Source organism: Neofelis nebulosa, chromosome 3 (assembly GCF_028018385.1).
Source record: "Neofelis nebulosa isolate mNeoNeb1 chromosome 3, mNeoNeb1.pri, whole genome shotgun sequence".
Classification (NCBI taxonomy): domain Eukaryota; kingdom Metazoa; phylum Chordata; class Mammalia; order Carnivora; family Felidae; genus Neofelis; species Neofelis nebulosa.
Window position 1 is genome coordinate 150,449,550 of NC_080784.1, and position 72,089 is coordinate 150,521,638.

Sequence of the window (72,089 nt, forward strand, 5' to 3'; positions counted from 1 at the left end):
CACTTACGAGCTTTTTAGATGAGAGCAAATTAAGTCATGGATAAGGTCATGTCACTAGAAAATGATTTTCTCAACCTAAACTCTACCTCTTTAGAACTGTCATTGCTCGGGGGTACCTGGGTGGCTCAGTGGGTTAAGCATTGCAGTTCAGCTCAGGTCATGATCTTGCAGTTCAAGAATTCCAGCCCCCAGTGAGCTCTGTGCTTAGAGCCTGCTTCTGATTGATTCTGTGTTTGCTTCTCTCTCTGACCCTTCTCTGCTTGTACTCTGTCTCTCTCCCTCTCTCAAAAATAAATAAAAACATTAGAAAGAGAAAAGAAAAAAGAACTTCTATGGCACACCTGGTGGCTCAGTAGGTTAAGTGTCTGACTTCAGCTCAGCTCATGATCTCGTGGTTAGTGAGTTCGAGCCCCGTGACGGGCTCTGTGCTGGCAGATCAGAGCCCGGAGCCTGCTTCAGATTCTGTCTCTCTCTCTCTCTCTGTCCCTCCCGAACTCGCACTCTGTCTCTCAAAAATAAATGAACATTAAAAAAAAATAAAAAATAAACTTCTTAAAAAAAAAGAACTGTCATTGCTTAAACTCAGCCTTACCTTTCACTACATTAAAGAGTAAATTCATTTCCCTATAGAAAATGCTATTCCATCCTAATTTCATGTGTGGCTAGATTAGCTGATGCTGGTGAACATCTCCAGAACACGTCCATTTTGTATGTTGCTGCCACTCATTTCTATCTACTCTTATTTTTTTTTAATATTTATTTCTTTTGGAGAGAGCACAGGCTGAGGAGGAGCAGAGAGAGGGGGACAGAGGAACCCAAGCTGGCTCTGCGCTGACAGGCTGACAGCAGAGAGCCCAATATGGGGATAGAACTCAGGAAGCCCGAGATCATGACCTGATCCAAAGATAGCCACTCAACCAACTGAGCCACCCAGATGCTCTATCCTCACTTTTTATACACGCACACGCACTCACAAACACATGTCACAACATTGGCCTATTTAAAGGGTAAATCCTTCCTATTAAGGATGATTAAGCATCGATCTTACACTCAAGAATAAAGGTAGGAGGTATTTTATTTATCAGTATTTCTCCCTATATACCCAAGAGTTTTCAAAAAGGAAGATATCTCTACAACTCACCCAGTGAAGAGAAATAAGCTAATGTAATTATTCTATAAACATTTTTCTGTCTGCCACTCAGAAAAATTAGGTTTCTGAAATTCTGTGATCTGACTGCTTAGGGAATTGTTAAACTCCAGATATTTTGTAGATCTTATAATCACAAGGATTTCACCTAGCATATTTGAGACTACTTCTATAGTTATAATGCAGTTCTGAACAAGTTCAGTGAGATTTGAAATATATATTTTTATAATATATATAATATATTATATATGTTTATATATATATATTTATTTATTATTCTATAAAGTCATACATGTTCTCATCCATGAAGGACCATTCTTTATGCATACTTTTATCCATACCAGCTAGACGCAAGGCTTTACACATGTTATGCCATTAAATAAATAATTCAGGAACATATAAATCAGCTAGCCCTGGTCTCAGTGAAAATATATATCTTAGTCTAATGCATTTGTGAAGTTCTTAAGGAAAAAAAGTGCACAACTTCATACTTTACCTAAATTTTTCTATTTATGTGGTGCCCCCCCCTCCACTTGGAAAAACAATTTGAAAGTCCCCTGATGCCCCTCGTATACCTGGAGGTAAGGCTATATGAAACTATTATTCACATGTCTGAGGAAAATTACTAGCACCTCTATAATTTGTAATTTATGCTGTGGATAAAGAAAGTTAAAATTCTTAATTTCCATCATTTTATGCTGTGGATAAAGAAAGTTAAAATTCTTAATCTTTCATCATTGTCCTTGCTTCATCTTTTTTTAAAACTTTTTTCCCAATAGACTTCATTTGGTGATATTCAATTTCACCAGTTCTTTGATGCACAATTTCCCACATTAGTGTCTCTGAAATTCCATTTAAAATATTTTACAATATAATTTTGTATTTAAAAAGTTATATATTTTTTTACACAGAAAGTCACAAACTAGATCAAAACATTTCATGGTGCAGGGATATTATTAAACCTTCTAACTTAGCTTAATTGTCTGCATAACATCTATCTATCTAATCTATTATCTACTTTCTAAATTTTTTTTTCAACGTTTTTTATTTATTTTTGGGACCGAGAGAGACAGAGCATGAACGGGGGAGAGGCAGAGAGAGAGGGAGACACAGAATCGGAAACAGGCTCCAGGCTCCGAGGCATCAGCCCAGAGCCTGACGCGGCGCTCGAACTCACGGACCGCGAGATCGTGACCTGGCTGAAGTCGGACGCTTAACCGACTGCGCCACCCAGGCGCCCCTCTACTTTCTATTTAATAGTACTTAAAGTAATAGTTTGTCATAGGTTGAATATAGAAATGTTATATCATAATTTTCCTTCTTTACTCATAAATGTCTAAACTCTCAGCTGTAAAATTTGATAGCATAATGTTTCTTTTTTTTTTCCTTGAACAGACGACCTGCTGTCATCAGCAATAACCACCCTGACCCCACTAGAAACCTGGAAGAATGTCTGAAAACAAATGTTGTTTATAGGTAGAGAAAATAAATTCTAGCCATAGTCATCAAAACAGCTCATGGGGAACAAATTAAGCTCTGAGTTGCACAACTTTCAGAGTTTACATTCATGTGAATTAAAAGCCACTTCCAATTTTAGCCATGAAAATATAGGTTCAAATAAAATGTTTATATGAGTACATAATGTAGCTACAGAACATTTTGAAGGAAGCATACAGAGAAACATATTAAGTTCATTGGGCCCATTGTTAAATTGTTTTAGCTGCCACTTTATACAAAATAATATGCTATGCACTGTGATAATTATGAAGAACAGTAAAATATTATTACTATAACATTCATATTCCTTTCAGGTTTTAGAATCCCAAATTGTACCTTGAAATTGAATAACCGAGCAACAGTTACCATTTAAAAATGCTTTCTGAGATACCACAGAGGGCTTACCTTCTGATTTCACATTCCCCTCATCTACTTCAGAATTTGTCAAATAATTGCATATTCACTAATTCATGTTCTGTTTAGAGCAATGAATATAATGTTCTTATTTTCTTATAATGATCTTAATTTCCAACCAAAGATCTTATAATCTTAACTTCCATTCCTGGTATCATCAATAAATTTTTTCCTCCTGTAGAACATACCTAAAAAGGATTAGATGTACTTAAATAATTTTTACTAGTATTACCTGATTCTCAAGATCTGTAATAGGCAAAGAGTCTTTCTAATATGACCTGAGACTCAGCCCCACAGGTATTTAAACAGTTTTTTTGTGTGTGCGTAGGGCAAAGCTGTTATCTTTCTTCATGTCAATCTTTTCATTCAAGCATCCCCAGAACTTTATACGGTCAGTCAAGTAATCATTTCAAGGACCTTTATCTTTTCCTGAAAAGTTTCATCTTTCTATTTTAATGAGGGATCATAGCAAGTGTAGGTTGAAATGTCCATTTATGCTATTTTAAATGGATCTCTCAGAGGCTAAGTCAGTGTTTTCTCTGCACAAATAAAGTGAAACATGTCCTTGGTAGAATAGTAGAGTTGCTTATTCTTACTGGAGAAAGGGCTTGCATCGATACCTAGTCTAGATATTTAATTTCTTTGAAATCTTTGTCATAATTTGGACAAGGTGTATATGGCAGTGTGCAGTATCTTAAACTAATGAGATCTGGTGGACATTTCATAGGATCCTTTTGAGTCTTCCATTAAAGAAGAATACCGAATGGGGTGTGACGTATACAGTGCTAGAAGCAGGGAGGCCAGTCAGGAGGTTGTTACAAAAATCTAGGAAATATGTCATAGTTGTATGAGCACGGGAATGTTGACAAATGACTAGATTCTGCATAATAGGAAGTTTCAACTTGCTGGATTTAGTGAGAGATCATATGCATAATGTTAGAAAAAGAGCAGTCAAGGATAATACCAAGGGTTTAGTCTTCAGCAAATGGAAAACTAATGTTGGCATTTATTGAAAAAAGATAGAACGGGTAGGGTAGAAGGAAGATTGGGAGATTGGCATTCAAAAGATATAATAGTTGAGATGCTTATTTAACACACAAGTCAAGTCAGACAAGCAGTTAAATATATGAATCCAGAATTCAGAGGTTATATCCAGGTTTTAGATAAAATTCAGGAACCACCATCATGATAGTATTTAGGTGGCATTTAAGCCATGTGATGAGATGAGATCAACAAGGGAATAAGTATAGAGAGGAAAAGGAGAAGCCAAAGACTGATGATCCCTGAGACCCTGAAGTAGTAAGAAATCGGGGTGGGTTGCAGGGAATGGGGGGAAGAAAAGGAATCAGCAAATGTGACTGACACTGAAACCTCATGGAACTAGGAGAAAATGCATAAGAATGTCTTATGCTAGAAGATTGCTGAAGGATATATTTTAAGGTGGTGGGACTGCGCAACTTAAATGCTGTAGAAAGGTCAAGGAAGGTGAGAACCAAGACAAGACCACTGATTTGGTAGCATGGATATCACTGGTAACTGGCCAGAAATTTGGAGTGAGGTTTAGTTTAGAAACCCTAATGGAGCATGCTTAAGGGAGATTCAGAAGCAAAAGGTCTAGGAAATATTTCAAGTGACAGAATGGCCACAGATATGTATCCAGCAGGGTCCAGTCAGAAGAGAAAACACAAGGATTTGAACAGAAGGAACATAATATAACTGATCGTGTTAACCAGGTAATTAGAGAAGTGAAAAGGCAAAAAAGAAACTTTAGGAAGCACCTACCATCCATGGGTTTAGGGGAACTGAGAGAAGACATGGTTTTAAAAGCTTACTGTTTTGGACTTAGACTTTTTGGGGCTGGGACCCAGAATTCTGATGATGAGGCACAGACTGGCTACTGTCACTACCTCTGAGAGGCAGTGATGAGATTGGTTTGGGGTGTAATGGAAAAATTGCAAACGTGGACCAAACGTGTTGCTACTACAATGATTTGTCGCTGCTGTGATAAAGATACATTGTTGGGGAGAGCTGATAGGCAGAGAAAGGAATAGAAGGAGTGTCTGTTACCTCTTTCTGAGTACCCGTTATGGAAAAAGTCTAGTAGATCACTGGCAGAAGGAGGAAAGGAATATGGTTTGGTAAGGTGTTCAGCCTTACCTTCACAAAGAAGAGTACAGAAGGATGGTTGTGAGCTGAGAGAGTAGCTTAATGACAGTTACAGTTCATCTCTTTGGTTGCTCAGCATTTAACACTCCCTTATACATATATTTTAATTTCCATACAACAAATGAACTTCATGCCTTCACTTAAGAAGGTCCAACTGTCCTGCATGTTTATTTCGCTTTCTGCTCAGGCCTCAGGTGATTGGGGCTCTTCACCTGAGTTGGGGAAGTGACCTAGACTTTTGTTTCTGGAAGGTCAGGATCCTCACTGGTCCCATCTTTTCTCTTTCATGTTATATAATTTTCCATTAGCTTTTCCTATTAGAAAAGAAGAAAAGAAGCACCAAAATCCCCATCCCCACCCCTGGGCTGTAGGCTAAGTGTATCTTGGGTCCATTGTCTAGGGAGACCTGATTTTGTGTCTCTCTGTGTGTGCTTATAGATTCAGTGGTAGTCTGGAGTCATCCCAAGTTCAAACTCAGTTGGAACATTTTGATTCTCAAGCATTTATTCTTCTCATGGGACATAAGATCTCTGAATCAGCAGAGTGCAGAACTATGGAGATGAGAAACAACACTTCTATTGACTGGGTTCCTAAGCATCAAAGGTAGAGAAGCTACTCACAATTCCACCCCACTATTCCAGAAGCTATGTAGTATAATCATGGTGGAAAAGAATCGTATATTTGAAGCCAATACTGCAGCTTATAAGATAGAAGCTCATCTTTTGGGGAATCTTGGTCTACCAACCGGCACCATAACTAGTTGCTAGTAGAACGTTCTATCTACCGTTCTATCAGGCCAGGTGCTTTTGACGATGGGTTACGTGGCAAGACCTGTCAATCCCTTGGCTGTTCTTTTCCTGTGAAATGAGTCTTAGAAGGGAGACAGTATTATGTAGAATATTATTGTGGCAAATAAGGTATTTTGTAAGTCTGTGGATGACGCTGGCAGAATATTATGAGACGGGAGAATTAGTAGCTATCAAGGATACAAACCTATGTCTGTGAGAACAAAACGTTGCTCCTTTCATAATGGGAATAGTCTCATAGAATCAGTCTGTCACCAGCTAGGCCCATTGATTTCTTTGGGGACTGACGCCATAGTGAGGGCTCGCTTTGGTCTCTACTGAGGCCAGGAGTAGTTGAATCACATCAGACTATATATAAGTGAAAATCCATGTTTTCAACACCTTGTCGGCCTCCATCTGCCATTGTGGTCACTTTTGCCTGAGCCTCTTAAATAAGCTTGTGATGACTGGGGGAAAATGATGGCCAACGTTCCCAAGCATGCCGTCATGTGCTGTTGAATATTGATAACTTCAAGCCCTTGATTAGCATTCACATCATTTTCCAGAAGCTAAATGGAACAATATACAGCAAAGAAAACTATAAAATCAAGATAACACCCATAGGGAACCCTGCAAGTGTACTTCTCTAATAGTGATCAAAAGAAGCAAGAGTCAAAATAGGTATGTAGTAGCATTTGTTTTATAAAATGTTAAAAAATAGGCAAAACTAAACGATAGTAGTTTAGGGAATGCATCCAAGGTGGTAATATTAAAAAGAAAAACAGAATTAATTACCTTAGCCCACCAGGAGTTTTTAACTCTAGAGATAAGGAAGGGGGTAGATTGATAAAAGGACACATAAAGGTGTCCCATGAGGTGGTAGAAATGCTTTATAACCTGATGTGAAATTCCCAATTGGTGGTGGCTTCATGTGTCTTTGTGTTAGAATTGTTTACTGTAATGTATATCGAATGGACTTTTTTGAAGTGCCATGGATCTCAACAACAACAACAACAAAGCCTTAAAATGTAAAGCTAAAATTTTTGACAATTTGAATGTAATAAAACAATGAGGGAGACAAAGAAATTGGAAAAGTTCCTAGTCTTCTGGTTTGGAGGAATTTCCTGTGTCTCAGACCTCATCCCTGTGTTCTCACTCCATGCTTTGTGCTTCACAAAGGACCTGACATCAATTCAGAGCATGAGCATTTACTTTTCACTCACCTAACTCCCGTCAATACAGTCAAAAGAGAAAGAGTGAACAGTAATGAAAGAAACCAAAATATTATTGTAATGATAGGTGTAACTCAAATTTCATACCCTCGCAAATAATGAATCAGAACATTTCACAGTACTTTGCAATAAAAGCATAAAAAAGATGACACTTCCTCTATGATAAAATGTCATGTTTGTTCAAAAATGCCACGTTCTGTTGGATGAAAACTTTTCTTCCACCCTATGAAAAGCTCAACGAAAGACTGTGTTCCAAAGATGATACTATTATGTCACATAATGTTCCACTAGCAATTATGATTTGAGAAGTTTTCTATTGTCTTGATATTTACATTTTAGTTCATCTTCTTCAGCTAGTCTTTTAGCTACTCACATTTGTAAATTCTTTCACAGGGCTGCAATTTATACCGAAGAAAAGAGCCCGGGGCTTGACAACAAAATCATTAAAACTGACTTCAACGTGTGATCACAAATGTATCGTAAAATATTTAGAAGTGGATAGTGAATATATAATGAAAGAAAAGATACCATTATATTGGTCTTAGTGTCAGATTATTGACTAATTCAAATTCAGATTAGTCCCTATTTGACTCTAGGACGGGGAGGCAAATTTATCTCAAACAAAAAATTTTCTTAGTTTCTCACTTAAAAAAAAATCAATCTCCTAATGGCTACACAGAATATTAGTGCTAATATTCTGATCCACCATAAGATTTGGGGCAAAATTACATACACAAGAAATGTTCCTAAGAAATTATTTCAGAATAACTATACGATAAAGGTTTTTAAGAATCCCTTCCTCCTTCATTCCTTAAGTCCTTTTTATCTCATTCTCTCTCTCTCTCTCTCTCTGTTAATAAAAAGATTGATCACCCAGTATATCCCAGGCATTGTTGTCGACCCTGATAACAAAATGGTGAATAAGACACAGAAATTTCTACCTTATGGAGCTGATTTTTGTGGAGGGTAGATGAGGCTGACAATAAGACAAATAAGCAAATAAATAACAACTTATAAAAGGATACTCATAGGGGTGCCTGCCTGGCTCAGTTGAAGAACAAATGACTCTTGATCTTGGAGTCATGGGCTCGAGGCCCATATTGGGTGTAGAGATTACAAAAAAAAAAAAGTAGACTTTAAAAAACAGAGAACTACTTGGGTGCCTGGGTGGTTCAGTCACTTAAACGTCGGACTTCGGGTCAGGTCATGATCTCAAGTTCAGGAGTTGGAGCCCCGCATCAGGCTCTGTGCTGACAACTCAGAGCCTGAAGCCTGGTTTGATTCTGTGTCTCCCTCTCTCTCTGCCCCTCCCCTGCACTCTCTCTCTGTCTCTTCAAAACAAATAAATAAACTTAGAAAAAAAAAAGATAAGACCACAGGTGGAAAAGAGGAAAAGAGAAATCCACTCTTACTTCTTGCTTCTACTCTTACCCACCATAACTGCCCCCACATGAGCCTTATCCACTCTGCTGTAGAAATAATGTTAAATCAAACATTATTCAAATCATATCACTTCTCCACTTATAAGCCTCCTATGCCTTCTCTATTAACACAGAAGATACGTGAAGCCACTCACCATGGACACAAGAATTACCTGTTCTAATTAATGACTTTTCTGACCTCGATTTCTGCCATATTTTCCATCTGGCTCAAGGTCTGAGGGCTCTCTGTCTTTCTCCAACTGTTTTGTGTTTGAGCTTATCCAAGAATCTCTGCACTGATTTTTAAATGGCCAGGTGCTTCGTTACCTTTGGGTCTTGCATAAATACCTTGTTTCTGAGGATCTCTAAATAAGTACCCACTAATCCAGCAGTTTTATGTCACTGCCTTCTTTTCCTCATTGCACTATTAGTAGTTCTCTTTTTTTATTAAAAATTTTTTTTAATTAATTTATTTTTTATAGCTAAAGAGATACAGTGCGAGTGGGAGAGGGGCAGAGAGAGAGAGAGAGAGAGAGAGACAGAATCTGAAGCAGGTTCTGGGCTCTGCTCACTTAACCTACTGAGCCACCAGGTGTGCCATAGAAGTTCTTTTTTCTTTTCTCTTTCTAATGTTTTTATTTATTTTTGAGAGAGGGAGAGAGACAGAGTACAAGCAGAGAAGGGTCAGAGAGAGAAGCAAACACAGAATCAATCAGAAGCAGGCTCTAAGCACAGAGCTCACTGGGGGCTGGAATTCTTGAACTGCAAGATCATGACCTGAGCTGAACTGCAATGCTTAACCCACTGAGCCACCCAGGTACCCCCGAGCAATGACAGTTCTAAAGAGGTAGAGTTTAGGTTGAGAAAATCATTTTCTAGTGACATGACCTTATCCATGACTTAATTTGCTCTCATCTAAAAAGCTCGTAAGTGAAGTGCTTTGGGAAATAAGGAAGCCTAGGTAAAACATTGTGTACACATGAGACCATTTCATTTTCCTTTCTTATTTTAACTCTCCCTTTTGTGTTCCTTGTAATCAGATGATTTGCTGCCGGTATAAATTTCCACTTTATTGAAACACATACGTTAATGTTTTTCCCCCACAGAAATCTACAATGAAATTCCTGGTCTTGATTAGTATTTTGAGTGTGCTCATGCAAAGAACAGTAAGTAAAAGAAGAATATGAGACTTTTACAACTGTTTTTTCAAAAATGTCTAAGGAGGCAATTTGTGTATGGTGAGACCGTGTCTTAAGTTATAAATTCAGTAATGAAACGTGCATTGCTTTGACCTGAATATTTAAAAGGAATTTCTAAAAATCCATTTTCTCACCACTTATATTGTACAAATGTAAACAACTTACCACATTGAACCTTATAGTTCATGGTGAAAGAAACATATGTTGTCGGCCCTGCTGAAGTTTCCCCTGGAAATTTGATTGTCCTTTGCCTCATCCCAGATGTCAACCATTGTGAAGTCTGTGTAGATGCCCCCCTGGCTTGTTTGTAGCATTTTAGCATGTGTGTATATGGCACTTAAGGGGACCATTTTACTGTGCATGTATATGGCACTTAAAGGGGGGGTTGTGAGGGCTTAAAATTTTACATAAACAAGACATGCAATTGTATGTGTCTTTCTGCAACTTGCTTTTTTCCCCCAATCTTAATGTTGAGACTTATCCACGTTGACGAATGGATCAATACTTTCACTTTAATAGATCGTTGTTATGCCAGATCAAAGATATAATGCATTATATCTGAGTAAAACATGGACTGTATTTCCTATATGATCCTATCAATTTGATGATCCTTATTCAAGGCCTTTGCAGGCATCTAAAAACATTATGTTAATTATGTCTGCTATCAGCTAAAAAGTGGAGTATTCAATAAAATACAATAGGTGTGTTCATCCATGTGTGTATTATATTTATGTATGTGTGTGCATAGTCAATATCTTAATCCAAAATAGAAATTAAAAATTATCAGAGAAAATACTATTTTCTATCAGCATCATAATACATTATCTGTTTTTGTTTTTGTTTTTGTTTTTTTTGAGAGAGAGAGTGTGAAGGGAGTAAGGGGAGAAGCATAGGGAAAGGGAGAGAGAGAATCTTAAGCAGGCTCCATGCCCAGAGTGGATATCAAATAGGGGCTCGACATCACGACCCTGAGATCGCAACCTGAGTTTACATCAAGAGTTGTACACTTAACTGACTGAGCCACCCAGGTGTCCCGAGATAATCTTTTTTAATGACTACACAATGTAATTAATTATGAGACCCAGACAAGTGTATTTTGCTAACAATTTCTTCTGTAACCATTTTCAATATAAAATAACTATGTATTCGGGACACCTGGGTGGCTCAATTGGCTAAATATCTGACTTCTGCTCCAGTCATGATCTCACAGTTCATGGTTTCAAGTCCCAGGTCAGGCTCTGTGCTGACAGCTCAGAGCCTGGAGCCTGCTTCCGATAATGTGTCTCCTTCCCTTTCTGCCCTTCCCCTGTTCACACTCTGTGTCTCTCTCAAAAATAAATAAACATTAAAAAAATAAAATAACTATATTCCAATGACAAATATTCTAAAAAGAAAAATATTAAAATAACTAAGTGAAGAATACCACTTTTTTCTTTTTCCTTGGTGGGGAAATGTTCAAAGCAACTATGTTCCCTTCAGTGAAAAGGCAACATTTTAATATTATTATGTTTAAATATAACTTTTAGTTTTATTTTTTCTAATGCCACATTTGCAGCAACTCATTTTTTAAATCTCAAGAAAATCATTTTATTAAAGCTGATGTATTACAGCTACTGTAAAAATTTTAACTAATGTAGTATTAATGCTATCTTCATATACCTTAAAAACTTTAAATTCAGACAGTAGAGTCCTTTTACTTTTTTTCCACAGAGCATTCGATTGCATTTATTTGGCACTCTGAAATAGGCTCATTCTAGTCCATTTGCTTCTTTTTTCTTTAAAAAAATTTTTTTTTAATGTTTATTTATTTTTGAGACAGAGAGAGACAGAGCATGAACGGGGGAGGGTCAGAGAGGGAGACACAGAATCTGAAACAGGCTCCAGGCTCTGAGCTGTCAGCACAGAGCCCGACGCGGGGCTCGAACTCACAGACCGTGAGATCATGACCTGAGCCGAAGTCGGACGCTTAACCGACCAAGCCACCCAGGCGCCCCAACTTCTTTTTTCTTTTTAAAGTTATCTCTATGCCCAGTATAGGGCTCAAAATCATGACCCCAAGATCAAAAGTCACCTGCTCTATTGACTGAGCCAGCCTGGCACCCCCATTTGCTTCTTTTTTTTTTTTTTTTTAATTTTTTTTTCAACGTTTTTTATTTATTTTTGGGACAGAGAGAGACAGAGCATGAACGGGGGAGGGGCAGAGAGAGAGGGAGACACAGAATCGGAAACAGGCTCCAGGCTCTGAGCTGTCAGCCCAGAGCCTGACGCGGGGCTCGAACTCACGGACCGCGAAATCGTGACCTGGCTGAAGTCGGACGCTTAACCGACTGCGCCACCCAGGCGCCCCCCCATTTGCTTCTTAATTAGAGTCCTTTACTTTTGATTGAGCTCTTTGTAAGACAACATAATCTATAAATTCCTCCTATTTATGCCCTGAAATTTAAATCAGAGGGTGCAAAGTGGTAACATGAATGCTAAATACTACCTGTGTGTTTTGATGTTTTTTTTTAATTGAAATATTAATCTACCTATTTTTGTAACTGGCTAATGGATCAATGGTACATCTTGCTTAGGAATATACTAGTAATTACAAAAGGCTGAACTTTACCACTCCTCTGTTCCTCAATGATGGGATATCTTTTCAGGTCATCTTTATTCAAATCTGGATAAGGAAGTATATTCACCTATAAAAATGATTACTTAGCCTCAAATGAAACTATGAAGTTATTGCAAAAATACTGTAAGAGATACAAAAGGATATTGACATTGTAAAGCAAGTATATGGACACTCTCCCTTTCAACTGAAGGGATCATTAAAAAATGTCCTCATTAAAAAAATGTTTATTTATTTATTTTGAGAGAGAGAGAGTGAGCAAGCATGTGAGTGGGGTAGAGAGAGAATTCCAAGTGGGCTGTCAGAGCAGAGCCTGAGGAGGGTTTTGATCTGACAAATCGGGAGATTATGACCTGAACTGAAATCCAGAGTTGGACACTTAACCGACTGAGCCACCTACATACCCGCAGACAAATGTTTTAAAGTAATTCAGGAAAAAAAAGTCAGATTAATGGTGTCATATTTCCACATATTTTCCTTCAAGACTTTATTGAAGTCACCAGCAAATTAAGAGACAGAAGCAGAGGGTAACAAAATTAGTTTAGAAAAGGGCATTCAAAAAAAAAAAAAAAAAAAGGAAGAAAAGGGCATTCAATATAGTCACTGGTATGTATAATTGACTAGAGGCAAATAGATCATATTCTTACAAGACTTTTTATTGAATTGGATTGTCAAAGAAATCTTGAGCTCAGACTAAAAAAAAAATCATTTGGCTATTTGAGACCTAAAATAACAAATTCCACAGCAGAAGACAGGCATTGAAAGCCACCAAGAATGGAAAATCCACTTGAAGTGTGACTGAAGAGAACAATGGATCTAGTATTTATTTCCAGAGTGAAAGAAAAATCGGGGAACTTTCCTCATCTCAAGTCTTTATAATTTCTGCTGAGTGAGATTTTACTATTGTTATGGACAGTGATCATTATATCCAAATGGAGGTGGGTTTTTTTGGTATTTTTTTTGTTTGTTTTTTTTTAATGCCCATCTCAGTTTTATCACTGTTTATTGGGTATGTTTGTGGGGCAGATACCTTGTCTTTTCGGTTCACTTTTCAGGAGCAGGAGGAGTCCTGAGTTTTGGTAGAGAGTTGGAATCCTGAATTTTGTCTTACTTGGCAAGAAAGTCACAGTGCTTTATGCTTGGGAGGAAGAGTAAAATGGATGCTTTTTATTTAGTGAGGGGAGGTGTGCAGATACAGGTTCTATATTTACCAATCTAGTTTTTCTTAATCATCATTATTATTACATTGGGAACATGTGACTGCCTAATAAATAATCGAAGATGGGCAGAAGCGTAGTTCCTTTTTCAGTCCCGGCCACAAAACTTCTTGAAATCTTTCACTTCCTTCCCCTATCAGCTTCCATGGAAGCAGCATATTTTGAGATAATGACATACAGTGAAAGGAACACAGATTTTTCGATTCACTATTTGAAGGAAAAGCCCCTACCAGAACCATCCAACTTCCAATGGACTGTGGAATAATTGAGAAAAAATTCCTAGGCGAAACTGCTGAGATTTGGGGTTCTATTTTATAGGAATCAGTTTAACTATTGCTGGAGAGAAGCCGTAAGGTAAACAAATATATAAAATCATAAAGGTAGTGACAAGTCCTGTTATTGCGGATAAGGATTAGGAATTATTCTGATACTGGGAGTCATGCAACTCTTTAAGTAGTGGAGTGACACAATCTAACCTAGGGTTGAAAGAGAGGATGGATGGACAAAGGTGTCTGCAGGGGCAGCAGTTAGGAAACTGTTGCAGTAATTCAGGTAAGAAATGATGATGGCTTTGGACAGATGGTAGCAGTGGAAATGGTGAGAATGTGTTCTGTTGTGCATGGATCCCAAAGGTAGAACTGACAGTACGTACAGACAGCCTAGATGTGGTTTATGAGTGAAAGGGATGGGTAAAGGAGGCCCCAAGAATTGTGTGGCAGTTTCCTGACATGGGAAGGATAGCAGGAGAGACGGTTTGCCATGTCTTTAGAACACGAAAGGTGAGCAGTTCCATTTTTACTCCTAGAAGGCTCAGGAATAAGTCAAACTGAAAGTTTCTCAAGCCTACCTAGTTAAGGTTGACTTACGATCAGTGATTAAAAAAAAAAATTGCACATTGGGGCGCCTGAGTGGTTCAGTCCGTTGAGTGTCCAACTTCAGTTCGGGTCACGATCTCCAGACAGTGAGTTCGAGCCCTGCTTAGGGCTATGTGCTGACAGCTCAGAGCCTGAAACCTGCTTCAGCTTCCCTCTCTCTCTGCTCTGCCCCTGCTCCTGGTCTGTTCTGTCTCTCAAAAATGAATAAACATTAAAAAAATTTTTTTAAATGCACTGAAATTAAGTAATACAAATTCCTTCAAGTTAATAAGCTCTCAAAAAATTAAATTTCTTTCTCCTTATAAAGTTATCTTTAAAATTAAAAATAAGGCTCCCTCACTTTTTTATTGCAGTGAGTCTGAGCATTGCATTAGCCCTGCTGGATGGAGTTAGATCTTGTACTCAGCAACAGCAATCAAGGCCATAAATTCTCATTCTTACAGGTTTCCAAGAGAGTTCTCAGAAGTGAGTGTAGTGTTGATCTCTGTTGTATTGCTTTTGCTTGTCAAAACTTAGTATGTCAGAGGGTAGAGAGATAATGAAAAAACGGAAAAGACTAATGTTACCACTATTCTGTAGGCTAGTAGCTAGTTTGTGCCAGTTATTTTAATTTATAACTATGTAAGTGCTGTCATCAGGAGTTTCTCAGATGATTGTCATTTGTAGCTTCATCTATTACATTGGGGGAAATTTTACCCATGCATAGGGTCTTTTTAGACAGTGGCATTGAGATTTCAAAATTTTTGAGTATTTTTGCATGTTGGGACATTGATGTTATTTAACTTTTATCCAAGGTTTCCTTTGTCCTTTTAGCATTCCTCCCTCCATCTTTTTCTTTAAATTTTATTTACTAACTTTGAAAGGGAGAGAGAGAGGGCAAGAGAGAGCGCAAGTCGGGGAGGGACAGAGAGAGAATCCCAAGCAGTCTCCAAGCTCAGCGCAGAGCCCAATGCAGGGCTCACACTCACAAATTGTGGGATCATAACGTGAGCCAAAGTCAGGAGTCCAATGCTTAATCAACAGAGCCACCCAGGTGCCCCTTAAAGATCTTAGTTACATGTTTGTTGCTCCTTTTGTGTTACTAAATACACAATCCTACGATGAATCAAATTAAAGAGATGTCAAAGTTTGTTCCCTTTTGGGCCCCAAAGAATCAAAATTCAAAATCTTTTTCTCAGCTTCTGAATTTTCTGGGTCACTAGAAACCCATGTCACCATATGAGCAGCAGGAACCTCACTTCTGGCACACTTTTCCACCAGAAGTAGTGTATGACTCCAGCCTCCCTGTGCCCTCAATTCTTCTACTATTGTACGCAATCCCAGGGGAGCCTTAAAAATGTTAACTGATTTCTTAATTAAGTTCTTTTTCTTCCTACCTCATGTAGGATCAACTCTATTTGCAGGCTCTCAGTCGTTCACATTTTCTTTCCCCTGATTATCAGGTTCAAATAGACTTCACTAGGAACTGATTTATGGGGATTCGCGTATTTGTAGATATGACACTGTGAGTTTGCCAAAGCATTTGTTCATTGCCCAAATACAGTCCATCTTCTCATGTCTGAGTTACTCTTATCAGCCCAATACCTAATTTCAGCCTGATTTCTATCTGTTGTCACTGTGGTAGGGTGTGAAATGGCTCCAACTTTGTTCTAATCCCTAGAATCCGTGAATGTTACCTTATTTGGCAATTCGTAGGTCTTTGAGAGATGTGATTAAATGGAATTGTGAATTTAAATGTTGAAATGGAGAGATTGTCCTGGATTATCTGAGTGGGTCCTAAATGTAATCAGAACATATTCTTATAGAGGGAGGCAGAGGAACATTTGAACACACCCAGGAGGGAAAACCTTGGAAAGCACAGAGCAGACAGAGGTTTGATGGTGCATTCCTTGAAGACTGGAATGATGCAGAGGCAAGTTAAAGAACGCTAGCAGCCACAGGAAGAAGCTGGAAGAGCCAGAGCTCTCCAAAAGCCTATCGAGGGCTTCATGGCCCTGCCAATACATTAATTTCAGCCCAGTAAAGCTGATTTTCGACCTCCAGAACTGTGAGAGAATGAATTTTTGTTGGCTTATGCCTCCAACTTATTGAGAATTTGTTGCGACAAAAAAATGAAGATAGCCATCATGTTTAACTTCATGCAAGTTTGTGTGTCTTCTAATTTCTAACAAAGTTCTAATTCCATGTACTTTGGTATGCTTTCTCATCCTCCTGCTGATACTTTTCTAAATGAGTAATCTTTGGTAAATCATTTATCTTCTCTGTGACTCATTTTCCTAATGTTTAAGATGGGAGTGATAATAATATCTACTTCATGGTTATTATACAAGCTTAAGTTAATATTTGTTAGGAGCTTAGAACCGTGCCTAGCACTGGCAAGCATTATGTAAATTGATATTAAATACGTTTTATTTATATATATATAAAATTTATTGTCAAATTGGTTTCCATACAATACCCAGCGCTCATCCCAACAGGTGCCTTCCTCAATGCCCATCACCCACTTTCCCCTCTCCCCACCCCTCATCAACCCTCAGTTTGTTCTCAGTATTTAAGAGTCTCTTATGGTTTGTCTCCTTCCCTCTCTGTAACTTTTTTTTTCCCCTTCCCCTCCCCCTTGGTCTTCTGTTGAGTTTCTCAGGATCCACATATGAGTGAAAACATATGGTATCTGTCTTTCTCTGCCTGACTTATTTCACTTAGCATAATACTCTTCAGTTCATCCACATTGCTACAAATGGCCAGATTTCATTTTTTCTCATTGCCAAGTAGTATTCCATTGTGTATTAAACCTCATCTTCTTTATTCATTCATCACTTAATGGACATTTAGGCTCTTTCCAAAATTTGGCTGTTGTTGAAAGTGCTGCTATAAACATTGGGGTACAAGTATCCCTATGCATCAGCACTCCTGTTTAAACAGTAGATGAAACATTTGGAGGGAAGGATAATGGGGGAGAGCCGTGGAATGGTGGTTGTCTCCCCTTTAACTGCCTTATGTCACATTTTCAAAAGAAATAATTTGGAAACAAACAATTAAAAAATTCTATTTGTATATGTGTTTTTTTTAGATAGTGTTTATTCAAAAGAAAGACATATTGCCATGATATGTTTAAATCTCTAAAAATTATTTACGTATTTAGGAAATAGCCGTTTAAAATTTTGGATGGAAAAAGTACATCATAAACATCATTTCTATATAAATGAAGTCTGATGAAAAAATACCACAAGCCAATCAATATGTGAGACTGGTGGTTTTAATATACTAAATAAAAGTCTTTGGAAAAGAAAGTAAATATTTGTAGATTTCATTGATTTCTGCAACGGAATCCGAAAAAAAGGAAAAGAATATATTAGTTTTATAAAATAAAATTACAAAATTACTCACACAGCAAAATTGCTTTTGTTTTTTTATGATTTTAATGTTAAAGGACTCTATTGAAACAAGTCTATGTTATGATTAAAATGCACATTTAAGACAATCAAGTTTTTCTTCTATCTTCTTGTATATATTATGCACAGTCTTATAACTATTTTACAATGCAATTTTAATTCAATATTTTTTATTATTAAGAAAACTTTTTTTAATGTTTATTTGTTTCTGAGAGAAAGAGAGAGAGAGAGAGAGACAGAGACAAAGTGTGAGTAGGGGAGGGGCAGACAGAGTAGAGGAAGACACAGAATCTGAAACAGGTTCCAGGCTCTGAGCTGTCAGCACAGAGCCTGATGCAGGGCTTGAACTCAGGAATGGCAAGATTATGACCTAGGCCGAAGTCAAACACTTAACCAACTGAGCCACCCAGGAGCCCCTTAATTCAATATTATGCTTTATTTGCATGCATGTATGTATTATACAGGATTCCTTTGTGTGAGGTCTTGGGTTCAGATCAACACAATCTTCTGATACTGAATGATTTGAAATAGAATTCCTTCTCTGCCTTGAGAGACTTTTAGAAAATAGCATACTTTCTAAGTTAGAAACTAAGTAAATATAGTAAGAAACTAAACATAAATGCTTACTGAAAATGTGAAATTATTAAATTTGTCTAATATCTTGAACTAGTTCATCAACAATAATCTTTGTCTTATATAATAATAAAATAAGTAAAAACCCAAGGAATATAGTAGTATTAAAATTTGAAGTCTTTTAATTTCCTTGGCAAGAGCTGTCATTAAGAGGCATCACCAACAGTATTAACTGCCATCACATTTGATTTTCAATTCTACTTTAACTGCTGATATCACTTCAGTAGAAATTCTGATTTGACTGACAGTAAAAAAAGCCTTGCCATTTTCCTGTCTAATTTTATAACAGTACAATTAAAGCCGATTTGGGAAGGAATGAAAGAGAACTTGCAACAAGGGTAACCAAGTTTTTTGTTCAACAAGAGTAACCAACTCAGGTGGAATGAGTCCAAATGAGCTTTTTGAACAATGCCTTTCTTCCCAGGACAATGTTTAATGGGGGATGGATGTAGTTTTGTGGGGGAGAGGGGTGGGGACTGGGAGATTTCAGATCTAAATTTTTGTGTTTGTTTTCTGAGACAGTGGCTTTTGGTGTGGGGTAAGGATGGAACTTGATTGGATAGCATACAGAACAATCTGTGACAACTTTAGCGATGGTTCCTCTTCTCCACAATTCAACCCCATACCTCCTATGGAAGTTTCTTCCTTATACAGACCACTATTATTTTAGAATATTTATCATAATCAATTTGGATCAGTTTAAGAAAGATCTATCTATGCAGTTCCTGAACTTCTTACACAGGACATGAGTTCATAATTGCAGAGATTTTCAGATGCAGGGTATCAATGCCTCTCCACACTCCACTTTCTTGGTTTCATGTCATAAAAATATATTCCCAGGTGATTTCAAATGATGAGATTTAGTCTATCTAATGTGTGATTTATTTATTTTAATGTTTATTTATTTTTGAAACAGAAGGTGTGAGCAGGGAAGGGCAGAGAGCTAGGAAAACAGGATCCAAAACGGGCTCCATGCTGTTAGCAGAGAGCCCAATGCGGGGCTCAAACTCTTGAACTCATGAACTGTCAGATCATGGCTTGAGCTGAAGTCAAATGCTCAACGGACTGAACCACCCACGTGCCCCATAAGGTGTGATTTTAAATCTCAGTATCATATATGACTTACAGAAACAAATGATTGTTACTCTCTTCTCTAGAAAATTTCATTTCTTTACCTAAAAAATAAATGTCATGCATGCTAAATATACTTTATTTCATAATACTGGGCCTACATTTTCTGAATAATCTTTATTCTCTAAGAAATTGTATCCTGGTGATCTCTTTATAACTCGTATTTAGAATACTGTATATTGCCATCATATTTAGTTTTTGAAAACAGAGAGTTGTTCAAAGCATTCTTCTCAACGAAGCTCCTTGATAAATTCCTTTGACTACAGGATAAAGTCCAAGTATTTGGCAGTGTTTTCAAGTCCCGTTTTTATCATATGTCTTATTTCTTTTTATCCATACGCTCCAACATTTCCCCTCTACCCCCATGTGGGCCACAAGCCTATGCTTGTAAGTGGAAAGTGCTTTAGGTCAAAGCAACCCACTGAATGACTATGTTAACGTGTGGAGCATTGTAGAATAAGGCTACCTCTTTACACTCCTCTGGTGCCATGTCAAACCAGCTTTTAACATGATCCTGATCTTTTTCAAAAACAAAGGAACAGGAAGAGAATTTGTACCTCTTTGTAGGAAGCAGATGCTAAGAGTATTCCATTAGTGGCAATGTACTGAAGAAATTATTCACTGGTGGATTTAAGCTCCCATTTCTTTTCTGCCTGTGCCCAGAATTTAGAGTATCTTCTATGTAGTTTGGAATCCCACTTTCCCTTTTATAAAATAGGCCAGTAGGGGCGCCTGGGTGGCTCAGTCGGTTAAGCGTCTGACTTCAGCTCGGGTCACGATCTCGCGGTCCGTGAGTTCAAGCCCCGCGTCGGGCTCTGGGCTGATGGCTTGGAGCCTGGAGCCTGCTTCCGATTCTGTGTCTCCCTCTCTCTCTGTCCCTCCCCCGTTCATGTTCTGTCTCTCTCTGTCTCAAAAATAAATAAAACATTAAAAAAAAAATTTAAAAAAAAAATAAATAAAATAGGCCAGTTGCTTGGACCATATATACTAAAACTTAGGGAATAGGTGCTTCCTAAAGATTTTTTAAAGACTGATTGTCTTAAAAAAGTCTAGAGAACTATACTTTAGGTCAAGGTGAGTAACAGGAATTGGATTTACACCCTTACTTGAAGCAAATTTTTAAAAATGTACCACATATATGAGAAACAACAGTTTCTCGAGATCTGAACATTAAGCTAGGAAAGACAGCGATCCCTAAGAGACGGGAAACAAATGAAGTGAACCCTACGATCGCCCTGGCTTACTGCCTGGAGAGTTTCCAGGCCTTCAATAAGGGAGATGGAGCTAGGAGCCCAGAAAGACAAGGTAGCTGAAATTCACAGGGCAGAGCATTGGAGCAGAAAAAGAGGGACAAAGATATACATACAAAGATCTAAAGAGGTTATCCTCATATTTTCAACTAAGTATAGATTATTCATATGAATATACCACCTGAGGCCAGGTAAAGAACCACCTGAAAGACAAAATGGAACAATATCTGGTGTTCACATAGGGCAGGGGAAAGTTTTTGATCTCATAAGAGTAAAAAAAACAAATCTCAAAATTCACAGGGCATAAGCTTGAGTACTCAGAATGGTTTGATCCCCGTAATGGGAAAAATTAGCCTTAGATAAGAATGTTCCTTTGTTCCTGCTTAATAAGGCTTGTAACCTAATGCCATCTTAAAATAAAGCCCTTGAATATGTGTATATGTGAAGACCAATGGTTTCCCCTAATTTCAAAATAATTACACTGAGTGAAAGAAGCCAGACACAAGAGTATTTACAGTCTTGTCCTACTTCCGTGCAGTTCTAGAAAATGCAAACCAACCTGTGGTGACAGAAAAGAGGTTGGGGATAAGAGAAAGGGGAGGGTGGGATTTTTTTTTCTATTGATATGTACATATGTGAAAACTTATCAAAGTGTACCTTTTCAGTACCTATAGTGTGCTGTATGCTAACTGTATCTTAATAAAGCTGTTCAAAATGTTTACGCTGATATTTGTTTGCTTATGGAGAGATTGTTTCTTTCTCTCTCCTTCAAATTCCGTGCATCACAGGAGTTAAGACTTAGGCAACCCACCTAGTCAAAAGTGGAAGGCTGAGGTTCCGGGGCAACAGGTTCGGCATCATCAGGCTCAATTGCCCCAGGGTCAACTGCAACAGGTTCTGCGTTTGGAGGTGGTGTAGTACGTGTGGATACTTGAGGTATAGCTACATAAGGTTCGGCAGCAGTAGGCAGGGGAGCATTGAGTGAGAAGAAAGGTCCTTCGGGTTTATATGAGTTAGGGACAAAGTGGGGAGATTCCCTAGGAGGAGGAGAGGGGATCCACCAAGTAGTTGCAGGAAAACTAGGAATGTGGTGGAAGGGGTCTCCAGGAGAGGTGAGAATCCAGGGAAATGAGGGCACCCCTGTATCAGGGTCAGGATTCCCAGGGTAAGGGGGGATTTTATTCTCTGAAGGACGAAAAAGAGGAGCAAAATCCCTGTCTGACATGGGATAAGGAATATTCAGAGATGGGTTAAGTGGGTAATGATTGCCACCATAATCCTAAAGGAGCAGCAAAGAAGTCAAAGTTGATTGTTTTTATCTATCCTATCTATATATTTACTTACGTTATGACTGTAATGATATATGATGAGTGAAGATTATTTTTGTAACAATTCCAATGGAATCTCTTTCTCAAGGCTAATATGCTTCTGTAATTTTTGAATTAGGAGACTAATAATTTCTTGAGAAAACTGAATAAATCTCAATTTAGGGAGAAATATTTTGTGTTTAGGCAAATCAGAGTGTTTTAAACTGCACAATATGCCAGCTTAGTAGGCCAGGACAAAAAGAGAAGGAGAGAGTGTGTGCAGTATAGGATTGGTATTTCCAGGCCTCCTTCTCTGTACCCTCCGCCCAGCCCACTGATCTCATTGCCTGCTCCCGAGAAGTCCAAAGTGCCCCACCGAAGCATTCACTTTGTTATACCTCTTCCAGGTGCCCTTTTGATCTCCTTCCCATCCAGCAGCATCCAATTCCACTCATCAAAGCCTAATATCTCAAACTGTTATTAAGAAGTAAAGCAGACTGGATGTGGATGAGTGACTACTGGCATTTTTTTTTAATTGAGATATAATTGACTATAGTTAATACTGTATTGTATATTTGAAAACCATTAGGACAGTAGAGCTTAAACGTATTTGTCACACATACACACACACACAAAATAAATAAATAACAAAAGCTTTCACCACAAGGAAAAAATTGTAACTATGTGGTAATGGATGTTAACTCAATGTGGTGATCATTTTGCAACATATACTGTTGGCTTTCATATTTAGTTTTCCCTGTGGTGTTTGTGTTTTAAATGAGATTATTAACGTTGCTGATACATTTACTGTTAAATTTCACATGATTTCTTTCAGTATAAGTGTTGACACATTTTCCTCCAGTTGCTATCCAGATTTGTCTATTAAATGTGTGTAAGATTATCGGGGGGCTGCAAGGTCACAAAATTACGTAGAAATTTACAAAAAGTTAAGACATGTCTTGGTCTCATCTACATGACATTTTATTTCCTATCATAAATTTGTCAGTTTCCATGAGCAATTTTGACACATATTGGTTTATATATCAAGTTCCTAGATTCTTTGATACATTGCATAGTTCAATTATAATTTAAGGAATTTTAAATGTGTATAACATAAATATTTTAAAATATAATAAACTATATATATAATATTTTTAATGTGTTTATGTTAATGCTAACCAGTTGATGAACTTATTTCATTTACACGTATGCCAAGTTAACTAGTCAATGGCAGACACCATTTATGAACTAGACCCAATTTCATATTTATTAGAAAATACTGCCTTCTTTATCATCAGTACTTTTCTATTATATATAACTTTATACAGCTAATTTTCAGTTTAAAGCATTTAATCTTAAGTGCGGGGAGTGTAACTGGGCAAGATATCAGTATGAATAAGAAAATTACAGGATGTATAAATATACATTTGCCTATATTTATACATGCATTTTAAATGAGCCCATCATAGCAAGAAAAGAGAACATGTTTCTAAATTACTTTCCAAGCCTGTCAAGGAAAAAAATAATACTGAATTACAGTAAAACCTTGGTTTCAGAGCATAATTCATTCCAGAACAAGCTAGTAATCCAAAGCACTTATATATCAAAGAGATTTTCAAGAACCATTGTGATTATGTAACATTCAGCATCACGTACTATTCGTATTGCAAGACTTGTCTCGTTTGTTAAAATTTATTAGAAATGTTTGCTCATCTTGTGGAACACTCGCAGAACAAATTACTGGCAATCCAAGGTTTTACTATATTTAACATCATTAGATAGAAAATACTATTTTAAAAAGAAAATAATAGAGAATACATTTTAATATCTTACAAGCAAATATGAATATATTTTTTACCCCTTCACCAGATGTGAGAAATTTCTAAAACAACAAAGAAAATAGTGTTTTTAAACTTCATGCCCCTGAAAAATATTGTTCTTTAGATCTCTACCTATATTCAGTGATCATAACTGACAAAACTCTCTAAGTAACTTAGGATTTTCTTTCTTAAGTGGTACAGTTATTTGCCTTGTTTTCCCGTGACTATGTAGACTCTTCTGTTATTCTAAATACTTCTTAAAAACTAGATACTGAATAGCCAATATTAATGTTCTATTAGTGACAATATTTCATACAATCATTAAATTTCTCATACATATTTATTTATAAACTTTCATACATAGGACACCAAATATTTTGATTCAATTTTGTGACTAGTTGCTTGTATATACCAGTTATTTACATTAGAACATTACTTGTGTTTCCACAAAATCCCGTGTGACTAAACTAGGCTTTGCAATATAAATTCTCAGAAAATACAGATGTTTCCTCAGCAGCTTTGGGATATTTAAGCTTTTTGTCGATGGATATTCAAGGATTTATTTTTTAAAAGTATAAAATGAGTGCCTACTATGTGCTGAGTGCTAGACATTGGGTTCCTAGGTACTGGAAAGAACAAACAAGGTTTCTTTGTTCAGGGATGATTTCTAGGCCTCCCAGCTAGTCCAGCTTCCTCATTAAAATTTAATATTGTATAAAAACAAAACACATGAATAAAAAGTAAAGTCAGATCTATAAATACAGAGAACAAATTGATTCTTGCCAGAGGGAAGGGGTAGAAGGGATGGGTAAAATGGGTGAATGGGAGAGGCGCCTGGGTGGGTCAGTCAGTTAAGCCTTGGCCTTTGACTCAGGTCATGATCTGGCTGCTCATGGGTTTGAGCTCCTCATGGGGCTCTGTGCTGACAGGTCAGAGCCTGGAGTCTGTTTTAGGTTCTGTGTGTCTGGTCTCATTTTGCCCCTCCTCTGTTCATGCTCTGTATCTCTCTCTCTCTCATAACAGTAAAAAAATTAAAATAAAAAAATGGGTGAATGGGAGAGAGAGATAGAGACTTATGAAATGAGTAAGTCATGGGAATCAATGGCACAGCATTGGGAACATGGCGAATGGTGTTACGTAGCACTGTGTGGTGACAGATGGTGGCTAACCCTGCAGTGAGCACAGCATAGCATATAGAGACGTTGACTCACTATGTTGTATACCCAAAACTAATGTAACATTGTGTGCCAACTATACTCCAATAAAAAATTGATGAAAAAGAATTTAATATCGTATATGATATTTCTTTCCAATTTTAGGTTGGTTTCTTGAATTACTGAGTTAAAAATGTTTGCTTATGCATCATATTTTCATTTTAAGGTATGATGCGTGATGCACAAGTGATACATGTTCCAGAGTGTTCACACAGACACATGTCAGTGAGTTGTATTTGTGACAACACAGCCCTAGACTCTTATAATTAAAATATCAATTCTTTTTTTTTTTTTTTTTTTTTTTTTTTATTTAAATTTTTTTTTTTTAACGTTTATTTATTTTTGAGACAGAGAGAGACAGAGCATGAATGGGGGAGGGTCAGAGAGAGGGAGACACAGAATCTGAAACAGGCTCCAGGCTCTGAGCTGTCAGCACAGAGCCCGACGCGGGGCTCGAACTCACCGACTGCGAGATCATGACCTGAGCCGAAGTCGGCCGCTTAACCGACTGAGCCACCCAGGCGCCCCTAAAATATCAATTCTTATAAGAAATTCAAAGTAACACCTCCTACTGTTCTCATTTTAATGATTATTTCAAAACCTTTCCATTCCTTTGCCATATATCTCATGGTATTAGGTCAAAAGTGTGCACATCCAGACAGTATCTCTTGGCTTTCCTTTGCTGGATTGTCATGTTTCTCTACTGCATACTTGTAGATGGTACAAGCATAATTTTCTTAGCACACTCCTGTTATCAGCACTTGAGGCAAAAATGACAACTTACAAAAAGTCATATACTAGTCAATCGATGAATGCTGTGGCCTCATACCTAGGGGTAATTTGTGGGTATTTTCTGCACAGAAATCATCTAGCTCTTTGGGACACATTCTTCCTATTAGTAATTCCTAGATCATGCTATCTTCTACTGTAATCTTTCATACAGGCAAAATCTTTCTGGATTCATTCCTTAATTTGTTCAAATAAATTTAGTACCTTGTCATAAATTTTATTGGGCATAGGAAAATATTTATCACTCTGCAGAGGGAGTGCCCTTGCTTAATACTTCTGCTCATTGAAAAGAAATAAAGACCTCATGGGAAATATGTTAAACACAAATATATTTGTACTCCATAAACATTTTTCAATCAAATTTAACAGCAACAGTAGTCATAAAATTGCATTGTAAAGAAATCCAAGACTTTTAAAATGTAAGATACACTTTAAGATAAAAACAAGCACATTCATATGCAAATGAAAAAAGTTTTACCTCATGAACATGGAAGAAGCACTTCTAAAACAAAGGAAAAATTAATTCCCTATGGTTATTTGACAACATCTGCACCCAGATTTCCATATTACTGAAGAATTTGTACAGTCTTATTAGTATAGTTTCTTTATTTTTGAAGTATGAATCACTAGTATAAATTATTTGTTGTTATCAACATATGGTTTAGAACTAAGTACGTGCTCTCAAAAGTTTTACTTTGGCTGATGGATTTTGATTTGTAATTTTCTACGTGTACATCAATCTTACCAACCAACTGAAAGATGATTCAGCTGTTATTCATATACCTAGTTTTACTGCTCCCTTTCACCTCTCAGGCTTTGCTTGCATTAGGTGTGTGTGTGTGTGTGTGTGTGTGTGCACTTGCACTTGTGTGTATATGTGTCACTTCTTTACAGTTGCAGGATCATATATTCAGTTGTTATTCAATTAAGCTTCAATGCATTTTAGAAATTCACCACAGATCATGCACAAGATAAGAATAAAAAATAGTGGAAAACTCATCATTTGCTCTTTTAAGAATTAGAATTTAATTAATTTTAAGAGATAGGATAATATCTTGAAATTTGCACAGGATGACAATAATAATTGTAAAATAGTTAACAATATCAAATAACATTTAAGTTCCTATTGTATCCTAAGTATTCTGCCAAGCACTTTAGGTAATTATTTAATTCCCAAAACGATTCTATGAGGTAGGTGTCAATTTTCTCCTTTTACAAAGGACGATGTTTAGCACACTCATTGGCTAGGATTAAAAATTTTCCTACAGCTATTTTTTTTTTTTTGGCAGCACAGTCTCATTTGTTTATGCCATGTTGAAGGTTGCTATGTCCATTTAAGCTTTAAGTATATTTAAGTATACTCTACCAAATATTCCTTATGACTCTACCTAAATACCTTCGGCAATGAAACATCACTCCCACAGGAAGCCCAAGCCAGCTTTCCATAATTTGAAGACATAGACTCTTAAAATAATCTACATGGGATTCTGATTCCATGTAACTTTATCTTCCTGTAGCCCACTGCATTTTTCTTTTTTTTAAAGCATTTTTTTTTAACATTTATTTATTTTTGAGACAGAGAGAGACAGAGCATGAACGGGGGAGGGGCAGAGAGAGAGGGAGACACAGAATCGGAAACAGGCTCCAGGCTCTGAGCTGTCAGCACAGAGCCTGACGCGGGGCTCGAACTCACAGACCGCAAGATCATGACCTGAGCTGAAGTCGGCCGCTTAACCGACTGAGCCACCCAGGCGCCCCAGCCCACTGCATTTTTGTACTAACCTCTTCTCCTTGCTGGGTAGCCAAGTTAACACAACTTTATTATTTTATTTTTTTAAATTCCTTTTGAAAAGTTTGTCACAACACAGGGACCTGGCTGGCTCAGTCAGTTAAGCATCCAACTCTTGATTTCTGCTCAGGTCATGATCTCTCTGTTCCTGGGATCCAGCCCCGTGTGTAGGACTTTCGCAGAGCCTGCTTGGGATTCTGTCTTCTGTCTCTCTTTTCTCCTCCCTGCACTGCTATGTGCTCTCGTTCTCTCAAAATATATAAACTTTTTTTTTAAAGAAAAGTTTGTTACAACAAAACTCATGCCTATTAACATGTCTCTCTGCTGCACTGTTATCAAGACTATAATAACTTATGTCATTAACATGAATCCCTCCCTATCTACAATTATTCAATGGTTATACTGTGGCTATAATTTTAGAAGTCTATTTACTTGCCTTTGTAAAAGCAACACACAAGATGCAAGACCATAATAGAAGCTTCATTTTGAGTGATCTTATGAAGATTAATTTTATAGTGGTTGTTTCAGAAAATATACAATATATATCTTAGTTATTTCTCTTTTCCTAGAGAGAGACAAAAGAATGCATGGCTTTATTAGTCTGAGTAGAAGCACCCTTAGCAGAAAATTTGGTCCTGCTATTAACTACTGTCTCCATGACCTAACAGGAATGATGCTACAACTCAAATTACCTGCTTTTGCAAATGTCCTTCAATAATTAATTGGCTTCTAACCAAACTTCTTTAAGTGGAGTGAATTGATTTAGTTACATAGGGATACATTTTTGCAATTAATTTGTCATGGAGGGCTTAGCATAAACCATAACCAAGGTATGTGCCTTGGTTAGGCTCAGTCTTCTTCAAAGATAGTAAACTCAATCTCTAGTTGGTTGATTATTGGTTTATGTCTTCTCCCTTCTTCAAAATCATAAATTATCTCCCCTCTTAACAAAAAGTCAACATACAGACTTTTATATAATTTTATATATTAATATTTAATAATATATTTAATATATTATTTATTACTTAAATATACCATACATATATATAATTACACATTATTATATATTATATTTCTTATTTATATATTATGTATTATTTTTAATATATATTATTAAATAATGTATTATTTAATAATATATACAACTTATTTAATAATATATATTATAATATATTACAATATATTACAATATACAATATGTTACAATATATTATAATATATATTATTATAGACATTTATTAATATTATTTAGTACCTCAAATGTGAAAAAATATGAATGCCCAATATGAAGTAATTTATTAGGAGTAATAATATCAGGTTCATGATATATTGCCAAATGAATATTCAGATGTTAAATATAGCTAACATATTTAATGGACTATTTCTAGTTATGGGTGATTTTAAAAATAATTTAAGTAATTCATTTTATCTTCTATAACCTATAATGTTTTTGTGAAGTGAAAATGTATTACTTGTATGCTAACTATACAAAGCATATTCTAATAATACAAAATGTTTTCAAGTTTTAGTTGAGACTGTGAATGCTTAATTACCTAATTTGTAACAAGACCTAGGCTGCAAAATTATATTCATGGGCAAAGCCCTGGAAATTATATACTCCATCCATTTCTCAAAACATATTTTTTATTTTAGGTTGCTTGTTTACATGTTCAACATGGTTTTGACCACATATTGGATGATCTTTGCTGTAATGTTCTTTGGTATTATACATCTGTTTTTTTGTTTTGCTTTGTGGTTTTTTTTTTTTTTTTGAGAGACTATGTACGAAAGACATCAATAGGTTTTATATTGTTTTTAGGTAGTAAAAATATAGGAGACAAAGATCCGTGCCTCATTCTCTCTCCCAATAAGTAGCACTGGAGAAATTCCTGACAGGCCCGAACACTTAGCTTTTCTTCAGCTATGGATACACTTTCATGTCCTAGCTACAGTGATATTACTTATCTCTTGTTTTTGCATTTATTTTTGTTTTTTGCTTACCAGCAATTTCATAGTCAAATATCTTGGCCATATTTTGAACTCTACAGGGCATGTGGCACCTCATTTGGAGATGCTTACTTCATCTCTGGCTTTATCTTATTTCCCCCAGTCTTGTTTTGTCCTCATCAAAATACTTATATCTTTTTTAAAAAATCCTGTTTTACTTATTTTGCAAGCTATCTTAAGTCCTTTCAAAATGGGTTATATTATAAACAGAGGAACAAATTAACCAATCAAACAAATCTCCTAAAATTGTTTACAGTGCCAAAATTCCCTTCTGCTGTATTTTAACATTTTCGTAAAAAGAACATAAAAATGTTAGTTGGTGAAACAAAAATATCATGAATGTATACCTAAAGAAGACAACATTGTAGCCTTCAATATAGACCAATTATTTTTAAAGTGGCCATTGGGGCGCCTGGGTGGCGCAGTCGGTTGAGCGTCCGACTTCAGCCAGGTCACGATCTCGCGGTCTGTGAGTTCGAGCCCCGCGTCAGGCTCTGGGCTGATGGCTCGGAGCCTGGAGCCTGTTTCCGATTCTGTGTCTCCCTCTCTCTCTGTCCCTCCCCCGTTCATGCTCTGTCTCTCTCTGTCCCAAAAATAAATAAAAAACGTTGAAAAAAAAAATTAAAAAAAAAAAAATAAAGTGGCCTGTGCTTCATGGTAGACCCTAAAGATTAACAATATAAAGTTACCTGATGTATTCATTGATCTCTCTAAAACCATTCCTTTTAGCTTTTTCTGGGTTTCTGAAACAGGAGTATTTAATTGGCTGGTTCCAGATTTTCATATACATATTATATGACAAATGTCTAATTTGCCATAATACTGTCATATTGTCTAATAATTATCTAATAATTGTCATATTACATGGCACTAGAATAACTTAGAAGAACCCATCCCTTATCCCAGTATTATTTTGGGAACCTATCAATTTGATTATATACAAAGGCTCCAAAACATAGATAAATATAGATAAAAAAACTATGAAAGAAAATGCATATTCACCTTTTTAAATGTGGTTTAGAAAGAAATTCTATATTAGTAGTTCAAATAATGCCATCTTAAATTATTATATTACAGATAACCCAATAAGCATAGTTTTACTTCATTTATATTTTGTCTTAATGTGGCTATTAAGTTAACAAAGCTCTTATGCATTAGAAATTCTATTAAAGATGAATAATCATTTCTTCTTCATAAAGAATTTAAAGAATAAAGTTTTCCTATAAGAATAATAACAAAGGATAGCTCAATTATAATTTTAGACTTCTAAAAAAATCAAAAATTGAAAAATTCCAGATTTATCAATGTTTAAAAATCCCTCCCTTGTCCCACTGTCTAAATTTATTTATCTACTCATATATCACTTGTGATTTAGTCTTTTGAATCCTCCAGAAGGAAAAAAAAACATTTATGTCTCATTCAATTAATAATTTTCCATTCTCCTTTTCCTCAATTTTTTTTTCCTTCGAATAGCTTTTAAGTGAGAGGGGATTATTTGACCCCACTCTTCAGTTCTTCAGAACATGAGAATTCCTGAGTAGAACAAACCCATCCTTTTAGGGTTTATGTGAACTCCTGAGTCCAGTCTGAACCTAAAGAATAAAAAAAAATCCTGTACTTAGTCTTCTCTTATGTAGTCTTGAAGTGATATTCAGATATATGGTGGATTAGATTTACATACCACGCTGTGTTAATAACTTCTTCAAACCTGGAGAGAACGTAAATATGACATGCATTTATAGTCACCCTATTAACTGAGACCTAAGGGAGAATCTTTCAATAATGGAAGCATCTTTATATGAGGGTGGAGGGAAGAATACCTTGTTTCCAGGATGGAAACTAATGGCTGTAGATTTGGTCTTGCTCTGGACACTGTGCCTCAGTCCCTTTCCTCCGGGGGTACTTATAAGAAGTTTTTAATTTAATGTTACTTCTTTTGTTTTGAAATAAATCAGCTTCATATCTGAAAAAATAAAAAAACTATGAGTTTTACTTATTTGGCTGGAAATTATTCCCCTTATTTCACAGCATCATAAAATCAGGGAAATTCCCATAATGTGGCAGTAAAAGACAAATTGAGAACTGTATTAAACTTAAATACTAGATGCATTTTGAAATATTGATTACTGGATTGTTGACATTAATTAGAAAGGGTGATGAAGGAATTTTATAGTTTATTTTATGTTAAATACGGAATAAAATGGTTTAACATAAATATTTGTTTAAAACACCAGTGTGGTGGGGGTGCCTGGGTGGCTCAGTTGGTTAAGCATCTAACTTCAGCTCAGGTCATGATCTTGCAGTTCGTAGGTTAGAGCCCTGCATCAGGTTCTGTGCTGACAGCTCAGGGCCTGGTGCCTGCTTCAGATTCTGTGTCTCCCTCTGTCTCTGCCCTTCCTCTGCTTGCTCTCTCTCTCAAAAATAAATAAACATTAAAAAATAAAATAAAATAAATAAAATAAAACAAAATAAAAACAGTGTGGTGTATTTTTCTATATTAGTGTTACAAACATGAATTACCAACTATGAATAAATATTAAAAACTTAAAGAGCTCTTCTGTCTTGTATATTTATTATTGACAACCATGTATTTCTAGCAATATGCAATATAAGTAAGAAATGATAAAAGACAGTACTGGCTGGCAGTGCCCAAGTCATAAAGTAATGTGAAGTGATTTAGCTTGAATCATAGACAGGACTGTAGTATTTGTTAGAGTGAGAGAACCCTCCTTTCCAAATATGTAACTTTCTGTGGAATCAATTAGCATAAACCCCCCTCACTAATGGCCTCACAGAAGGAAAAGTGCTCACATACAACCATAAAAATTTTAACCGTATTATCTACTAAACTACAACATATTTCTGACATTCAGCCAAAAAAAATAATGTGTGTGTGTGTGTGTGTGTGTGTATGTATATACATGACAAACAGGAAGGCAAGAAAGAGCGGTCTACAGATTAAAAAAAGCAATCGTCAGAACATGGGTGAGTTATTACAGTGACTTGTTGGAACCAACAAACAGAGAATGTAAATAATTTTGAATAATATATTGAAGAATCTAATGGTAAGGTAGACAAGACTCAGGATCACATAGGTAATTTCAGCACAGAGAGGGAAACTATAAGAAAGAATGAAATGGAAATGCTAGAAATAAAGGTTGACTAACAAAGAAAAAGAATGTATTTGGTTAGCTCATCAGTAGGCTCAACGCAGCCCAGGAAAGATGCAGAGAACTTGAAGATAAGTTTCCTTCTTTCTTTCCTCCCTCCTTCCCTTCCTCCCTCCCTCCCTTTCTTACTTCCATCCTTCCTTTTTTCTTTCTTTCCTTTCTTTTTTTTCCTTCCTTTTTTTCCTTCACCTGATCATTCACTTAGACACATAGTACTGTTCTAGACCCTAGAGAATATGAGAAATGCAACCCAGTGGATAAAAAATAATCTGGGAACAAAATTAAAATAAGGCCTTTGGAATTTAAAGCTCCAAAGATGCCACTTTTTTATGTATGAAGAAGTTAAAAAGGCGTAACGTAATTAATCCTCTATCTCAGACTGTTATACTAAAAACATGGGTGCTATTAATTCTACTTCATGATTCAACAGGATGGGAAACCTATGGATTATATTTGACAGTTGGATAGAATGGACATGAAAAATAAGCTTACCAGTAACTTTCTTTTGTTATATACAATATCGTACTTCACAAACAGTAGGTGATTTTAGAATAGTGATGGACCAGAACATACCCTGTGCTTTTGTAGTAATGGAAATAGGATGCCTTTTTCTCCATTACTGACAGCTACTCTCTTGGAATGGTCAAGGTTTTTAATTTACTAGAGAAATAACTATACTACTGGGGTATCTGGGTGGCTCAGTTGGTTAAGCATTCTGAGTTCGAGCCCCATATTGGGCCCTCTGCTGACAGCTCAGAGCCTGGAGCCTGCTTTGGATTCTGGGTCTCCCTCTCTCTCTGCCCCTCCCCTGCTCATACTCTGTCTCTCTCTCTCTCTCTTTCTCAAAAATGAATAAACATTAAAAAAAAAATATATATATATATATTACTAAGTTTTATTGCTATAAGTATGCAAAAAATGGCCATATTTTTGTAATGTTTTCCTATTTCAGTATTTTCAAAATCTCTTCTAATCGTCAATGAAATAAACTTGGATCTGGAGAGACTGAATCATTGACAAATCTTTGAAAATTATTTAGAAATCACCAAAAGGAGCTGTAATAGCTGCTATGTTCCAGTTTAATTTACTATAATAAAATATTAGGTCAGGGCATCTGGGTGGCTCAGTTGGTTGAGTGTCTGACTCTTGATTTTGACTCAGGTCATGATCCCAGGATGGGATGGAGCCCTGCTCCAGGCTTCATGCTGAGCATTGAGCCTGCTTGGGATCCCTCACTCTGCCCTCTCCCTCTCCCTCTGCCCCTCTCCCCGAGTCACTCTCTTCCTCATGTGCGTGGCTCTCTCTCTCTCTTTCTCTCTCAAATAAATAAATAAATTTTAAAAATTAGGTCTAAAATATATAGAATAACTGAGACTTTATCTGAATACTGGATAATGTTTTGTCTACTAGGGAGTCGAGTGAAACTCTGCTTACACATTACTCCTCATATCGCTCACATTTTAATTTGGGAAGCCAACAAATATATACATATTTAGGAGTCAGCTGGGTTCCCTTCCCTAAATTTGAGGGACAGCAGTTATAGAGCTGAATCTAGAGAACTGGGAGCTGATTTTAATTGGCTGATTACATGTGGCAATTAAAATGGTTAAAGTGGACAAGATCATATAGGAAAAAAATGTACAGTTAAAAAGAAGTGGTTGAAGTCAGAGTCCTAGAGAACATTACTGTTTTATACAAGGAGAGGAGTGCATGCAAAATACCTGGAAGAAATAGCTAAAGAAAGATTTAAAAAAATTACCAGGAAATAAATCTTAAGCGATAGTTACAAATAGAATAGTGCCCTGGAGGCAATTTACTCATTTTCTACTACAATTTCCTCATCTGCAAGGAATATTAATCTTTATTAGTAATGTAATGGTAATATTAATGGTTGTAAGTTTAATTGAGGCAAAATATAAAGTACCCTGCATATAGATGCTCAGTCGGTTTCAGATATTATAATCACCCTTATTATTTTTGCCACAATCTATTAAAAAGGAGAGATTACAGAGGAAATTTTTAAAAGCATCAAAAGAGTTATTATCTTTGACATAGAGGAAGGTCACCATATTCGTAGAGACTTGAAGGAGACAGTTAAAGTCATATTGAGAGTTATCAAGTTATTGGTATATTGTACTAGGTAGTGGGTAGTATTTAGGCTGGATGGGCTCAATATAGTCTATGAAATAAAAAGGGAAGTTATTTTCTAGTAAGATGATTGGAAGCGTAAGAAGAATTGAGGAAGGCAGATAACTCTAATGCCAACAAGACAAAGTTTGGTAAGTGGTCTTTGGTGACCAAAAAAGTTTAGAAAACTAACTTACTTTAGGATTCATCTGCTTGGATGGAGTGACAGTAGAAATCAAGTTCATGTTTGGGTGTTTTCCAGGTAAGACTAAGTGCAGAAAGGCAGGAGGGTTATAGGTACCATCAAGATAATATTTGAAATAAGGATAAAGTCTGGGCTGTATAAGAAAGGGAGTGAGGCCAATAGGGAATAGAGAGAATGGAATATAATCAGAGTGTTAAGGCATGGAGTATTCTGTGAAGACAAAGAACAATTCTCTTAGCTTCTTCCTGTTCCACCATTTCAAAGTATATGTCATATGTTACTTACTTCTGAAAAAAACTTTGTGTTCGTATTGAGTAAGAAAGGACATGAGGATAAGAAGGATTGGATAGAATGGAGTATAATGGAAAGATTAAAAGATTGGAATATTCTATGAAATCAAAGGAAAAGTCTCAAATTTTCAAATCTTTTCACCAAAGACACATGTCGTATAATGTCACTATCCTGTGTACACCCCTCCCGTGTCTTCCCATCACAACCAAATGCATAACACAAATTTCTAAGCTCAATAACCTTCATCTTTATCCCCTACTTTCTGATCTCTAATCTAGTTTTCTTTAACTTTCTCTTCCCTCTGTCTTCTCTGGGTATTTTCATCCAGAGTTTTTCCTTATAATACATGCATGTACCCACTTATTTGCATTTTGTGTTTCTTCATTTGTCAGATACCAATAAAAGGGGGGGGTGCTTAGAAAGTTTGTGTTCCCAATGCCTGACTCCCTTCTTCAGTAAGACAATGTAAACTGAGAGGAGTGAGGGTCTGTGGTTGAGGCTATGGCAATTTATGAGTATGAATGAGAGAGATGGTAGAATGATAGCTGAATAAAACTTTGAACCCAACTGTGGTTGGAGAATATAATCTGTAGTGTTCCAAGTTATCCATTATGAGAAGTAAAATCTAAGTGTACAGTTATGTCAGTGAGCCAAGCTCATTTAAAGTCAATTGTTACAGGACTCTTTATAATATTAAAAGCCTAGTGGGCCAGTCTGAACAATGGAAATGATGATTACACACCAAAGACTGCAATTGAAATTTTATTTTGGGGGAAAAAAGGCGGTTCTATAACTCAGAAAGAATGATGAAAATATCTTAAATAATCATCAGCCCAGTTTGTATGAAACCACAATACAGACCCAATACACTCAACATGAACTAACAGGAAAAGTATAAACTATTCGGGAAATATTCTGCACAGTCTTCCTTTGGCTCAACATTTCTGCCCTATTAATAGGTTTGTCCAAGCATGCTGGTAGTAATGAAGTAATATGGTAGATAAGAAAATGTAGAAGATAGATTTTCCAGCCAAACCTAAAAGAAAAAAAGACAATCCTGTATTACCTATTAGATTTATTTCCAGAAATAATGTATGTCTGTATATAGAACACACAAATAAGCAACCATTCTCGTCTGGCAGAATGTTATTATTTATAAGCATTTTTAGTTATTTTCTACTACCCAAATGATATCTAGCATGTAGTAGGATTTTAATAACTATTTGTTGAATAATTAATGAGTGGATAAAAGTTAATAGCCAGGTTCTTTAATCTAGCATACAAAAGTAATGTTCATATTTATTTATTAAATGGTAAACATTTACATTTTCAGCCAACTTTAATGGAATACTTACTTTTATTTTCCAAAATGTTTATTAGTCATAAAATATTGCTGTTTCCTATATTTTAATTCTTTTGATCTAAGTGCAATATAGATTTTAGTAAAGGAATTTTATTGTGATGAATGACTTTGGGCTGATATTTTAAGAAATCACTTTACAATTATTAAAGTCTTCAGAATCTATTGTACATTTTTTTTAAGTTTCTTTTGTAATTATTGTAATTTTTCTGTCAATTCAGTATCTTCTGCCTTATTCCTGCCCCCCCCCCCACGATTGGCTTGCTTAGTCTATTTCTAATTATATGAGAGGACTTAGTTGAGGACTTAACTCCAATACATCACTTGATCTTCCTGTACTACCATATCTTCATGCCTCTAACTTAACATTTAGTACATTGTATTGTCATTTTTGCGTCCTTGTGTAGAACAGAGCTTAACGAGGGCAAATTTGGGATCTTATTTCTATCTCTTTCATGTGTCTCACATGATAGAGCACATGATCAGCATTTTAGAAATGTAGAAAATATATAAATGATGATAGCAAGGGGAGTATTGCTATTTATAAAATACAACTGTATTTTCAGCTCTTACCCATAGTAGTTACATTAGTATTTTGTAAGTTTATTTTTATTTATTTTGAGAGAGAAAGATAGAGAACAGGTTGGGGAGGGTCAGAGAGAGCAGGGGACAGAAAACCAAGCAGGTTCCTGCTGTCAGTGCAGAGCTGGATGCAGGTTTAAACTCACGAACCATGAGATCATGACCTGAGTCAAAATGGAGTTGGACACTTAACCGACTGAGCCACCCAGGCACTGCTGTATTTTTCTCATAGAAGATTGTTTAGTGAATCTGACTCTTTTTCATTATTAGAAGGACAAAAATGACATGACAAAGCAAATCAAGTTTGTGACAATGTACCTAAAGTTAAAGTATCCTCTCAAAAAATAGCCTATCTGGACTTTGGGTACAGTGTGGCATTGGTAGTGGAAGGTTTGAGCCCTAGGGCCAGAAATCTGTATTAGACTCTTGGCTCTTCAACTTTTGCAGGGGGATCACTAACAACTTAACTTCCATGGGCGTCAGTTTTCTTATTTCAAATTGGCTGATCATATTAACTACCTCATAGGTTTTTTTTGTAAGCATGAAAGCAGTTAATGTAAGCAAAGGACTTAGAACAGTGACCAGCACATGGTAAATGCCTTAATACATTACTGTTATTACTAATTTCTCTGAAGCCTACTTTGCTGTGTTGCGTATAAAAAGAACAAAGCGATAAATTGAAGGAGACAGAATTCTAAGACAGGAAATAACATATACTGTAAGGAAAATATAAGAAAAATTAAAGGTGAGTACATAAAAGCAACACTGATGTTCATTGGTTTCCTTGGATCTCCACCATGGCTTTAAAGCAGTGGTTACAATATCAAAAAAGTAAACTAGGAAAAGTAGGTTTTGGGTATCAAAAAGAAAGATTTTTTTTCCAGAGAAAATGATGCAGAGAATTTATTTTAAAATGTCTTGACTTGTGCAGGAAACTCCCTTGATAATTATATATTTTCCAAACAGAAATGCTGAGTCTTCACTTCTTGGCTCAACTCAAAGGTATGGGTAAACATCTTTGTGGACATTAAGTTTGTGACAGTTTCCGCTCAATGCCATTGCTTCTGGCTGAAAGCATCATCAGCTACAGAGAAAATTTCTTATAATTTATTTTCTTAATTTATTATATGTTTTATAAAATATTTATAAAACACATGAAATAGGTACACAGGTAACTTACATTTATGAATCAACAATTCTTATGCAATGTATAAAGTATTTCACAAGCCAAATTATTATTTAATTAAAATTGAAACTACATTGCTTAACGATATTAAGGTCACATTCTTCACATAAAAATTCTATTTTAAATAATTGTTTATGTTTTAAGCCTAAAGGCACTTACCAAAAGAAGTAGAAGCTGTTAATTCAAGATTCTTAAGAGTGTCTCTTTAAAAGAGAAATAAATGACATGTTTTAGCTAAATGTTTATAATAACAAACAAAAATAATATTTAAATCTCCATGGAAATATTTAGAACAGATTTTAGGCATCTGATAGTCAAACTATAGATACCAAATTCTTATTTTCTCTAATAATGTGGAAGATATCTTTAAATGCTACATGTATATCTAAGAAACTAAATCATGTTTTAAAAATATCTGAGGAATGAAGTGACTTATTCAAAATCAAAAGCTTAGTTATGTCAGGTCTTCTGACTCTAAATTCTATATTACTTATATTAAATTGTCAGTTCTCTGGGTTCAATTTCTTGCTCTCTCATTTATTGTTCATGTTGAAAAAGAATGTTTCCTAAGTCACATTTTTAAAAAAAACAATTAAATAAAGGAGAAATGTTAAATAGAGCATGGACTACTTTTTAGAATTTCAGATACTTACGTAAAATGGAAATAGTATTCTCTGTTAACTACCGCTAAAAACTGCTGTAGGTATCAATTGAAATTTTATAAGCAAATACATCAGAAATTTAAATCTAATGTAAATGCAATTTATCATTATAATTATTTTTATTATAGCTGCATTTGCACCATATCATTTATAATTCAATTTCCAGCCTAGAAATATTTAATTTTGTTTTATCTTCTACTAAATAGAATCTGTTGGAATTTTATTTCTCTATTTCATTTCCTCAGCTTATTTTTACTACAAAAGATAAGTCCATTTTTTAAATTAAAAATGAAAAGGGAGAACTTACCAGAGTAGGGGTAATTTGGTAAGCATTTATCTTATTGTGATTCCATGGTTTCAATGCTGCCTGATATTGCTGAACAGTCTTGAGATATTGGGGCAGGGTGAACTTCTGATAATATTGGTTGATTTTGTTCTGGAAAAAAATGTAAGTAATTGTCTTAATATTTCATGTACCAGAGCATACCTGGACATAACCAAAAAAAAACTAAAACTTGGTTTGTTTGGGTAAATTCTAAATGATACTAAAAGACCTAAACCAAAGAAAGCTAATTCATGAAATGTTATTTCTATATTTGCATTCATAGAATGAACTATAGAATTGAGAAAATTCTTGGTTAATTCAGACTTCAAGCCCAAAATACTTAAAGAAGAAGTACTTGTAAGAAGGCAAGAGGATAATATTCTTTGCTAAAATAAGTTTCTCAGATTGTGGTTGCATTTCCAGGATCAGTAGAAAAACATGGTTTCCTTACAGTCATATACATAGAATGTGTGATTAGATTTAGTAGAATCTGTGACACTGAACCAATTATTAATCTGAGTGTCACCTTGTAGAAGTAAATGAATTCATAGAGAGCAATTTGCAGAGAGCCTGTCACCTATTTTATGATTAATATATATTTCCCTCCTCCATGTTCTATTTTGAAGCATCTATGCGGGCCTGACTGTAGATTACTGTAGGGATTAAAACTGGAATTCAGCACAGAGGCATCTCCCTTCAGAATAATTTCCTGTTTTTCCAAAATGGACAGTTGGTGGGTTTTTAGAATAACCAGGGGATAATGGCTAGGTGGATACATGCAATGCAATGGTACAGTTGATTCTATGGGAGAATATTTTTCCAACAGTTTTGACAGAGTATAAGGAAGAGTTTTATTGAAATTAGAATTTATTAAAAACAGTTGTTGAGAGGAATGGAGTTCAGCGATGTTCATCTAGTACCGTTATGTTATAAATGTTTGTATGGAAAATTTACCCAAAGTGTTAGGTACTTCTTTTCTTCTTCAGTCAGCTCAATTTTCTGTTAATGACAAAAATAAACTGTGACAAATAAAAAAAAAAGGGATGGTATTCAGTTAATTTGGTTTGAATGAAAATTACTTACTTTGGTGAGTACTTCAGTTGACTCCTTAAGGAAAGAAAATAAGAATCAGCTTTACTTGGATAGCCCACCAGTAATTTCATCTATGTCATTACAGTAGGGAACTAGAGCTAATTATTTTAATAATTAAAGGCCAAGCCATGGCTGCCAAGAAACAAAGTGCTACTTTATAGGACTTTATTATGACTTAAGTGAGTTTTAATATTCATTATCAGAGCATTCTTTATGTCAACATAAAGATCCTTGGCTGAAAATATATTTTGTTTCAAATATTCTATTTACGTTGTTCATATAATGTCAAATTCTCATACAGTATAGGCAGATGCAAACTAAATAGAGGGAGAATGAGTGAGAGAGAAAGAGAAGAAAGAAAAATGATGCAGGCCTGTGGAGGTATGTGGCAAAACCTGTTTGCCATTTCCAGAAAGACTACTGTTTTTTCTTAGTGCCCACGGGCCCAAGCTTGAGTTTGAGAGAAAGGGTAACACATGCTTGTGAGGCACTGAGGAAGAAGACGTTGGACTGTGCCTCAGGTCACAAGACTCTGGGCCACAATCCATGCTTCATTTTCTCTTGAGATGTTTTCCCACTATGTTCATGGACTTGATTCATTCTACTACAGCAGGTGTTCTTGTACCTGTGATTTACATGATACATAACCCAAACCAATATTCAACCCCTAAACAATATGAGAGGGAATCAGGGTAAATTGCAAGATCCTGATTTGCCATTGACTTATTTAAAAAATGCATATTTGCAATGAACCAGAGTTCAGCTATACATTATCAAAAGTATGAGATAGAACAAAACACTTGACTGTGTACATAATTCATTTCAAATCTCTAAAATGATTTTGAGTCTGTATATATTTCTTATGAAGGTTTGTCTTTATTGCCAATATTTCCTTATTGGATATTTTGATATGGCTCTGTTTAAAAATTAGCAATACTTAATTTACTTAAAATAATTAACCAGTACCAGGGAAGCACAGTATTTCTCAATAAACTATTAGGTTATTTTATTTTGTTTTATTTATTTTATTTTATTTTTTAAAACGTTTATTTATTTTTGAGAGAGAGTGCGTGAACAGGGGAGGGGAAGAAAGAGAGGGAGACAAGAGACAGCAGAATCCCAAGCAGGTCCTGTGCTGTCAACACAGAGCTTGATGTGGGGCTGGAAACCAGGAACCAGGAGATCATCAAGAGTGATGTTTAACCGACTGAGCCACCCAGGTGACCCTTGGCTGTTTCATTCTAAAAGTATCATTTCCTGGGGTGCCTGGGTGGCTCAGTCAGTTGAGCATCCGACTCTTGACTTTAGCTCAGGTCATGATCTCATGATTTGTGGGTTTGAGACCCACCTTGGTCTCTGCACTGAGAGCACGGAGGCTGCTTGGGATTCTGTCTCCCTCTCCTCCCTCCCCACCCCATTCTTTCTCTCTCTCATGAAATAAATTTTTCTAAAAAGTATCATTTCCCTCACTAGATAAGCTGCTAGAAGATTTCTTAAGAAATAAGATCATCATTATACTTATCATCATCAAAATTTGGGGACCAAGGTAATTAAATCTTTAACAGTATATTCTTAATATTCATGAAATTAAAGGTCTTTTGGGGGGCACGTGGATGGCTCAGTAGGTTGGGCTTCTGACTTCAGCTCAGGTAGTGATCTCACGGTCTGTGAGTTCGAGCCCCCAGTCTGGCTCTGTGCTGACAGCTCGGATCCTGGAGCCTGCTTTGGATTCTGTGTCTCCCTCTCTCTCTGCCCTTCCCCCACTCACACTCTGTCTCTCAAAAATGAATAAATGTTAAAAAAATTAAATAAAAGACCTTTTTCATATTACAAGCATATTAGTACGATAGGTGAAAAAGGATTGCAGTAAAATTTCAGTTAAAAAAATAATAAAAACTAGTTTTTTTTTTTTTTAAGAAGCAGTGGAAATCGCATATTTATGCCACAAGGAAGAGTCTTGTTTACATGCAAGAAAGAATTTAAGCTACTTGAGAAACCCAACATTAAAAGGTAGAGAGAAATTATATTTTTAAGTAACTTAAAAATATCACTCTGTTTCATTAAAAGAAGAGCATTTTATATAGGCCTAATTATTACTATTTTAATATTAGCTTTGAAAAAATATGAATTAAATATAGCTTTATATACTATCAATACCTTACCATATCAACAGTCTTCCCTGAGGTTTCCTTAAAGAAATAAAAAAAGAATTAGATACTTTATTCCCACTGTATTGATTATACATAATTTACTCTTGAATATATAGGGAAAAAACTCCTCTTTCATAAAGAGGAAGAATATAATTAAACTTATTTTTATTGATTCTTTCAATCGTGGTTACATACCCAAGATCTAAGATCACGTAAGATCTAAGATCTAAGATCACGTAAATATATACACATTTAAAAATTTGTTTTTTAATGTTTATTTATTTTTGAGAGAGCAGGGGAGGAACAGAGAGAGAGAGGGTGACAAGGAATCTGCAGCAGGCTCCAGGCTCTCAGCTGTCAGCACAGAGCCAGGTGTGGGGCTTGAACCCATGAACTGTGAGATCATAACCTGAGCCAGAGTCTGGAGCTTAACCAACTAAGCCACCCAGGTGCCCCTATATTTCTTAAACGAATGATGAATGACATATCTCATTAATGAAACAACAAATAGATAAATAAATCTTATCTGACTGGTATGCATAACTACATTATTTTCCTGCCTATGTAAATATAAAATAAATAATACTTATTGTATAGCCATAACAAAATAAAAAATAATTTCTTAAATATATTTAGTATAAATGGTTTTGATTTATTTCCTGAGATAAGCCGCCAGATTCCTTTAAAATTTCTTAAATTACACATTTTAATCTTATTTTAAAAATTGTTATATTTTCGTTTCTTTTTTGGACTTTTATTCATTCTCAGAGACAAAATAAGCAAGACTAGGCTATTTCTTGGATGATATGAAAATGACTTTAGTCATTTGTGGTATGCAGGAAGACATTTGGAAAATAACACTTTGTATAGATCTGAATGAACAAGAGTCCTTATCGAGAATGATATTTTGGATTGCTCCCACTTCATTTGCAAATTTTAAGATATACACCAGATCTCTTGGTGTGGTAGCAGTATTAATGAGTGACCTTTAAAAAAGTAGTAGTATTAAAATTTTTCATAAAGTCTCCTAGCACAAATCTAATCTTCATTATCTTTGGATGTGTACATTTTTTTTCTGCCCTCCCCAAATCTTTCATGGAGATCTGAAGTGCCAATTCTCCCATATTCTGTAAGTCTAAATTTATTGCTTAAGAAAACTGGAACAAAGACTGTTTAGGGCAGTGCATATTAAGTGTCTAATATCTTGCTAGTTACTGAGATATTATCTTTATAGTAAAATGCCTTACCTCACTGGTGGGGAGCTGTTCTCTGTTCTGTATATATGTATATTAAAAAGAAAAAGGCCAAGGGAGATTTCGTTATTTATTTTTGAAATGAAGAAAAGCTCCTTAATACAAAACTGTTTTATAAAACAAAATGGAAGAGTACTTGGAACTTGGGCAAGTTACTTCACTTCCCTGAATTTTCTTACATTATTGTCTTTTTTGCTACATAAAGATGATAATCTATCTCTCTCCTACATTAAAGAATTGTTTGAGGAACAAAGAAAAATGATATATGAGCAAACATTAAGGACATGGATACTAAATTTAAATGAAATTACTTATTTTTCATTATGGTTACAATTGTATATGTTACTACAATTTGGACTGTATTGTTTGTAATTTAATTTCTGGACTATAATATTTTATTGTTCTGTGTTCTCAGAACTTGTTGGGTATCTAGCTATTTTACATATCTTTATCCTGATCTCATCCCTTACCAAAAACCAAAATAAAAGCAAATAAAAAAGAAAAACAGTAAATCAAAAAAGCAGCACTTACCACAGTGGGAATAAAGGAATAGGCCATTCTCTCAATTTGATCCCATGGGTTCATAACAATCTGAGGTTGATGAAGAGCTTGGAGATATTGGAGGAAGTTCAAATTCTGATAAAATTGGTTGATTTTGTCCTAGAAAGAAGGAAAATGATCAATATTGAGTCCAATAATAAGTCCAATATTGAACCTCCTCCATGAGTCAAAGCAGGTCTCCACAGAACCAAATTACACAGATAATTTGTAAATGGTGGCAAATTTACCTAACAAAAGAATAATCTAGTCACTTAAAACTTGTTGTAACTGTGTTTACATTTGTAGTAAATTGCAGAATTAAAGAAATCATCTGTTTAATTAAGGCCTCCAGAACAATACCTTGTGTGAAAAGAACAAATGCATAAGGAAAGAAAAAGACATTTTTTTGAATTAAAGGTAAGTGTCTGTCATTTCTTTCCCATGTGTATAAAAATTCTGGTCTGCAGTCAGATAGAACTGAAGTTTAATTCCCTTGATCCTGGTCACTGGAATCCATGACCCTGATCATATTGCTTAATCTCTCTGAGCATTACTTACCATGCAGGATTATAGCTGGTAAAATATATAGCAGTTTTCATAGTACCTACTATTTATAAGAATATAATATAAATAAGGTAAAATGAAATATCTATCATCTATATCTATCTATCATTTAACTATGTCTATCCTGCTCAATAAAAATTCTAGTAAATGCCAAAGCCTTTGATCTGACTCTAAAGATTTTTTTTAGAGATTAAATATGAAATAACAATAGTATCTTTCCTTAAAATTTTCATTTCATAGAGATTGAAAGTAAATGGGTATATAAAATATCATTTGGTAGAATTGCCTGAGTATAATTATTGGATAAGTCCACAACATTAAGAGTGGTACAAGGCAGAAAGCTACTGGAAGCATTTTTAACAAAGTATAAGAATGGCCTTTACAGTAATTACAGTTTCCTAAAAAGGGAAGGTTTATTTGGAGAGTGCCATTTTTAGTGTTCAAAGAAAGACTATTTCTGTTTAAAAAAAGTTTAGAAGGAATGTCTATTCTGTATAGCGATATGATAACAATATTTACCACTTTTTTAGATGCATCTACTGTGTTCCAAACATTTTTAAACATAATTCATGTACATATCATCTAATATTATTCTGCAGGGTCAATATGACTATCTTCACTTATAGTTGAAGAAAATATAGCTTGGAGAAATTAAGTAATAATTTGAGAAATTATGAATGGAACACAAATTGCTGAACTCCAAAGTGTGCGCTCTTCCCTTGTGCCTATGGCAAACTTTTCTAGTTCATAGAGGATGGGTTATATGATGTATGGCATGGAAACCTTTACTCTTGAGATATCTATCTATGATGCCATTGTCAAAAGTTGAGTGGGCAATAATGTCATACTTCAATTATGCTGGTATCTAACTTCCATCATTTAAACTTGAAACTAATCTTCGAGGTTTGTAACTCTTTCAACATCGGCCGGATAATTGTTCAACACTTATTTTTCTTAAAACACATCCACAAATTTGACAAGATAGCAGCCAGAAATTAAAGTAACAAAAATAGAAAAAAATGCCTACTATAAATTTGGGGGTAAATATCTGATCAGTATATAATAAGTTATGTGAACATTTGGGAGAAGACATAGCCGTAGTTAGATGGTTGAAACTGTGATTTGTATTAGAAATTTACCAGTTGCTGTAGGTAGATCTTCTTTTCCACAGTGGGCTTAGCTTTCTGTTAGGAAAACAAAAGCACTTGCTATAAAAATTCACAAAAAGAAAACACTGCTAAGTGACATAAATCCATTTTGTTTGAATGAACGTTGCTTACCTCTGTGAGAACTTCAGCAGACTCCTTAGGGGAAGAAGAGAAGAACTACTGTAACTGCATGACTTCACCTTAGAGTTGTACTAGAGTGGTAAGGGTCAATTTATTGGAATATTTCCCATGCCACCGCTACTGAGAAATATACCGTTTGTATCATGAATTCAATAAATTAAAACATTCATCATCTGAGCCCTTGCTTTGTGTCAAACTCATAGCATGCAACTGAAAGTATGTTTCGTTTCAAAATTTTCAACAATTCTACATTATTCATACAATATCAAGGCCCTAGAATGAATGTAAGTGACAAAAAAAAAATGAAAATTGCAAAGTAGGCCTAGTGAGGTGTGTGGCAAAGTAAATCCTACACATTCTTTCTAGAAGATATAAAGTTATTTATAAGTGACCATTGGCTCTCCATTTGAGTTACCAATTTGCAGTTTAGGAAAGAGTAAAACATGCTTCCTAGACATATGTAGAAAGATTTCAGGCTGGGCCTCAGGCCACAGGGCTCAGGGCCACAACTAGGCCTCTTATTTTCCCGGGCATGTTTTCACATTATGCTTTTTGCTTGGATATTTCTACCATATGAGTTATTTCTGAAACCAGTGACCCACACATCTTAATGCCTTCCCTTAATCACCCCCTTTAGACAAGAGGTTCTCAAATTTAAAGTATATCAGAACAATGCCTGGGCGATTCTGATGCTGCTAGTTGAGAAGTAACACTTTGAGAACTACTGCACTAAGCAATATTGAGAGGCTTTTCAGGATAAAACTATGTTGAAGGCAAATGGTAGGCTCTTGATTTGACACGAGCTTGATTTAAAATGCCAAAGCATAAGAGACTCTTAAAAACTGAGAACAAACTGAGGGTTGATGGGGGATGGGAGGGAGGGCAGGGTGGGTGATGGGTATTGAGGAGGGCACCTTTTGGGATGAGCACTGGGTGTTGTATGGAAATCAATTTGACAGTAAATTTCATATATTAAAAAAAATGCACTTTTCTCTGGAGTCAGATATCTGATGCCTCTATGAAAGGCACCAATGTACATTGTGGTGTAGATAGCCACTTTCAATCCATTTGGGTAAGTGATTTCTCCATTGTTTACCCTATTTGTGACTTTAATAAGTTAATGCACACTTTGCTGGAAATCTGGTATTTCTTGATGAACTTGCTATTTGATGTTAAAAGAAAAGGGCTCTTACTTCACTAGATGACCTGCTAGAATATTCCTTGAAAGATAATAATAAATATCAAAATCCAGCCACCATAAGAAATCCTCAGGATTATTCTTGAATATTAGTAGTTATTGGGGATATTTCTCATATCACCTAGATGGTCATTAATATGATAAGTTCAAAGGATTAACATAACAGCAATAAAACCAGGTTCATGGTTGCTCATTATTAATCACCTTTGGAAAACAAGTGGAAGAGATAAAAATGATCTTGTGATTAAATGGAAGTGTCTCAAAAGAATATGGACCAATTTAGGTGGATACTACTAAGGTGAGCAGGGAAAAATTGTCATTTTTAAGAACTTATATATCTCTTTCCAGTTTTATTAAAAGAGGATACTTACAGATATTCCCAATTCATTTATGTTTCTTGTGATTTCCTTGAAGAGAGAAGAAAAATAATTATATTTTTTATCTCCACAGCATTGTTTATAAACATTTTATCCTGAGCATAAAGGGAAAAATTCCTCTTCCATAAAAAGAAATGTTAAATAGATTCATTTTAATTGTATGGGTTTTGTATGAATTATATTAGAATTTCCCATTTGGTGACAAACATACAATCAGCAGTATTTATTGTCATATTTATTGTATGTATTGTATCTCCAGAGAATGTTCTATTTATTATTGTATCCCTACAGACTAAACTAGTGTTTGAGACATAGTTCTTGTTCAGTAAATTGGCCAAAAGAATGAATGAACACACAAGATTAATTTAGGCAATGCATGGATAAACTTTTTTTTTCATTTTAGTAGTCACTATTTATTTCATTCTGAATTGTAAAAAATATATCAGGTCAACTAACATTTGTCTTGGAAGTAAATATATATATGCTTCTATAGTAAATTCATTTAAGTTTAAATGAGTCAATTTCAAGAAAATATTACAATAGGAAATAGCTTTTAAAAAAGAAAATGTTAGGGGTGCCTGGGTGGCTCAGTTGGTTGAGTGTCCAACTTCGGTTCAGGTCAGGATGTCATGGGTTGTGGTTTTGAGCCCCACATCAGGCTCGCTGCTGTCAGTGCAGAGCCCACTTTAGATCCTCTGTCCCTCTCCCCCGCTCCCCGCCACTCACACACACTCTCTCTCAAAAATAAATAAATAAACATTTAAAGAAGAGAGAATAGTTTAAAAAAAAAAAGACAAAGGCGAATGTTAAGTTTGAAGCTTTTAGGAATGAAAACCATTAAAAGATAAGTCCTCCATTCCTCACAGAATGTGGAAATCAGTGTATTAGTTGATCCATGCAAAAATATATTTCCTCCAATTTAATTATTTGTAGAATTAGGATAAGAGGGTGCAATTTTAGTGTCATTCTTTTAAAAAATCTTGGTTTTCAAATTTCATTCACTTGGAATATGTTTTCCAAATCTAGGTTAATGTCAATGTTTTTTTTTTTCAAAGTAATATAATATTTTTGCTTCACATTGTCTTACAGATGTGAAATCAATATATACTTCACAGGATGTGGGACAAATGTCTCCCCCCAAAAAGAAAACTATACCAAGAAAGATCGCATTTACTGAAATGAAGTATAATATTCTTGGTCATAATGTGATATCAAGAAAAATCAACTTCGTAAACAAAGTGTACAGAATTAGGGAAGAAAGGTAAAGATGATGGACCATTAAAAAGCAACTCAAAGATATTCTGCTTTAATAGCATGTCTTGCACGTTCTAGCCCACAAATCTTTTCCTACTATCCCTTTCATTTAGTCCACAGCATTTTGGTAAAGCAGTGGAAAGCCTCGCCATTTTTACAATTATAATTAAAAATAATACTCATTTTGGGTTAATGAGAAAATGACCCATGTTTGAGAGAAAAAGATACCTCATCAATCAGGAGTAATAGATTAAAAAATTAAACTTTACCTTACTGGGATGAATGAACACTTTCTTTTCCTGTTTAAATTTCTACAGAACAAATAACTTCTTTTATAGTGTTGATTAAATAAAAAAGTAAAATTATATGTAATTTAAGTTAGGACTTACTTCTTGGGAGATGCTGGTAGATTCCTTAGAAAAAGAAAAACAATATGACTTACTTACCTAGATTATATTCATACTAGCAATAAATTGTCAATCAACAACCGTTAGGTAGATAACATTGAGTCTCTGCCTAGGTTAAAGAACAAAATTGATCAAAGTTTCACTCCCTGTATGTAATTAACTTACTATATTTCAGATAATGAGCTCATTCCACACTATTTTCAGTTATGAATAGCTGAATCAAAAACTTTCCTAAATATCATCCACAGAGAAGAAAAGAGAAGATTTTCTATTTTCACTGTACAATTTCCAATTTTCTTTTATTTTCATTACTTTTTCTTTGGTATTTTTTAAAGAGACAAAATATATCACAGGAGACAAGAAAATCCTTTAGTAACATTGAAAATTCTGTGGACACCTGTTATGCACCTATGGATAGAGTCATTTGGAAATTAGCACTTAATATGGATCCAGAAAAACATGAGTCTTTATTGCAGAAACATAAAGTGGATTCACAAAATATACAATGTTTATCGTGACTTCTGAGTGAATATCATTAATATTGAGACAACTTAGGAAAAACCCAGAAATTTAATCTTGGTAGTTAGAATTTATAGAGCTTTGGTCTTGGTCTTTATTCATCTCTCTTTTTTTTTTTTTTTTTTTATGGTTGCACTTCCAATTTTTTTTCTGGCACTATAGTTGTAGTCTTATTGGTAAAAAAAATATTGTAAATACTTACAAGTTCAGTGCATTTATGTTTTGACTAGGTGAAAGGATTTTATGTTTTATTAAAGTGTCTTACCTCACTGGAGGAGTGATGTTCCATCTTTTGCATTAAAAAAGAAAACAAATTTCAGTATTATTGGTTATTTTAAAGTGAAAATCTGTCTTGTTGTTGTTCTTGTTTTGGGGATATGGAGCTTCTAGAAATCCATTTCTGGGAATGCTTAGGGTTTAGTGGGATGTTTCCCATAACATTAATAGATAAATCATTTTATACATCAAATAAGTCATTGTTATCGCTTAACATATTTCTTACTTTTAGGAAATGATTGGATTCTTGGTTTTTAAGTATTAATCCTGTCACAGCCTAAAATACAAATGTAGATGTGCTACAGAATATTAAAATGTTATAACACCATGATATTATATTTTATTTAGTTTATGTTGATTTCTAGATTTAATTAATCTTTTTTTTTTAATTTTTTTTCAACGTTTTTTATTTATTTTTGGGACAGAGAGAGACAGAGCATGAACGGGGGAGGGGCAGAGAGAGAGGGAGACACAGAATCGGAAACAGGCTCCAGGCTCCGAGCCATCAGCCTAGAGCCTGACGCGGGGCTCGAACTCAAGGACCGCGAGATCGCGACCTGAGCTGAAGTCGGTGACCTGAGCTGAAGTCGGACGCTTAACCGACTGTGCCACCCAGGCGCCCCTAGATTTAATTAATCTTAAAGGAAAGTTTGAGGACAATTACTGACTTAGAAAGGGAGAAGTGTGGCTAAGACTAGTAGATTATAGGCAGAAGAAATAATCAAACTTGGTGTAAGATTGCTCATTGAAGTGTTATTATGATTATTTTTTTCTATTTACCTAAATGGAATTCTTACCCTAATTTTGCTCCCGAATTGGCTTTGAATTTAAGAAATAACAAAAAAAAAACTCCTCAAGATATATATGTGAGATAGGAAACAGAGGATGCAGAGAATTCTGATCCCCTTAACGTATGGTGCAGTTGTGGGGAGGGAGATATTGGGTATGGAAGAGGGATTGACAGTGGGGGTAGAAGGGAAAGGAAAAAATCAGTTACTTCTGAGGAATTTAGTAGATTCCATGTGTGTGTGTTTAAAGCACTTCATTGACATGACATATCTAGTCCGCTGTATCATTTTGTGGTATATTTACTATATTCTCACTGGAAGAATACGATGCCTTGAGAAGTTAAGGGATTATTTTGCAGTAAGTTATTTGGCAGTGATTTTCAAAGAGAACCACTCTTTAACACATCACTGTTTCCTGTCTAAACAGATTCTGAACTACTGTAACCAAGAATAGTGAAATTCTGACTCTTCCTTGAGAGATGGTTTTTGAGTCTACATTTTCTCTGTGGCTTTCCTACACTTTTCAAGGTATCCTTGTTTCATCTCAATATATTTCTTACTTTTAGGAAGCGGTTCTTGGAGTCAAAAAATGTTCCCCAGTACATTCAAGCAGATATGGGAGGAAGTTCATGCCTTTTAACCTATAGCTAACATCTCCTTCATCCTATAAGGAGAGTACTTTATAAAAAGTGTTTTTGTCCACCTTGATACCTTGTATAAGGCAAGGCCAATGAAACCTCTGATTATAGGTTTTAAAAGTCACACACTTGTCTCTATTTCTTGCTCCCTACCCTTGCCATCGTCTGCATAAAAGATTCACTCTTCTTATATTTAAATAAGAATAGATAATCATAAACATGTCATTATACTTACATGCTTTGCAAGAGCAGTAGCCAAAAGGCAGGTAAGAAGGAAGAACTTCATGTTTACTTAGTTCTGTAAAATAGGTATATAGCAAGTTAATAAGTTTTGTTCTCCTGAAAAATTACACATTTTCTCAATAATTGTACATTAATTTAGCTTTGTTCCAGGCAATTAGGAAAGTCTAATGAAAACTTTGATAAAAGCAGATTCACTTGAGAAACACATGGATATGAATATGACAAGTTCTTTATAAAGAGAAATTTTATTAACAGAATATAATGTGAAATCTTGGTTTCTAAAATGTCGAAGTTCCTTTTTGGGTATAGCAAGTTAGTAGGGTTTTTTTTTTTGCCCTATATGTAATTGGTTAGTTTACTAACTTACTCATTCAATGACTAGTTGCTACATACAATATATCAGACATGAAGATACAGTGATGAAAAATAAGTACACTCAATCAGGCCATTTATTTATAACTCTTCCTCAATCTTGTGGACAAGGACTATCAGAAATGTAAAATATAAGAGAAACTCATGTTTAAACAGATATCAGGTGCATCAAAACATGCAGTCTGGCTCCTTCATGAGAAGTAGCAGGTGGAAATAATATTGTGATGGGTGCAAGGAGGTCTGGGTGCCTCCCAGTCTGAGACAGGCTGCTGAAGCTTGAATAAATCATTAAACATCACTGCACCTCATATATGTAGCAAAAGAGAGACTGCTAATAAGACTGATTTCTGTAATCCCTTCCAGCTCAATCTCTAATACCATGACTATGTGTTAGTCCATAAGGTTTGCTGACTACATATCAACTTCACTTTCCTATTTGTTAAACAAAGAACTGAAAAGTGAAATAATTATTCTAATGCATTGTTTATATATAACAGTGTCTTACTGTCTAGATCAACGCATTAAATTGATTATTTTTAAAGAGTAAGATTTTGTTTTACTCAAATAGTATTAAATTTGCTGGTGATCTTTACCTATGCACTTCTGGGGATTGTGTACATATAGGCATTACTCTGTCCTAGGATTTACATTGCCTAAATTTCTAATTAATTTCTCATTTTTACTAAGAATATCAGGTATATTTATTTACTGTTACAAGATGATGCATAGGATGTTCATTTTAGAAGCATTTCATAGTGATAATGCTTTATAATATTATAAACATCATTTTGCCTCTTAAAATATGAAATAAATTTATTTTATAACAGCTTACTTCAATTTTACTTAGACATTTGGTTCTCCAGGGATAAAAGAAATTGGAACGTAGATGTTGAGAGTTAAAGTAATGTTTTTAGCATATTGATAAATGAGAAACATAGAAATTGTTGCAGTTACTAAATACCTGCTATATGCCAGACATTGTAGTAGTTACATTGCAAATATTATCTCTGGTCTCCAGAGCAGCTATGTTGGGTTACTGTGTCTGATTAACACATGAAAGAAGTGATCCAGGAGTCCACATCTTAAATACACAGTATCCTGGATTTCCAAAAACCTCATTAAGATGACCTAGCTCTTAAAATAAGACTTTGGCACTTCGTAATAAGATAGAGTAGTATAATAAGCATTTTACGGTGTCTATACATTAATTGTACCCAGAGGCACTGAAAAGTAGCTAAATCAGTAGCTTATGTCCTAAAACAATTTCTCAAAGGACCTTAAAGTACACTGACATTAATTTCTTTAAAAATATTTTTTAGAACTATGTTATTAGATTTTACAATATTATAATGCATGTAGAATAACAAAAAGGATAAGTGAAAAATATGACCTTGCTTCTTAAATGGAAGACAAGAAGTACAGGCAGTCGGATATCTGAAATGGGTTATCACTCACTATTTAAATCTAGTTCCTCCATGATATGGTAATTCTGTGGTTTAAAATACCTAAAAAGGATTTGAATTCTGAGAAGCCATGATGATTAGAAGTAGTTTCTGCATCCAATATTTGTACCACATATTCCAAGGAGCACTTCCACTTAGCTTGATTTAGAGCATGATAACAGGAAATGAGGATGTTGTAATGTGTAGTGATTATTCCGTGTTTGTGCAGCTTACCTCTGCCATGTACTGGTTAAGTGGTTCATGATAAGTATTTATTTTTTTCCTAGAGGCACACCAGTGTCCCTTCTTATCAAAAACATCTTGAACAAATACCTAAAGTGACATTTGGGATATGTTAATTAAAATTTCATTAACGTATGAAAAATAATACTCCTTATATTTATTGCTTACAATTTGCCACCACTAAACATGGTTATCGTATGTAAGTCCATGCGATGTAACGGGAAACTCAGCAGTCCTACGAACTAGCGGTAACTTTAATAAGGATTTACAGTCTTAACTTGTCTCAGTAGTTTCTGAATCTGTAAAATATTAATAGTCATGCTGAATCCAATTATAAATTGTAACAATTAGCCACAATCTATGCAAAGTGAATTGGTATCTACATGGCACCTACTTTTTCACAAGTCACAAAATGAAATGGCTGTGGTAACCAATCAGATTACATGTGTACTGAAGGTAGGTCCAGGTTTAAGGAAAATAAAGTATTGTGGGGACTGTAGCCTTCCTGAAAGTTCAAGCCTAGCCTGAAGGGAAAAGCCAATACTCAGCTCCAGTCAATTTTGACATGTAATATACATGCTCTATAGCTGCCACATCTTCCATTTTTTTTAAAGATAACCCAAGCGCTTCATTACTTATTCAGAATTCTTTGTATATTGATTGTAACGAATTAAAATTCTTTAAAAATATTGTGTCTGCTGACAGAACCAAAACACAACTGGATCTTGCCAAAGTGCTGCCAATTTGAGATTTCTGGAGAAAATGCTAGGTCCTAGGCTCCTGTAATTATTAGAAACGGAATCATTTTGGAAAACCAAGTCTTCTGATTTGCTGAAGCATTGATGTTTAAGTATCAAGAAGGTAAAATCCCTAATAATTTTGTGTAGAAATCTTTGCAAAATTTACCACACACATGACTACACTCTCAACACTAGGGAAGACCAATTATTAATATTTGGTATTAACCACAGATAGCTTTTCCCCCATGGGATTATGTTTCATGGAACTGCCATTTTTTCATCTGTTTCAGATTTTTATTTTTTTTTAATGTTTATTTTTGAGAGAGAGACAAAGCACAAACAGCGGAGGAGCAGAGAGAGAGAGGGGAAGACACAATCTGAAGTAGGCTCCAGGCTCTGAGCTGTCAGCACAGAGCCCAATGCGGGGCTCAAACTCACGGACTGTGAGATCGTGACCTGAGCCGAAGTCAGAGGCTCAACTGACTGAGCCACCCAGGTGCTCCATTTCAGATTTTTATGACTCTTTTTCTGCTGCCTATCAATCATCTTTTGTTTGTTTGTTTGTTTTGTTTTTGTTTTTGAAATCATTTAAGTAACTTTGTCCTCTGGAGAAGAAGAAATCGGACTTTTCATTGTTGCATATCTGCCACTTTAGTTGGTCTGACACCTGGTTGATATTTACTAAATGCTTTCATTTCACTTAACAACCAGGACCACTTACCTTCAGCAGCAACAGCTTCTGCTCTTACTTATTGCTTTCAGTTTTTGAGACCATAGAAACCAGACAACCATGCTTGTTGATTTCTGTGACTCTCTCAGTAACTGTTCTATGGGTTCATTCATTATAAGACATGAGTCCATCTGCTCCTCTCCCAACCCCTAAGAACTTACCTATATGTTTATCCCCTTCTCCTCTTAAAGTTTTATTTGCTTCATTTGTACTTGCTCCTTTGCTTAGTCTACAGTATCCTCAATTCTTCAGTCTACAGGTCCCATGTCATCATTCTGTGCCACCCACACTGGCTACATTATGCATTTCTCCTTTCACTCATCACCAAACTTCCTGAAGGACTTCATACTTGTAGCTTCTTCCTTCTAACCTTCAATCCATTGCTTCTGCACCAGTTTATCTTCCATTGGCTAGATAATTGCAATGAATTTCCTTATATGTCTTCCATTTTCTTGTTATCTCTAAAATGCACTTTCCACACCTTTCTCACAAATATTCTCTTTCTAAAATGTATGTAACAAATCATGTTACTCAACCAAAACATTTGTATAGTTTCTGATAAGAACAGATACTACACTTGATCTTAGCCGAAAGGCCAAGGAGCGCTGTATGGTTTCTTATACTGTCTACGGTAATGTTCAAGATATTTAACAGAGAATTCAAGATCATTCAGAATCTTCCCAGGAGTCATTTCTGACCCCACTTCCTGACATTTCTTATGCCTTATCACAATCTTTCCAGAGCACGCTATGGATGTGTGATAGAGCACACTATGACTGGGAATGGCCTTCTATCACATTCTCTGCCTTGTAAATGCAAATGAAATTTGAACCATCTCTGAATAGGTCTCCCAAATCTTTGATATACTTGAATTTTTCATATATGCTATCAACAAAAATTTGTACAGATGCTGAAGTTGAAAATGTAGTTAATACTCTCTACTTAATTCAGTGAACAATTCTTGAGTACTTAGTGTGTGCCAGGAGTTATCCTAAGCATCTGGTAACCTGGTTACCATTGACTGAGATGGAAAAGATAGAGACAAGGCTGGTTTGTGGGGAAAACATGAGGAGCTTAGTTTTCTAAGAAGTTAAGTTTCAGGTGCCAATTATAAATTTCATTAGAATATAGAGTAAACAGTGTACAATTACACTTACTTACCTAATGGGATTGATGACAATACTAATGGACATACTGAATACAAAACCCTTCTCAGTGTCAACTATCAACATCCCAGCCTTTGCTGATACGACTGATATGCAGCTAATAGGAGAATGGAAAGAAAAGGAAACTCTTACCATTAGTTAGAAATAAAAGGCTCGGAGTAGACAAGTTCAGTAGGATATAAATAAACTGAGAGAAAGGAAGTTCTATAGTATAGGAAGTCCTGTATTATTTCACTGGGAGTGTGTATGTACTTGTTGTCATATGTTTAATATCTTACAGTGATTATATCTATGGTTCATCAAGACACTCACACACAGAATGTCCTTAGGTATAAGAATGAGGTGGTCCAGAAAGAAAATAATGTGTGGAGGAGTTTGTACAAAGTTGAGAGAATTAAGAGGTAGGTCATGAGAAAACAGGTACAAAGGCCAACAGTTCTGTGAGAATGGAAGAAAACTCAAACACAGGTTAATAAGAGCTAGGAATAATTCAAGAAATTTCAATTATTAAAAATGTCATAAATAGATTAGTGCATAAGAGTAGTGAATATCATTAAAAATGTCAATAATTGGCTAGTGAATGTTGATGCCTTGGAAATAATTTGGAACCTTTCATTAATTTCTAAGTCTGAGAGGAAGTGGCCTCCGGTAGGAAAACAAACATGAAATTAATGTGAGCCGTGAAGAATGATTTGTGAGAAATATATATAACTACTTCTATTTCTATAAATGTTTAATTCAATATATTTTTTGTATGTTTTGAGAAATCTATTAATACATTCTTACACACGTTCCAAAAATACTTTTAAATTAAACATCTACTGTCTATTGTAATAGCAATGTGCATGTGTAGTACAAATATAAAGTAATGCCAGGGAAGGAGACAAATTTCAGAATCATGCTTACTGCTGAGGAGCTTGGTTGGAAATGGAACTGAGTGGGGAAAACAACAAAGAGAATGCATCTGCATTTTTCTCTTTTCATTAACTAAGAGTTTTTAAAAAATTAAGGTATAATTTATGTTCAGTGAAATACACATATTCTAAGGTGTTGGAAGGCTGAGCAGACATGAAAATGAAAGAGACTGTGGGGGATCCTGGGGGCTCAGTCGGTTAAGTGCCCAACTCTTGATTTCGCCTCAGGTCACAATCTCAGGGTTCCTGAGACGGAGCCTTGCATGGGCTCTGCACTGACAGCGTGGAGTCTGCTTGAGATTCTCTCTCTCCCTCTCTCTTGGCCCCTTCCCTGCTCACATGCGTGCATGAACATTTGTGTGCTCTCTCTCAAAATAATTAACTAACTAACTAAATACATAAATAAATAAATAAACATTAAAAGAGAGAGAGAGAAAGAGAGAGAGACTGACATATGGGAGAAGAACCAAAAGTTTGATTGTGAGTGAAAGATTGGCAGGACCTGAGGTAAAGGCCCACAGGAGCTAAGGGTTTATATCTCATTTTGGGGATAGTGGGCAGTATGAAATACTTTAAGCTGACATGTGACATGGGGAGAATTGCATTTTAAATTAATCATCATGGCATCAATATAGAAAAGGACCGAAGAACAGGCAAAACAGAGGCCGCGTAACCATCTAAGAGGGTGTGAATAGATTGCTATGTAATTATAAGGGCTCATTTGTAGAAACGGCATTAGGGGTGATGATTAAGACACAGACTGGAGAAATATTTAGAGTAAGAGGTGGCAGACTGCTAAACAATCAATCAAACATTGCACAACACTTTTTCTTCTACTATGAGAAATAGAATTGGGGAAAATTATTAACTTCTTTCTACTAATTTCTTAAAAAGAAAATAAAAACATTTTTTACTGGCTTTACTGTAGTTCTCTAGCTCAATTGTAAGCAAGGGAATTTAGAGCCAGTACAGTTAAAAATGAACCATATGTGAATTGGACATGTAAAAATTAAAAGTTAACACGAGGAATATTTTATAATTACAAAACTTACAAAACTTTTATATTTCATCTAGTTAAGAAATGTAAGAGAATAGTAAGTGGATTTCTCCTGAAATTTGTGTCAATAATGATAAAAGATTATGGAATGATATTACACCTGAAAATGGAAATATTACATTTCTGCTATCAGCATTTTTTTCCATTTTAAGAGGTATTTATGTAGAGAAAAGTGCACCGTTTATAAGTATACAGTAGCTAAACTTTTTATATGTATTTACCTGTGTAACCTCCACTTAGATCAAAGTATAGAAACTTTCAAGCACCACAGAGGCTCACCCCTAACCCCTGTCAATAATCCATCCAAAAGGCGACTACTGTTATAACTTCTAAATCATGTTTAGTGGCACCTGATTTTGAACTTCATATAAATGGCATTATATAGTATATATCCTTTGTATTTGGTTTCTTTCACTCATATCTGTGAGGGTCATCCATATTATTGCATGTAGTGATAGTTGGTTTATTTCCATTGCTGAGTAATAATCCATTGTAGGAGTAAACTATAAATCATCTATTTTCCTACTGATAGACATCTGGGTTGCTTGCATTTGTTTTTGCCTTTTGTGAATAGCACTGCTATGAACTTTCTTCAGTATGTCTATTGATGGGTGTTAGCACATATTTCTTTTGGTTATTAGAAAATTTTAATGATCAAACCTGTGAAAAAGTGATAATGACTCATGTATTATTTTACTTAGCACTTATCTGCCAGTTTTCACCATTTATTTACATTAAGAACATTGGGTGTTATTCAGAATATAAACTATTAAGAATATCTTAATGAAGTTTTCCAACATGCAAACGCTATTCATAATTTTTGACAATGTCATGATGTAAGAAAAAAAATGCAAACATAGTCCTACTTTTCTTTGATATTATATTTAAATTAGAATAAGGAAGAAACTTGGAAAAACTGGTCTTTTCCTATCAAAAAATCTTATTTGCTGGCTTTGGAAAAACATTTTCAAGGAGACAATTTTAAACATTTAAATAAGTGAAATTTTCTTCTTTTTAAACAATTAAGATGTTAAGTATAGTGGTTGAGTAAAACAAGGATGAACAGTTAGTGTGTGTTATTAATAATGCAAAATAAAGGAAACTTTTTAATGATGAAAATAAAAATATAAAAAGGATGCAAAACTTAGATATGAGAATAAAATAACTTAAAAATGTCATATCAAACTTTAAAACAATAGATAATTTTGGGGCACCTGGGTGGCTCAGTTGGTTAAGCGTCTGACTTCGGCTCAGATCATGATCTCAGAGTTCATGAGTTTGGTCCCGCATCGGGCTTCTTACTCTTAGTACAGAGCCTACTTTGGATCCTCTGTCTCCTTCTCTCTGCCCCTCCCCTGTTTGCTCTCTCTCTCTCAAAAATAAATAAATAAATAAAAAAAAATAAGTAAAAATAAAAAATAAATAAATAAATATTTAAAAACAAAACAAAACAAAAGTTAATTTTGCAAAAAGACTATGGAAGCCAAGAGATAACATACATAAATTCTGAGTATAAATTCCGAATTTACCTTGAGGCTAAAAGTATCATTAATCATGGGGTGCCTCAGTGGCTCAGTTGGTTAATCATCCAACTCGATTTTGACTCAGGTCATGATCTCACAGTTTGAGACTGAGCCCGTGTGGGGTTCTGAGCTGACATCATGGAGCCTGGTTGGGATTCTTTCTCTTCTTCTTTCTCTGCCCCTCCCCTGTTTGTGAATGCACACTCTCGCTCTCTCTCAAAACAAACAAGGAAACAAACCGATTTAAACCTACAAACAAAGGTATAATTAATCACAACAAAATATTTAGACTTTTAGGTAATAAATAAACTTACAAGCACTCACAAAAATAAATTAGTAACTCATCCTCCCTATTGGAAAGTGTCCTCTTTTTGGATCATAAAAAAAATCTATATAACTATCTATCTATATCTATCTCTATCTCTATCTCTATCTCTATATCTATATCTGTATCTATATCATCTATCTATATCTACATATGATTGAGGGAGCTAAATAATTTAAATAAATTATTTTGCATTTGTTTTCTAAGTGTTCTAGCTAAGTAGGCTTCCTTTAAATAACTATTGAATAAATCTGACTTTTAAAATATGCATTGCTTGGGGCGCCTGGGTGGCTCAGTCGGTTAAGCGTCTGACTTCAGCTCAGGTCATGATCTCACGGTCTGTGAGTTTCAGCCCCGCGTCAGGCTCTGTGCTGACAGCCCAGAGCCTGGAGCCTGTTTCAGATTCTGTGTCTCCCTCTCTCTCTGCCCCTCCCCTGTTCACACTTTGTCTCTCTCTGTCTCAAAAATAAATAAACGTTAAAAAAAAAATTAAAAAAAAAATAAAATAAAATGTGCATTGCTAAGTCATGTACAATGTTCATTCTAATGTGATTATATTCTTTTTTTCCCCAGTTTTTCTTTATTCATTTTTTTCTTCTCTCTCTCTCCCTTCCTTTTTATATTTCCTTCTCTACTGTCTCAAACAACAGATATTCAGCACTATTATAGGCACTGAGATCACATTACTGAGTAGATAAAAACATATGGATAAAGTGAACATAAGGGATTTGGAATTAAAATTCAAATAATACTACTTTAATGTAAATGGAGATGTTTATAAACCACACTGAAATTTAACTCATCCTATATTTTATATTGGAATACTAAAGTGTTATATATTCTGTAAGGTATATTCAAATTACACTTAACAAAATAGGAAGTATGTGGAAAATGTTTGACATTCAAAAATAACAACTGGTGATTGTAAGCAAAGGAGTGGCATTCTTATTTTATATATTATCTTATATTCCATGACTAGTGGGTGGTCTTAAAAAATCGATAGATCAGAATTTATACTGCTGTCTTCAAATAAAGAAGGAATGATTCATTTTCCTCCAAGACTAAATACTATGTCCTTGAAAATTTCAAGTTGTCTTATTTATGGAATAGCTCAACAAAGAGATACTGATATCTCAAAGAATGGTACTCTGAGGGTGTAACCCATAGACAACTGTTATAAAGAATTTTCTTGTTCTGTTTTGTAATCTCCTTTAATGACAAGATGACTTTTATTATCAATTCATACTAATGAGAGAAAGCTGGAGAGTCCCTGACAAATTCTTAGAGTATATTTTTAAGCCCCCAAAGAGCTTAGATACATATTATATTACCATTTCATTCTCTTGTAATATAGAAATAGGAGAGGAAAAATTTGAAACAATTTTTGAATGCAACTACATATTAGATATAGTTTGAGTACAAAGAATTCCAATGAAAACATATTGACACTGTGCTCAAGGTACTTACATATTAATCTGGGACATAAACAAATATACAGAGACATTTAGGAGATAGTTGAGTATATTTGGGGAGTCATAAGATATAGATAGATGGTAGTTAATGTGGGTAAGTGATATAGGAAAAATGCAATCAGATAAGAAGTAGACCAAGGTCAGGGGCGCCTGGGTGGCTCAGTCGGTAGAGCGTCCGACTTCGGTTCAGGTCATGATCTCACTGTCTGTGAGCTTGAGCCCCGCATCTGGCTCTGTGCTGAAGTCTCAGAGCCTGGAGCCTGCTTCAGATTCTGTGTCTCCCCTTCTCTCTGCCCCTCCCCTGCTCATGCTCTGTCTCTGTCTCTCAATAATAAATAAATGTTAAAAAAATTTATTAAAAAAAAAGAAGTAGACCAAGGTCAGAACCTTAGAGAACATTAATGTTATGTATGGGAAAAAGAAGATGAATCCGTGAAAACACCTGGAGGAAGTAACTACATGAAGAGATTTATGAGGAGAATTTCCAAGAAGACAAACATAACTAACAGAACTGAATAAAATAGGCATTACAAAGATAATTATTTATCTCTTTCAGCTTCAATTTTCTCATTTGCAAGATGTTATAATAACAGTTTTGAGGGAAAAAATGGTGAAGAAAATGCATATAAATCACACCGCCCAAAAAAGTTGATCAGTAAATTTTAGAATTTATAACTGTCATTCTTATTTTTATCATTGTTATTATCATAATAAGAAAACAGATTGAGTAGGGAACAAACAGGCAGAGAAGTTCCCTTCAAAGTAGAGGAGAACCACACATCTTTTGAGACTGGAGAAAAAGCTAATATTCAGATATAGACTGAGCTATAGAAGGCTCTGACTAAAAGGTTGATTGTCTATAGGTCTCAATATTTTCCACAAAGGAGGGCAATGAGAAAAACTATTAGAATAAAGCAAGTATAGAAATGAATTGAAATGTGGACACCTGGGTGGCTCAGTCAGTTAAGTGTCTGACTTTGGCTCAGGCTGTGATCTCACAGTTCATGGGTTCGAGCCTCACATGGGGCTGTGTACTGACAGCTCAGAGGCTGAAGCCTGAATTGGATTCTGTGTCTCCATCTCTCTCTGCCCCTCCCCACTCGTACTTTGTCTCTATCTCTCCCTCAAAAATAAATAAACATTAGAAAAATTAAAAAATAAATAAATAAATTGAAATACTGTGTGGCTATAAAATATCATCTTTTATATTTTAAAAATATTATGTGGAAGATGGACACCCGTGTATCAGAAGGAAAATCCACAATTTTGTTAACTCTATCCATTTTCTCATATATGGAGATGAATGTCACAATAAAATTGGAGCCTTGTTACTTATTTTGACTATTTAAATTAATATTTGACTATTGACTGTGCTTATTTTGACTTATTAAATTTAATATTTATTTTTTGTTATTTCATTTCCTGTCAACATTTTATAACAATAAAATAGATAGAGCTTCTGCCAAAATCCAATGTTCCACGAAGTTTGATCTGATAAATTTGTCTTCAACAAAATGTGTGCTTTGAGATCAGAACTTTATTCATGTCTCACTTAAGAAGTTGAACCCTATCAAATGAAATTTAATCTACTCAGTTTGGGTGTTGGAAGACTCATGTCCTTCCAGTGAGGCTGGTGACAAGTTTACATGTGATAGAAAAATAACTTTTCACTGCCTCTCCAAACAAATTCACTTACTTAATTTAATTATTTTTGGTTGGATGATCACGTGTACTGAAAACAATCTTAATCCAAAGCAGGATCCAGGCTCTGAGCTGTCAGCACAGAGCCCGATGCGGGGCTTGAACTCATGAATTATGAAATCATGACCTGAGATGAGGTTGGAAGCTCAACCAACTGAGCCACCCAGATGCCCCTTGAAGTTTGATTTTGTATGTTTTAAGGAAGTATTTCCAGAGCATATTAAAAAAGCCCACTGGAATTCTCTCCCTTAGCCGCCTTTCAGCTAATATAAAGGAGAAGGTGTATATTTGAAGGAGGCAGCTAGATAATTTATATCAATAATTTTCACAAGAGGTTCCTAAACATTGTACATAGATGCATATAGGCTTTTCCCCAATGAACATCATCTTTTAAAAAAAAATTTTAACGTTTATTTATTTTTGAGACAGAGAGAGTCAGAGCATGAACGGGGGAGGGGCAGAGAGAGAGGGAGACACAGAATCGGAGCAGGCTCCAGGCTCTGAGCTGTCAGCACAGAGCCTGACTCAGGTCTTGAACTCACAAACCGTGGGATCATGACCTGAGCCGAAGTCGGACACTTAACCGACTGAGCCACCCAGGCGCCCCAAAAACTAATTTTAAATGTAACTGGATCCTTATTTTAGCTTGTAACATTGAAATATATAGGTATTATTGATTCAAACTATATGGGAAGTGTGCAGATTATGCTTAACAGAAATAACAGATGACAGACACAAAAGTAGCATTTTTATGTTATCTATAATCTCATACTCATGAACAGGAGATGGTTTTAAAGACCGATGAGCAAGAGCATGTCCTACAACTTTGCAATAAAGCGGGAAATAAAGTATTTTTATCTCCAGTACTCAGTTCCATGTCCTTGAAAATGAAAGAGTGTTTCATTTGGAAGGCAAATAAAGAAGAGCCAATGCAATTTCATAAAGATGGTGACCTAAGGATGCAGTACATGTGGAGGTTTTATCCTACTTTTCCCATTTTAATTGAACTACTCCAATTAGTAGGAAAAGAGTCTCTTACTGCCAACCTATCCAAGTGACAAAAGTTAGTCTGGTGAGTGCTGGGGGAGAGCTCAAATCCTAGAAGCCTATTTAGTTATCTGCAAAAGTAACTACATTAAATAATGTATTCCTATTTCATATTAATATAATAAAAAAATAGAGACAACAGATTTAGGACAAAATGCGAGTTCACTTGGATGTATTGGCTATTGTAAATATGCTGCAATAAACAGGGGTGCATATATCTTTTCAAGTTAGTGCTTTCTGCTTTCTTTGGGTAAATAGTAGTGGAATTACTGGATCATACAGTATTTTTATTTTTAATTTTTTGAGGAAACTCTGTACTGTTTTCACAGTGACTGCACCAATATACACATTCCTACCAACAGTACACGAGGGTTCTTTTTTCTCTATATCCTCGCCAAGACTTGTTATTTCCTGTCTTTTTGATTCTAGCTATTGTGACAGGCATAATGTAATAGCTCATTGTGGTTTGATTTGTATTTCTCTGATGATTAGTGATGTTGAACATCTTTTTATGTGTCGGCCACATTTCTTCTTTAGAAAAATGTCTGTCCAGGTCCTCTGCCCATTTTTAAATGCATTATTTGTGTTTTCTATATTGAGTTTTAAATTCTTTATATATTTTGGTTACCAATCCCTTATCCGATATATCTGACTCACTTCATCTGGAGTGATATTGTGGGCTGTCTTGTGCGCAGACAGGAACTGTGACTGCCTACTTGAGAATTTAGGTGAAAGTTGTTTGGAATACACACATGGGAGCAGGAACAAATTATAAAGATGTTGCAGTGAGGACTAAATCTTCCTGAGAGATAGCTGTAGTGGGGCTTCTAAACTGAAGCTTCCAAGGCACTGGGTCTACGAGGCACATGTGAGATAGAAGGCCCTGTGAGTTTACAAAGTTACTCCAGTGCCATCCACATGGCCTTAGTTAGTTGTTAGAGAACTGGTTATTCTGGTTACAGTGGCCTGGTCTCTAAATATGAGGAATGGAAATAGAAAGACCACACAGATAAAAATACATCCGATGAAATATGGCCCTTTGTGGCAACGTGGATGGAACTGGAGAGTGTGATGCTAAGTGAAATAAGCCATACAGAGAAAGACAGATACCATATGTTTTCACTCTTATGTGGATCCTGAGAAACTTAACAGAAACCCATGGGGGAGGGGAAGGAAAAAAAAAAAAAAAAGAGGTTAGAGTGGGAGAGAGCCAAAGCATAAGAGACTCTTACAAACTGAGAAGAAACTGAGGGTTGATGGGGGTTGGGAGGGAGGGGAGGGTGGGTGATGGGTATTGAGGAGGGCACCTTTTGGGATGAGCACTGGGTGTTGTATGGAAACCAATTTGACAATAAACTTCATATATTGAAAAAAAATTAAAAAAAAAATAAATAAATAAAATAAGAAAATCCATTACAGAAAAAAAAAAAAGCATCCGAAATTTTAATGTTTTGGCAAGAGATGTGGGCTTCTGTGTCTCAGCCAGAGGCCTAGACACTGCAGTTAAGCATCGATACAGTTAAAATGATAGCACAATCCAGATCTAGCATATCCAACATGAACGGAAAGGAGGCATACAAACAATACAGACAATGTTACATACAATCTTCCTTTGGCTCAGGAGTTTTGCCTTTTCAACAAGCAAACATATTGATATATGAAGTGATATGATAGATGAGGAAACTATGCAGAAATGACTTTTCCAATCAAACCTATCAATAAAGAGAACATATAGGATTAGCTATAAAATTTATATTGCAGAATGTACGTATGTAATACGTATGCATTGTATGTGTACATATATGTATGCTTAATACATATAAGAATGCAAAGATACATTCTGGCTTAGCAGAAATATAATTGTTTATATATATTACTAAATAATATTTACTAGTGCCAACTATTTATTTTAATTATTCTTTTCTGAAATATCCAGATGAAGAAAGTGGTCTCGGGATCATAAACTAAGCAGTTGCTGGATTTCTAGAAGCATTTTAGGACATTACAACCCCTAGGATAGGTTATCTCAGAACTATTCAAACATTGTTTTTTCATGATATGGTAATTCTGTGGTTCAAAATACTTAAAAAACCAGTTGAATTCTAAGAAGACACTATGATTAGAAATTTTTTTTCCAGATTACTTCCCTACAGATTCCAAGGAGTGCTTTAACACAGTTTGATTTAGAACGTGATAACAGGAAATGAGGATGTTGTTATGTATAATGATTACCTATATTTTGTGTGAAGTTTCTTCTGCTATGAACTAGTTTTTTGATTGAAGAAAAGTTTCTTTGTACTTTTTCTTCTTTTTGTCCTGGCACCTCCTTTCCTGTAAAACAGTATGGTGTTTTGGATAAAAATATTTCTCTAATGCTTTTCCAGCTGAATAAATGTCTGGAATGAATTCTTAGTTTTCTTTTTATCTCTTGTTTTGCTTCTATAAAAATGAAATGATGATAAAAATAACAATATTACCTAATGTAAAGACTGTTGAAAAGTTGGTAATAATGAGTATAAAATACATATATATTTCTATGGAAACCACTAAAGCGGATTACAAATTCAAAAACCTACATTGACATTGCAGGTGAGATAAATGTATAATGAAGGTCCAGGTGTAAAAAAAATAAGACATGGTGGGACCATGGCTTCCCTAAGAGTGGTCTTCATCTTGTAAAATGAAGAGTTAATAGTCTGCTCTAGAAAATTTTGACTTATACAATTAATGTCCTTGTCTTAGTACATCTTCTAATTTTGAAGGATAGGAAAATAGTTAATTTATTCATTACATATTGTGATTAAAAATATTTGAAATATTGTGCAAACCAATCAAACACAACTAAGTTTTGCCTAAGGGATGCCAGTATGAGGCTTTTATGCAAAATACCTGTATATAATGGTTTGTGTTTATTGGAGAGCTAGTCATGTTTGGAAAGCCAATATGTTGGTTATCTGGCAAATGCGGAAGCTTCATTATGTTAACATCATTTTGTGTAAGAGTTTTTCTAAAATTTATCCCACACACTATCCTTGTAAACAATAAAGGACAATGTATATGAAATTTAGCAGCTGGTGACAAAGTGCTTTCTCTTAACGTAGTATTGTCTAGCACTTAAAAAATTGTGTTTGATTTTACATCTTCTTTGTTACTGTCAGTCAATTATGTTGCATTATATCAAACTATTTCACTAATCACTTTTCCATCCAGAGTGGAGGAAACCGGACTAAACCATCTTTGTAGTTCCAGCACCTGCGCTGACCTGGCGTGTTGTGCTGTTCAGTAAATTCTTTACTGCCTCGCTTGCTTTTTGAGCCACCTCTTTGACTCTTATTTGCGACTTCTAATTCAAAAAGACTAGAACTCACGCAACCGTGCTTTTCCAATTCTCCCCCCTCTAAAAAAGTTTTCTATGACTTACACATTACTGAGTGCCTACCTACTTGTCTTCTCTCCTCTAAGACCTTTTCATGTGGTTAACTTCTTTCTCATGTATCTTCTCTTCCTTTGTACGTGATCGTGATCATTCCCTAAGTCTACAATGTTCTTTGGGATTCTCTCTCTGCCCCTCCCCTGCTCTCTCTCTCTCTCAAAACGAATAAAATAAACCTAAGTAAATGAATAAATAAACAAGCACCTGGGTGGCTCGTTTGGTTAAGCAGCTCTTGATTTCAGTTTAGGCAATGATTTCATGGTTCATGAGTTTGGGCCTTGTATCAGGTTCTGTGCTGGCAGTGAGGACCCTGCTTGGGGTTCTCTCTATCTGCCCCTCCCCTGCTTTCTCTCTATCTCTCTTTCTATCAAAATGAATAAAATAAACTTTAAAATAAATAAAAACAATGTTCTTTAGTTCTCTCTTATCTCAGATACCATCCCTTCAATTTGTGCCCCCGCAAGTCACACCACGAATTCATTCTTTGCACTGACCCCCCCCCCCCAGCTTCTTGGAAGACTCCATGTATGTGGTTTCTTCTCCCTAACCCTCCAGCCCCCTGCTTTTGCACCAGACATCTCATCATCTCCTGCACGGACAGTCCCTCTGGCTTCCAAATTGGTCTCCAAATTTTTATCAGTCATTTCCAAAATATATTTCTACAGCACCCCCACAATACTTTTTAAAACAATGGATATTTCAGGTAACTTAACTGCGTAAAAACATTTCTCTGGCTTCTTATCATGTCTGAGGTAATACTGAAGCTTTTTCACGTCATATTCAAGGCCCTTTGAATTTTACACAGCAGATATTGGTGGCTCCCATTCTTGTTCATCCGGTGCCATTCCACTCTTCCTGAGAACACCACGGATGTTCACATCTCTGTGACACTCCATTTTGCCTCTGACCAAGGATGCCGCCATTGACTTTCCTGACGGGGTACCTGATAAATTTCTGTAGTCTTTCAGATCAAGTTGAAATTTGAACACAGCTGTGAAAATATCCTGCAAATACCACAGAACACAATTCCTTATATTGTTTATGTAAAATGTCTTCTATTTAATAAAAACAATAAACAAAAATGAAGTTAGCAGCTGCTATATAACTGAAGATTACTAAATACTTACCGAGGACTTAATATACGCTGGGAACCCTTTTACACATTGAGAATAGACAGTGAACAACAGCGGCAAAAATCTCAGACTTCATGGAAGTTATACACTAACTGGAAGGAGACAGAACAAATGTGATAAGCAATAGGTGGTGGGTTTGCTAGTGATATATACTAAGAGAAAGATGGTATGGAGGAAGATTAGACGTTTTGGTAGGAATGTATTTCCAATATTAGGTAGTGTGGCCATGAAGTGCCTTCCTGAGCAGAAGAGTAAAACTTCAAGGAAATAAAAAGTAGAGTATAAGGATAGAGAGAAGGGAGCACTCCAATCCAGGCCATGGGACTGGCCAGAGAGGGTAGCATACCTGGAACACTTAAAATATAGCAAATAGAACCAGTGTGGTTGGAATTGAGGATATTTGGTGAATCAAGGTCAAAAAAGCAAAAAGGGCCAGATAATACAGGATTTTTAGGACACTGTAAGGACTTCAAAAGGCTTTTAATCCAGAAAACAGCTTCTGGTGATGACTGCATTTCAGAGACTACATTCACCCTCATGCCTTAAGTAACTTAAGAGAGAAAACAATATGTGATATCTCAATTTTAATATATTGTACATTAGGAATTTAGAATGTATCCTCCAGAGAAGAGAATAAAGGCAAGATAAATCCCGTGATTGCCCCAGCCTGTTGGCTAGAGAAAATTTACCAACTGTACACAGCAAGGCGGTGCCTAAAAGGAATCCACAATTCCCCTGACTTGAGGAGAAATAGTTGAGATTAGTGTAGGCATGGGTCTGCAATTAACGTAGCCAAACACTGAGAAGGAGAACATTCTAAAAGCAGGAGAAAACTTCCCAGAGAAAGAATACTGGAGATCTGAATCTTCGGCTGACGTTTGATTAGTAGAAATAAATGTGAAGGAACCCCATGAGGCGGGGACCGAACATCAGAAAGGAGCATGTATATAGTCATTGGGAAACAGATCAAAGAGATGTGATCAGTGACAGACCTGATATATATTGGTATATGTAAAAGATGAAACAGCAGAGGAGAAAAAAAAAATTACTCATTTCTCTTAGGCTAAAGTCTATACAAGGACAGGTGAAATTAACTAAAACTCAGGAAGAGAAACAACAAAAAGTTCTATTTGGAGTTTGTTAAGTTTCAGGTCTTGTAGGGCTGGTTCAGGACAGAACACACAACACACTCAACTCAACATTCTACCAGCTTCCCTTCATCTTCCCTTCATTCCTCAGCCTCTGAGTCTCAGCACCCTCCTTTTGTTCCTTTCAAATGTCTTTGGCCCTTCACATTTCTCTCTGCTGTGTGCAACCCTGTGGGGTTGGCTTTAGTTTGGGCTGCTTTTCTCCGGAAGAGAAGCCCTGTCTGCATGAATTGTGGTGAATAAAACGTTCTATCTCATAAAAATTGTCATTCAGTGTAATTTGTAAACTTTAAGCTGTCAATATTTACAACCAGTAAAGTATAGCTAAAAAAAGCACAGAGATTTTCTTCTAAGCCACTTGCTAAATGTGCATTAGTTTTCCTTATGCGTATGATTAAAATTAAAGGCAAGATTTTGATTAGTATTCTAGAGGTTTCATGAAAATTGCATGAATTGGAATGTCTTCTAGTACAGAAGATTTTGAGAATAAAATGAAATTGCTTAGATGATTTTCATGCCCCTTAAATAACCACCCAGGTATGTTAAGAATTGCTATGTCATAAACTACTTTATTTCATAATCATTGTCCCAGAAGTTTATGAAATAGCACTGTGTGTCTTTTCTTTAGAAATTTTGGTACAGTAAAGACTATTATGAGTTTGGGCCTATAATGGTTGCAGAAAAATTATATTGGGAATCAAAATAAAGATGGGTGGAATGGGTTCAGTTGTGTCCCTCCCACAGAAGATACACTGAAGCCACTATCCCCAGTAACTCAGAATGTGACCTTATCTGGAAATATGGGCCACTGCAGATGCAACTGTGATGAGTTCGTATTGGAGTAGAGTGGGCACTTAATCCATTTGACTGGTGTATTCCTAAGAAGAGAGAGACTCACAGGGAGAAGACTGCTTTGAGGCAAGAGAGGCAGAGATTGAAATAAAGCATTTACAAATCCAAGAATTCCAAGATTGCCAATAAATTGCTAGAAACTAGGTAGAGGTGAAGAAAGATTGTGCCCTAGAGATGTCAGAAAGAACAAGGCTCTACCGATAGAATATGAGAACATAAATTTCTGTTGCTTTTAGCCACCAGTTTTGATATTCTCTTATGCACCCCTGGAAACAAATACAATGAGAGAACCAGTAATTGCTTGATAAATCAATTTATTATTAATGACAATTTTCTTTTTAAATTTTATAATTAAAACAGAGGGAAAAAAAGGAAATTTCAAATAGGAGACTTCCA

At 35.4% G+C, this 72,089-nt stretch overlaps 2 protein-coding genes, 1 long non-coding RNA gene and 1 pseudogene across 4 annotated transcripts; all 4 read right to left on the reverse strand.

Moving 5' to 3' along the window:
* Positions 1 to 21,784: 21,784 nt before the first annotated feature.
* Positions 21,785 to 22,351, reverse strand: PRR27 (proline rich 27). Its single transcript, XM_058723328.1, has one exon. It carries the CDS (start codon positions 22,196 to 22,198, stop codon positions 21,785 to 21,787), a length of 414 nt encoding a protein of 137 aa, XP_058579311.1. The 5' UTR covers positions 22,199 to 22,351.
* A 5,680-nt stretch (positions 22,352 to 28,031) lies between these two features.
* Positions 28,032 to 35,560, reverse strand: LOC131506190 (uncharacterized). 2 transcript variants are annotated; one of them, XR_009258779.1, is made up of 3 exons: positions 35,394 to 35,560; positions 31,720 to 31,862; positions 28,032 to 28,457 (listed from the first exon to the last, which is right to left on the reverse strand). It is a non-coding gene; the product is annotated as an uncharacterized LOC131506190 (long non-coding RNA). The 2 variants fall into 2 exon arrangements; XR_009258780.1 differs by lacking the exon at positions 28,032 to 28,457 and adding an exon at positions 31,125 to 31,491.
* A 3,101-nt stretch (positions 35,561 to 38,661) lies between these two features.
* LOC131508059 (alpha-S2-casein-like) lies at positions 38,662 to 52,438 on the reverse strand. The gene is made up of 13 exons (XM_058723329.1): positions 52,388 to 52,438; positions 50,716 to 50,739; positions 49,914 to 49,937; positions 48,265 to 48,300; positions 46,687 to 46,710; positions 46,546 to 46,590; positions 44,834 to 44,962; positions 44,297 to 44,323; positions 43,062 to 43,088; positions 40,891 to 40,914; positions 40,762 to 40,806; positions 39,790 to 39,918; positions 38,662 to 38,718 (listed from the first exon to the last, which is right to left on the reverse strand). The coding sequence occupies exons 1-13, from the start codon at positions 52,436 to 52,438 to the stop codon at positions 38,662 to 38,664; spliced, it is 642 nt and encodes a 213-aa protein (XP_058579312.1).
* A 3,974-nt stretch (positions 52,439 to 56,412) lies between these two features.
* On the reverse strand, positions 56,413 to 56,529 carry LOC131508285 (U2 spliceosomal RNA; annotated as a pseudogene).
* Between the last annotated feature and the right edge of the window lie 15,560 nt (positions 56,530 to 72,089).

What these genes read in the sequence shown, in the direction of transcription:
- PRR27 (XM_058723328.1), bottom strand. Translation starts at nt 22,198, where the DNA reads ATGTCAGACAGGGATTTTGCTCCTCTTTTTCGTCCTTCAGAGAATAAA.
- LOC131508059 (XM_058723329.1), bottom strand. Translation starts at nt 52,438, where the DNA reads ATGAAGTTCTTCCTTCTTACCTGCCTTTTGGCTACTGCTCTTGCAAAG. An exon ending in CTACCAGCATCTCCCAAGAA is followed by an intron (nt 48,301 to 49,913) that starts GTAAGTCCTAAC and finishes TCTCTCTTCAAG; the next exon opens with GAAATCACAAGAAACATAAA. An exon ending in CTGCTGAAGTTCTCACAGAG is followed by an intron (nt 46,591 to 46,686) that starts GTAAGCAACGTT and finishes TTTTCCTAACAG; the next exon opens with AAAGCTAAGCCCACTGTGGA.